Consider the following 72,089-nt stretch of genomic DNA (forward strand, 5'->3'; position numbering starts at 1 on the left):
AATCGGCGCCATGGCCACAGCGGCTGTGCAGCAAACTCAGAATCAGAACAAAATCAAGACTACATTAAGATTCGACCCAACTACTACGTAGTTGCCCCGAATCTCGGGGGCTACACCTGGTGGGTGCGCTAGTGTGCCCCCACTAAGAGCACACAAGAGCCTTACCTTCAGCAACACGGAGCTCCTCCTCCTTCACGGTGAGCTGGGCCTTGAGCTGCTGGTGCTTCTCTAGGAGTCGGTTGAAGACGCCAACCCGGTAGGCGTCCAGTTGCTGTGAAGAACAAGAATCAGCACAAGACAGAGCATTTAAGATTCGACCCAACTACTACATAGTTGGCCCAAATCTCAGGGGCTACTCCCAGTGGGTGCGCTAGTGCACCCCCACTAACTAGCAGCAAGAAGAAAGCAGAAGATGAAAGGAAAAAGCTTACAGTCATGGCGCACTACAGCTCGCATCCCCGCTCTGCCTCAGCCTGAGCAAAGCCCTGAACCCGCTTCGCGAGCTCGTGAAGGCGCTGGCTCACGGTGGCCATCGCTGCCTCCTCCTGCATCAAGGGCCCGAAGGTGACCTCGCTAGGCCTAGCCCGATCCGGCGGTGACCTGGCGGCCTGACGGCTCCCTGGCTGGATCACCAGGGCGTGCTCCCCGGCTGGCGTCCCCTCCAACATCACGGTCGGCGGCGCCGGCGACGCCACATCCTATGGCGCCTCGTCCATCGACGCCCGAGGCGCCCTGTCCACGTTCTCCCAAGGCTCCTCCTCCAAGGCGGCTCCGCCGCCTCCTTCCTCTACCTCTGCCCGCTCGACCATGTCGTTCCACGGCGGGGTGCCATCCTCGATCACCACGACCTCCCGGTTGCCCACCATCGTCTTAGCCTGGTCGTCCCGGCGGCGCTCCTCCACCGACGGCTGCACAAGATCCGTCGTTGCCAGCTTCGTGCCTGTTGGCGCCTCCAGCCCCGCTGGCCACCGTTGGTGCGCTCCCTCACCGCCGTGGCCCTGGCCCAAGCTTCGGCCGACGCCTCCTCCATCGCCGCCATGGCCCTATTGCGGTCCTGCCAGGCCAAGGTATTGGTCGTCCATCTTCACATCCCGGTCGATGGCGCTCGACCGGCTCCTTAAGAACACGGTGTCGCCCAAGGACGCGGCCTTCGTCGCCGTCCACTCCAGTGATACCGGCGACCTGAAGCATGACTAAATAAGGAAACAAGGAAGCCGGTTCAATGATCCACCAGAGTCAACAAGAGAGGCACACCCGACCAGCACCGGAGTGGGCAGTCTCGCCGGCACCACCGGCGGGCCATGGCGCTGCCTCTTAGTGGACGGTTTGGCACCAGCCACCTGGCCTGCCGCTCGCTTCGCGGCCGGCCCCGAGGCGCCACATCCCCCTTTTCGTGCAGCCAGCTAGACAACCCAGCCGCGTCGCCGCCCCTCCCCTCAGCGCCCGCTGCGTCACCAGCTTTGTCAGCATCACCACGCCACCATTCAGCCGGCCGTCACAAGAAATCAAGAGACGAAATCTTACCCCTGTGGTGTGCCGCACCGACGTCAGGCATCGTCTGCCTCAGGCTCCTTGAGCATCGCCGCTGCCTTCCTCCGAGTCGGCTCGCACCACGTGCATCATCGCCCTGTCATATGGATGCTGAATGGCGTTCAGTGGTACCTCCCCCGTCACGTCATGACGGATAAGAAGATGAGTAGCAGCAAAGAACAAGAACCAAGGACTCACCGCTGGTGCTGGGTTCCCCTGGTTGTAGGGAGGCATCCCCAAACTGCCACTCCTCCTTCAGCCCGACCTTCGAGATGTCGTTGACCTAGCCGGCAATCTGCTCCACCATCAGGCGACGGGGCCGACATCCTATTGGGGTCCTGAAGACCGTCATCTCGCCGACGATGTTGGTATGGCGCTGCAGTGGCCAGAACCCGACGCATGATGATGGCGGCAATGTGGTCCGTGCCGATGAGCCCCCTCCCGTGCCTTTATCGCCGCGACCCGGGCGCACAGGTTGAGCACCTCCAACGACGATTCTTGGGGAAGTAGGCCCAGTTGGTCCTCCCCTGCGGCATCACGTCGACGAAAGGCGGCAAGTTGATGTAATTCGCTCCCAGGTTGCTGACGTAGAAAAAGGAGTTCTACCACTTCTTGGCAGAATCCTCCAATGACATCTTGGGGCACCCCGCGCAACCGCAACATGACGACGACGGCCCGAGGCAGACATGGCTCTGGGCCCCGACCCCTGCTGCTTCAAGAAGAAGAGGCGCACCCAGTGGTCGATGGTGGCTCGATGCCCAAGTACCCTCGCACATGCAAACAAACCCATAGATCTTCAAGATGGCGTTTGGGCCCAAATGGTGCAGCTAAAGCCCGAAGAAATCTAGAGACACATGAAGAAGTCACTCGTGGGGATACCAAACTCACGTTGAAGTGCATGAAGAAGACCACGCGCTCGGTCTCCTCCGGCCGCGGCTCCTGCTCGCCCCCCGGCAAGCGCACGGCCACCCACCGTCTTCGGCGGCAGCCGCCGCGTGTTACATAGATACTGGATGTCCTCCTCGCTGATGGTGGATCCCATCCACGAGCCAGACGGCAGCGCCATTGGCGATGCGGTTGTGAGACAGTAGACGAGGAGAAAGATTGGCGGCGAAGTCTCGGACGAGGAGGAAGAATGGCGCGGCGCACGTCAATCGCAGCGACAAGAGAGAGGGAAGAAGATGGGGAGCGCGAGTGAGAATAATCCCCGCCGCTCCCCTCCTCCCAATTTATAAGCTGCGGCCTGAACATGGGGAATTGGGATTGGTTGTGCCCGCCCCTCCCACTTCCTCGCAATAAGTGTGCACGTACCACGTGCAGTAATTGCCTTGAGCATATCAACCGACCCACGGATGCCGCAATAAATCTGCGCGTGTGCGCTGAGGCCGCGAAGTGGCGGCCCCAGATCCTCGCCTTGTCCCGTCACACGTGTGGCCTGTTAGGCCCCTTCAGCTCCCGAGCGTCATGTGGCTCCCATAATGAACCCAAGAGATCGCGCACAAAATTCGGTGGACTCCTCGATTTTCTGCCCATGCCAGGATACTGCGATCTGGCTTCCGAAAGCTGGCACACAGTGGGTCGCAAGCTTCATCATCAGCCACCTTCTCGGGGGGGATGCGAAGGCACTCCAGCCTGAAGCCTGTGAGCCTTCACAGCTTCGGGGAATACTGTCGGGGGGGCGAACCCCGGGCAAGCAACGGAACCAGGATCCTTTTCAAAAACATCGGGGCGAGCATCGCCCCTCAATCCAGCGCGCACTTGGCCGGGTTCATCAACCCGGCCAAGACCCTCAACATGGCCAAGCCCTTCAACCCGGCAGAGCCGAGGCTTCCCCAGCAAGCCAGCTCCCCACATGGTGCCACCCTCAACCCGGCCACGGGTCAACTCCCGTCCCAGCCAAGGCATATGGGACAGGAGGATGGCCACAGTGCCCCACCTACTCCTCTGACCAGCAGAGGCGTGGCAATAGTGGCCCGTCCACTCCGCTGACCAAGGCCGGTGTGACGACAGTACCCCACCAACTCCTCTGACCAGCAGAGCCGTGGCAACAGTGGCCCGTCCACTCCGCTGACCGAGGTCGGCATGCTTACGGTTTGCCCATCATCACTTCTGACGCTAGCCGGCGGTGACCAGGCGGTACACCACTATAGTCGAGTCGACCCGACCACTCCATGACGTTCAATAAGACGAAGACCAGTGCCCGCCCGCGCCCGGAGAACCTGGTGAGCCCTGGCACTCGAGGGCCCCAGCACCGGCTTCCCGGACACTGACATTCCGGCCCCATGGCCTTGTATCTTTACCATTGTAACCCTGGGGGTTGCTATAAAACCCCCTAGGAGGCCTCCATGCACGGGGGTGAAGCAATCGATAGAACACACACACTCACACACCAGAAGAGGGAGCAGCCTAAGCCTTGGCCTGCCTTCCTTCTTCCTCCGAACAGCTCTAGGAGCAACTCTGTACCGTATCATATAAACCATCCTCGGTTGGACTAGGGGTATTATCTCTCCGGAGAGCCCCGAACCTGGGTATGTCTTGCGTCCCTCGCTCGCTCATGCCGACCTCGCCTCTAAAGCCCACCGATGCCCTCGAGCCTCCTCCTCTCTTTAGCCATCCCTTGGCATCTGCCATGCGCCCACCACGACACTGTGGAAATCTTCAAGGACTATCACACTAGCAAGATGAAGGGCATGACTACACCAGTCAAAGCCGCTGTTGTAAGTCCTAAATACTCATGCCTTTTAAGTACTACTTACTCTGCCTCGTGCATTGAACTGCACGGTTTGCAGCCAATGTCTATTACTCTTTTCAATTTTATACACAATTGTCTTAGCATGTCATTGCACCTTCGAAGGTTCAAAAGAGAGGCGTGATGTTCCTTTGATCTTGATCTGTAATCTAGTTCCGTGCTGGACTTGCCCACACAATGTTACAATTGCATGTTTGTCTGTTCTCAGTTGTTTTGTGATATGAATGATGTCATACTATGATTACCGTATTATAAACTTTTTCTCTTTATCCTTAGATGTCAATAAAATGTCAAGAAATAGACAATACATTATCCATGGTACATGCCCATATGTTTGGAACCCGGTTTTATTATGTACTTTGCAATAAAGCACAACTAATATTTTACACGGGTTCCCTAGAATAAGTTCTGTATATAGACCAAAGCTATTTTATTTGGTTTTGCTGCCTCCTTAATATCTTCTGTTCTGGTACTACTAATGTAAAAAAACTAAACTTTTCAGCAAGCTATGGAAAAAAGGTGGAACCGCCACCTTTTGAAGGTGACGAGTCAATTATAACCGCAATGTCACCTCTTGCTGCAGTGGGTCAATACATGTCCACTAACAGTGCCAAAATCACGTTCCTGTGTAATACTGGGTTGGTTGTTAAGGCAATCTCGTCCAAACTGCCTCATGATCAAGATATGAAATCTCAAAACAATGTTGTATCTGCGCTCCAGACACAAGTCCATTCCCTAATAGAGACCTTTGTGAAACAAGGACAGCCATTGTTTGATGTCGTCAAGATATGCATGGTTTTGAAACCAGACTATCAGACATTTGCTATGTTGTTCAGGAGCCTAGGAGAAATGAAGGCGAAGGTTATGGTGCTCCATCGGACGTACAACATGAAACGTAACAGCCAGGTCAAATGAACTGAGCTTCTGAATTTCTGGTGGTGCATTTATCTGCCAGACTGTTAGCTTTTATGCCAACCTTCCTTTTGTTTTATGGTTGTAATTTGTTTTGTTGCGATACAAAATTTGTTCTTAACGTGCAGCCACCGGCTGAAGAAAACAGCAAGCCATTTTTGTATAGTGTAGGGTGTTCCCTATATTTGCACTGGTGGCAAACTTTGATGCCCAGTGGATGTAATATGTGCAATCACCTTAATAGCCTAGCGTTTGTTTCTGGCTTATTTATTTCCTAGTCTTCTCTTTCCCTAGTTTGCTTGTGGCCGCAACAACCATGGGCCATATATGGACCGTGGTAACCTTGACCCTGCTATAGGCCGTAGAATCCATGGTCCTCCTATGGGTCGTCGGATAAATGGGCCTCCAATGGGCCGTAGAATCGGTGGGCCTCGGGCCGTCGGATAAATGGATCCACATGGGCCATAAACACGCATAATTGGTATCGGGCCAGCACGGTAACGGGCCGTTAACAGGCCGGAAGACAGGAAAGGCTTAACTCAGTCACACGCATAACGGTCATTAAGGGGCTAGAATATAGGACGGGCTGCAAATGGTGCAACGGGTTAACAGGCCACAAACGGGCCAATTCTAACCATGGGCCGAATTTGGCCCATTAGGGGAACAAGCCAGTAACGGGCCAAAAGTAATCAAGGGCTAGAAAGGAGCCTAAGAATGTATGGGCCGTCAGTAGGCCAAAAGCTAACACGGGCTGGAAAAGTCCCATGTGAATCATGAGCCGTTAATGGATACAAAGAAATTTACTATTCATTATGGGCCAGAGTCACCGTGGGCCACTAAAGGGCATAAAGATACGAAAGGCCTCATATGGGCTGAAAGACATCGTGGGCCATACATGGGCCGAAAGTGAAACAGGCTGGTGTTATATTCGACGTCCCACATGATGCTATTGGGCCGATTTCGGGAAGGCCCTAATGGGTCATGAGTTACCAGGCCGTAAAATGGGCTATATGCGAAAAGACTGTTAACAGGCTTTTCATGGGCCGGCCCGCTAACTTTTGACCAAGTCAAACAGGTCGGCCTTTGTAAGCTAAATGGGCTAGTGTTGGGCCATCGCATGAGTCGACATATCATAGGCACCAATCTGACCCAATGACGAGCTGACACCTGTTTCCTTCGGCCAATGAGAATTTTACACGTGGAAAATCCCCATTGGTCCGGGCTGATAACGGGTTATCAGATCCAAAACCGGACCCATAGCTTAATGGCGACCCGTTACGATGGATGCCACGTGTCGGTTACCCTTGACGAAAGCACTTCCATGACGCGTCATTTATTGTCATGAAAGTGAACACTTCTATGATGATAATTTTGGTATTGTCATGGAACACTTCCACAACAGCACATGTCTGACTATCTTGATTCTGTCATAAAATCATCATGGATGTACACACATGACAGAAAACATGAGCTACTGTGACAAACACGTATTATCATGGAGTTGTATTTTTTTGTAGTGTACTAGTCACTCTTGAAGCTGAATGGTTAGCAGAATAAAGTGAAATCTATGCACCCATAACACATCCATTACACTTAACCTCGAGTAAGCAAAATAGAATATGCACAAGACAGCAACACTCACTTGAAGTTGTAAGGAAAGAGTATTTCCCTTCTATTTTGTTGTCGAAGTAACACATTTAACAAGTTCGTCTCGGTTTCATCGGGGTTCTTTTCTACGATATATTCATTTACGGTATTTGGGTTAACGAACCCAGTGTCATATATTTGTCTTCTTCTTCATTCGATGATCTTCAACTTGCATAATATAGTGAGGATAATTATATATACATGCAATGAACGAGCTGAGCTAGAGACTTAATTACAGAAATAATACTTATAGGCAATAGCAAGTCATGAGAGTTTTGTCGAGGGCCTGTTGATTATATAACTACCATAATTCTACAAATTCAATGTACAATGGGTCGACTGCAACGAAGTAGTGATCATCCTTAATTCTCAGCAACATACTGTCTGTCCCATCCTTCTTGTAGGTTTTCAAGTACCATTCATGCAATCTTCGCATCATCGTTGGTAGATGCGGGACCTGCTCAGGTTTGACAAGAGGCTTCCCGTTCTCGTATCTAAAGGTTACTACCTCAACTATTTCAAACTGTACATCATCGGCTAAGTAATCACCAAGCATGAAACCCGGATTAGTGGCCATTACCCCCGGATCAATATTAGTGATATTGGGAAACACCTTGAGTGGGGGCACGATTGCTTTTCCTGTTTGCCAAGCTGGGGAATTGTTTTCCCATTTTTTGCACCACTACTACTTAAGCTTCCCGACCGCTTCACTCTCTCAAATGTCTTTTCAATACAGCGGTCATAGTTTGATAGCGGCGGAGGCGGTGGTGGTCGCGTAAGGGCATCCGAAAAACGCTTTGCTTTTACTGGATCTACTTTCTCCTTTAGAGGTGGAAGTTTCTGTTCAAAATGAGCCTTCACTTTGGCAGCCATGAGTTAACTTGGCAAGAGCCTTGAGGCTTGGACTAGCAGCTCAGAATGTTTTTCCCTATTGTACTGCTAGCCGCCAGAGTGACGGTGGCTCTCTTCCGCCGTTGCTGAGGCGATGGAGGAGGCAGAGTCCGCCGACGCGGCGGAGACAACGGAAGAGGATTCTGCTGAGGAGCCTCCTCAACCGGAGTCCACTGAGGCGGCGGAGACGGCTGAGGGTGGCAGAGATAGCTGACACGCCGGAGACGAATGTGGCAGCGGAGATACAAGTGGACTTTGAGAAGTCTGCTGACGGGCCTCCTCCGACTGAGTCTGCTGAGGCGTCGTCCAGTTTGGAAGCAGGATGTTTTCCTTTCTCCATAGATAGGTAGTCCTTAAGGAATTTTCCAGATGAATATCCCCTTTGATGGAAATATGCCCTAGAGGCAATAAGAAAATGGTTATTATTATATTTCCTTAATCATGATATAGGTTTATTATTCATGCTATAATTGTATTGACCGGAAAGTTAAATACATGTGTGGATACATAAACAAATATCGTGTCCCTAGTAAGCCTCTACTAGACTAGCTCGTTGATCAAAGATGGTTAAGGTTTCCTAAGCATGGACATGTGTTGTCATTTGATAATGGGATCACATTATTAGGAGAATGATGTGATGGACAAGACCCATTCGTTAGCTTAGCATAATGATCATTCAGTTTTATTGTTATTGTTTTCTTCATGTCAAATACATGTTTTTTCGACTATGAGATTATGCAACTCCCGGATACCGGAGGAATACCTCATGTGATATAAAACATCACAACGTAACTAGGTGATTATAAAGATGCTCTGTAGGTATCTCCAAAGGTGTTTGTTGAGTTGGTAGAGATCAAGATTAGGATTTTTCACTCCGAGTATCGGGGAGCTATCTCTGGGCCCTCTTGGTAATACACATCATAAGAAGCCTTGCAAGCAAAGTGACTAATGAGTTAGTTGCAAGATGATGTATTATGGAACGAGTAAAGAGACTTTCCGGTAATGAGATTGAACTAGGTATAGAGAAACCGACGATCGAATCTCGGGCAAGTAACATACCAATGGACAAACGGAACTACGTATGTTGTCATAATGGTTCGACCAATAAAGATCTTTGTAGAATATGTAGGAGCCAATATGGGCATCCAAGTTCCGCTATTGGTTATTTACCGGAGAGGTGTCTCAGTCATGTCTACATAGTTCTCGAACCCGTAGGGTCCGCACACTTAACATGCGTTGACGATATAGTGTTATATGAGTTATATGATTTGGTGACCGAATGTTGTTCGGAGTCTGGGATGAGATCACAGACATGACAAGGAGTCTTGTAATGGTAGAGAGGTAAAGATTGATATATAGGACGAGGGTATTTGGACACAGGAAGTGTTTCGGGTAGTACCGGGTACTTAATGAGTCACCGGAAGGTGTTCCGGGCACCCCCAGCAAAGATATGGGCCTTATGGGACAAGTGAGGGAACACACGAGCCCACGAGGGGCTGGTGCGCCTTCATAGTTGTCCAGCCCTAGGGGAGAAGGAAAGTAGAGACTAGATCTCCCCCTTCCTTCCCCCTCCTCCTAATTCCTTTCCCATTTGAGGAAATATGGCAGGGGAAGGGGGGTGCAGGGCAAGGCAGGGGTCCCAGGGCCGGCGGCCAGCCCTAGGGCGCGCTTGGCTGCCTCCCCTCCCCTTCCACCTATATATACATGGGGAGGGGGTGCCACACGGGGACACACAACATTTTCTTAGCCGTGTGCGGCGCCCCCGTCCATCGTTTACTCCCTCGCTCATATTTTCGTACTGCTTAGGCGAAGCCCTGCGGAGATCACTTCACCATCACCGTCACCATTTTGTCATGCTGCCGAAACTCATCTACTACTTCGTCAGTCTTGCTGGATCAAGAAGGTGAGGACGTCACCGAGCTGAACATGTGATGAAGTGGAGGTGTCGTATGTTCAGTACTTGATCGGTTGGATCGCGAAGAAGTTCGACTACATCAACCGCGTTGTCTAACGCTTATGCTTACGGTCTACGAGGGTACGTAGACACACTCTACCTCTCATTGCTACGCATCTCCTTGATAGATCTTGTGTGCGCATAGAAATTTTTTGTTTTCCATGCAACGTTTCCCTTCACCCTTCACCTGTAGGGTAGTCAAGCTCCAGCCCCTCAAATCCGTTCATTATTTCATCCACCCCGACAACAGCAAACCATCTAGAATTAGACGAAAATGGAAAGTTCCATCAGGTCGAGGTGGTAAGACATAGCCGACCATCGATTTCAAGGTTAGGTTATGGCATTTTGCCATTAACTCACAATGTTCATTCTCCGTGATACCATCCACGGGGTAGCGAGGAGCCGTGATATCAGGCTGAATGAGCTCCATGGAAGCCACGCTGGTTCTCCGCTGAGATGGTGGGGTAGCTTCATGGGCAGTATCCAATGAAGGATCTTCGTGTCGCTAAGATGGTGGACTGGTAGCTCGCTGGCTCTCAAGTGCCTCTAGTTTTGCTAGCCTTTGTTCCATCTTCTGCATCTGGTTTGCTTCCTCTTTCTTCTTTCTCCCTCGGCTTCTATAACAAGTGCTGTCAGGAAACCCATGCACCCACGGAACGGAGCCTGATGTGCCTCGTGTTTGTCCAAGGTGTTCAGGATTCCCGAGGGCCTTTGGCATCTCGTCCTTCTCTCTGTCGGGATGGAACCTCCCTTCCCACGCTTCCTTGATTACTTCTTCAAGCCTTGTGACGGGTGTTTCAAGTTGAGCTTTCATGAAAACACACTTCCCTGATTCTGGGTCCAAAGTTCCCGGCCCGAGGGATGCCATGCTCGACCCAACTGCCGCCATCTCCGGCCCGGGGGCTACCGCCTCTAGCCTGGGGCTGCCGCCCTAGAGCCCATCATGGTGGCTGTCTTCGTCATGGTGATGACTACATCATGGGCCATGCCAATCTTAGTGTTCCTAGAGAACGGGACCCTCCCCATGGACGAGATCGAGGCCCGACAAATTCAGCGTCGGGCGTCCGCCTACAGCATCATCACCAACAAGCTCGTCAAGCGCAACCCGACAGGCATCTTCCAACGCTGCATCGAGCAGGACAAGGGCATAGAGATCCTCCTCGACATACACCAGGGCGAGTGCGGCCACCATGCCGCCTCGATGTCCCTAGTGGCCAAGGCCTTCCGCCATGGTTTCTACTGGCCCACGGCCATCCAAGATGCCGAATCACTTGTCCTCAAGTGTGAAGGGTGCCAGCGCTTCAGCAAGCGCAGCCACCAGCCGGCTTCAGCTCTGCGCACCATCCCGATCACCTGGCCCTTCACAGTTTGGGGACTCGACATGGTGGCATGACGCACTTGCTAGTGACGGTGGAAAAATTCACCAAGTGGATTGAGGAACGACCGATCAAGAAGCTAGATGGATTGACAGCCGTCCGGTTCATCAAGGACACAGCATCATCAAGAACAACGGCACCAACTTCAACAAAGGCGCGCTCGCGCAGTATTGCCCAGTCTCCGGCATCTGCCTCGACTTGGCCTTCGTGGCCCACCCTCAGTCCAATGGCCAGGTCGAGCGGGCCAACGGCCTCATCCTATCCGGCATCAAGCCGCGGCTCGTCGAGCCACTCGTCTGTTCACTCGGCAGTTGGCTTGATGAGATGTCGGCCGTCCTCTGGAGTCTCCGCCCGATGCTAAACCGGTCGACTGGGTTCACCCTGTTCTTCCTCGTTTACGGAGTAGAAGCCGTCATCCCAACTGACATTGAGTTCGACTCACCGTGAGTCGCAATGTACACCGAAGCCAAAGCCAAGGAGGCCCATGAAGACGGTGTCGACCTACTCGAAGAAGCATGCCTTTTGGCACTGAGCCGATCCGCCATCTATCAGCAAGGCTTGAGGCACTACCACAACAACAAGATCAAGCCTCGTCCTCCATCTTGTCCAGCAACAAGTAGGCAACCACAAGTTGGCCTCCCCATGGGAGGGCCCCTTCATCGCCAGCAAAGCCCTGTGTGGCCGCAACGCCTACTACCTCATGGATGCCAGCAAGTCGAACAAGCGCAAGAGAGACATCACCGGCGAAGGGACAACCCATCCGTGGAATGCAGAGCTCCTCCGCCCATTTTACAGTTAGCCATGTGTACGTACGTATCACTACCTTTTGTAACCGCATGAAAAACCATGGGGTCCCCGAACAATGCCCGGGGCTACCCTTTCCAGCCAAGTTATTATGCTCCACACGTTTGTGCAATTTTTCTTTAAACCCCCCACCGCCGGGTTGACTCACTCAACCCGGGGGGCTCGGGGCTGGCCGGCTTGACCACCACCCGCCGCCTTCCTTAGTACATCTCGGCGTGTTCTGATACGTCTCAAACGTATGTATAATTTTTTATTGTTCCATGCTATTATATTACCCCTTTTGGATGTTTATGGGCTTTACTGTACACTTTTATATCATTTTTGGGACTAACCTACTAACCGGAGGCCCAGCCCGAATTGCTGTTTTTTTTTTGCCTATTTCGGTATTTCGAAGAAAAGGAATATCAAACGGAGTCCAAGCGGAATGAAACCTACGGAAGCGTTCTTTTGGGAACAAATGCAAACATGGAGACTTGGAGTAGACGTCAAGCAACAAACGAGTCATCCAGGAGGGTGCCCGGCGCACCCCCTGGGGGTGGGCACCCCCCCCTCGTGGGCCCCTCGAGCGTCAACTGACCTACTTCTTCCTCTTATATATACTCCCGTACCCTGAAAACATCAAAGAGCACCACGAAAACCTAATTCCACCGCCGCAACCTTCTGTATCCGCGACATCCCATCTTGGAGCCTTCACCGGCGCTCCACCGGAGGGGGAAACGACCATGGAGGGCCTCTACATCATCTCCAAGGCCTCTCCGATGAGTTCTGAGTAGTTTACCACAGACCTTCAGGCCCATAGTTATTAGGTAGATGGCTTCTTCTCTCTCTTTGAATCTCAATACAAAGTTCTCCTCGATCTTCTTGGAGATCTATTTGATGTAACTCTTTTTCCGGTGTGTTTGTCGAGATCTGATGAATTGTGGGTTTATGATCAAGTTTATCTATGAGAAATATTTGAATCTCCTCTGAATTATTTTATGTGTGATTAATTTATCTTTGCAAGTCTCTTCGAATTATCAGTTTGGTTTGGCCTACTAGATTGATCTTTCTTGCAATGGGAGAAGTTCTTAGCTTTGGGTTCAATCTTGCGGTGTCCTTTCCCAGTGACAGCAGAGGCAGCAAGGCACGTATTGTATTGTTGCCATCGAGGATAAAAAGATGGGGTTTATATCATATTGCATGACTTTATCCCTCTACATCATGTCATCTTTCTTAATGCGTTACTCTGTTCTTCATGAACTTAATACTCTAGATGCAGGCAGAAGTTAGTCGATGTGTGGAGTAATAGTAGTAGTTTCAGAATCGTTTTGGTCTACTTGTCGCGGACGTGATGCCTATATACATGATCATGCCTAGATAATCTCATAACTATGCGCTTTTTTATCAATTGCTCGAAAGTAATTTGTTCACCCACCATAATACTTATGATATCTTGAGAGAAGCCACTAGTGAAACTTATGGCCCCCAGGTCTATCTTTTATCATCTAAGTTTTCCATCTACTTTTATTGCATCTTTTACTTTCCAATCTATATTATAAAAATACCAAAAATATTTATCTTATCTTATTATCTCTATGAGATCTCACTTTTGCAAGTTACCGTGAAGGGATTGACAACCCCTTTATTGCGTTGGTTGTGAGGTTCTTGTTAGTTTGTGTAGGTGCGTGGGACTTTTGAGGAGCCTCCTACTGGATTGATACCTTGGTTCTCAAAAATTGAGGGAAATACTTACGCTACTTTGCTACATCACCCTTTCCTCTTCAAGGAAAACAAACGCAGTGCTCAAGAGGTAGCATCTTCCAGTTGCCTAGGCCCTACACTTCACCCTACTCCACAGAACTAGCTTCGCAAGAATCATGGGCCAAAGCACCAATACATTGCAAAATACTAACTTGGGTCCACCGGATTGGCCAACCCGGCCCCGCTACCATCAACTTACTGCACGACCGGCTGCTCGCCAAGCCGGCTTCGCCGGTTGCTGCCAGCCGGCCCAGTGGGTGTTCGCTCGCGCTCAACATTGGAAGAGCCTGAGTACCACGCGCTCCTCCCAAGAACCGAACTCCTTGTCACAGATTGGAACTCGGCTGTTTGACTCCCAGGGGGAAGCCCGAAGTGGAAGCAAGCAAGAAAATGGCTCGAAAAACAAAAAGCAAAAGCACGAACACTCACGAAATATATACATCATGGAGAGGAATGACACCGCCATCTTCCGTCCACTCCGGCTGGAACTCGTTGGTTATCGAGAACCCGGTGATGTAGCTAACCCGGGCGGCGATCCGGCTGGCCTCCGCCTGCAGCTGGGCCTCCGCACTGGCTCGCTGTCCCATCAACAGGTCCAGCCACAGGACCAGGTGCCAAGACATGATGAGCCTAAGCGCCATCTCAGCACCGGCAAGGGCGGTGGAGACACGCCACGCTTGGAGCCGCGCCGGTCTGGCCTCCAACCACCATGCCAGCTGTGAGAAGCTGTTCGGCGCAACAGCGCCAGGCCAGAGGCCCGCCGTCATCCCCATGCCAGCCTCAGAGACCCGCGCCATCTGCTCCCCCAAGGTTTGTAGGTGAGCCTCGTCGGCAGTCATGATCTCCGAGAAGGTCCAGGCAACACGCGGGTCGGTCCCAGCCCCCACGACCCCCTGCTGCGACTGCTGAAAGCGAACGGCCTCCTCTACCACCCTGTGCGTCTCTGGGAAGTGTCCTATCAAAAGAAGAGCAAGTCAGCGGTGAAAAAGGAAGCCGGCTTAGAAACCTGGCAGAATCAAAAGAAGCACTTACTAGTGAAGGTCTCATCCAGGTGCTGCGCTTTAAGCAACATACCGTGCCGCTCCCTGTTGTCGGCACGGTCGCAATCCTGGAGACCATGGCGACCTTCTCTAGCTCGGCGACCATGGCGACGGACGCCTTCATTTTGGTTCCTTGGTGGCGGCCGCCTCCTTCAGACGAAGGAGCTCCGCCTGGTGGGCCTCCGCCACCGTCACCGCCGATGTCTTCAGGCGGTCCACCTCGGCTTGAAGCTGCCCCTTGTCATCAGCCAGCCGGTTGCGCTGCTGGCCGGCCTCAGCAAGGGCTTGCTGGGCCTCCATCGCCTTTGTCTCCTCCATCCTGAGGCGCTCCACCTTGGCCGGCAGCCGGCTCTTGCCGCCAGCCAGCTGCTCCTGCAGCCGGCCGGCTTCGGCAAGCGCCCTCTAGGCCTCCGCCGCCTCCGCCTTTAGCTCCCCCACCTCTACACGAAGCCGGCCAGCATAGGCGATGGCTAGATCACGCTGGTGGCTGGCTCGGATCAGCCGGGTTTGCCAAATCGGCGCCATGGCCATAGCGGCTGTGCAGCAAACTCAGAATCAGAACAAACTCAAGACAACATTAAGATTCGACCCAACTACTACGTAGTTGCCCCGAATCTCGGGGGCTACACCTGGTGGGTGCGCTAGTGTGCCCCCACTAAGAGCACACAAGAGCCTTACCTTCAGCAACACGGAGCTCCTCCTCCTTCACGGTGAGCTGGGCCTTGAGCTGCTGGTGCTTCTCTAGGAGTCGGTTGAAGACGCCAACCCGGTAGGTGCCCAGTTGCTGTGAAGAACAAGAATCAGCACAAGACAGAGCATTTAAGATTCGACCGAACTACTACATAGTTGGCCCAAATCTCGGGGGCTACCCCCAGTGGGTGCGCTAGTGCACCCCCACTAACTAGCAGCAAGAAGAAAGCAGAAGATGAAAAGAAAAAGCTTACAGTCATGGCGCACTACAGCTCGCGTCCCCGCTCTGCCTCGGCCTGAGCAAAGCCCTGAACCCGCTTCGCGAGCTCGTGAAGGCGCTGGCTCACGGTGGCCATCGCTGCCTCCTCCTACATCAAGGGCCCGAAGGTGACCTCGCTAGGCCTAGCCCGATCCGGCGGCGACCTGGCGGCCTGACGGCTCCCTGGCTGGATCACCAGGGCGTGCTCCCCGGCCGGCGTCCCCTCCAACATCACGGTCGGCGGCGCCGGCGACGCCACATCCTATGGCGCCTTGTCCATCGACGCCCGAGGCGCCCTGTCCACGTTCTCCCAAGGCTCCTCCTCCAAGGCGGCTCCGCCGCCTCCTTCCTCTACCTCTGCCCGCTCGACCATGTCGTTCCACGGCGGGGTGCCATCCTCGATCACCACGACCTCCCGGTTGCCCACCATCGTCTTAGCCTGGTCGTCCCGGCGGCGCTCCTCCACCGACGGCTGCACAAGATCCGTCGTTGCCAGCTTCGTGCCTGTTGGCGCCTCCAGCCCCGCTGGCCACCGTTGGTGCGCTCCCTCACCGCCGTGGCCCTGGCCCAAGCTTCGGCCGACGCCTCCTCCATCGCCGCCACGGCCCTATTGCGGTCCTGCCAGGCCAAGGTATTGGTCGTCCATCTTCACATCCCGGTCGATGGCGCTCGACCGGCTCCTCCAGAACACGGTGTCGCCCAAGGACGCGGCCTTCGTCGCCGTCCACTCCAGTGATACCGGCGACCTGAAGCATGACTAAATAAGGAAACAAGGAAGCCGGTTCAATGATCCACCAGAGTCAACAAGAGAGGCACACCCGACCAGCATCGGAGTGGGCAGTCTCGCCGGCACCACCGGCGGGCCATGGCGCTGCCTCTTAGTGGACGGTTTGGCACCAGCCACCTGGCCTGCCGCTCGCTTCGCGGCCGGCCCCGAGGCGCCACATCCCCCTTTTCGTGCAGCCAGCTAGACAACCCAGCCGCGTCGCCGCCCCTCCCCTCAGCGCCGCTGCGTCACCAGCTTTGTCAGCATCACCACGCCACCATTCAGCCGGCGTCACAAGAAATCAAGAGACGAAATCTTACCCCTGTGGCGTGCCGCACCGACGTCAGCATCGTCCGCCTCAGGCTCCTTGAGCATCGCCGCTGCCTTCTCCGAGTCGGCTCGCACCACGTGCATCATCGCCCTGTCATATGGATGCTGAATGGCGTTCAGTGGTACCTCCCCCGTCACGTCATGACGGATAAGAAGATGAGTAGCAGCAAAGAACAAGAACCAAGGACTCACCACCGGTGCTGGGTTCCCCTGGTTGTAGGGAGGCATCCCAAACTGCCACTCCTCCTTCAGCCCGACCTTCGAGATGTCGTTGACCTAGCCGGCAATCTGCTCCACCATCAGGCGACGGGCCGACATCCTATTGGGGTCCTGAAGACCGGTCATCTCGCCGACGATGTTGGTATGGCGCTGCAGTGGCAGAACCCGACGCATGATGATGGCGGCAATGTGGTCCGTGCCGATGAGCCCCTCCCGTGCCTTTATCGCCGCGACTCGGGCGCACAGGTTGAGCACCTCCAGCGACGGATTCTTGGGGAAGTAGGCCCAGTTGGTCCTCCCCTGCGGCATCACGTCGACGAAAGGCGGCAAGTTGATGTAATTCGCTCCCAGGTTGCTGACGTAGAAAAAGGAGTTCTACCACTTCTTGGCAGAATCCTCCAACGACATCTTGGGGCACCCCCCGCGCAACCGCAACATGACGACGACGGCCCCGAGGCAGACATGGCTCTGGGCCCCGGCCCCTGCTGCTTCAAGAAGAAGAGGCGCACCCAGTGGTCGATGGTGGGCTCGATGCCCAAGTACCCCTCGCACATGCAAACAAACCCATAGATCTTCAAGATGGCGTTTGGGCCCAAATGGTGCAGCTAAAGCCCGAAGAAATCTAGAGACACATGAAAGAAGTCACTCGTGGGGATACCAAACTCACGTTGAAGTGCATGAAGAAGACCACGCGCTCGGTCTCCTCCGGCCGCGGCTCCTGCTCGCCCCCGGCAATCGCACGGCCACCCACCGTCTCCGGCGGCAGCCGCCGCGTGTTACACAAATACTGGATGTCCTCTGCGCTGATGGTGGATCCCATCCACGAGCCAGACGGCAGCGCCATTGGCGATGCGGGTGTGAGACAGTAGACGAGGAGAAAGATTGGCGCCGAAGTCTCGGACGAGGAGGAAGAATGGCGCGGCGCACGTCAATCGCAGCGACAAGAGAGAGGGAAGAAGATGGGGAGCGCGAGTGAGAATAATCCCCGCCGCTCCCCTCCTCCCAATTTATAAGCTGCGGCCTGAACATGGGGAAATGGGATTGGTTGTGCCCGCCCCTCCCACTTCCTCGCAATAAGTGTGCACGTACCACGTGCAGTAATTGCCTTGAGCATATCAACCGACCCACGGACGCCGCAATAAATCTGCGCGTGTGCGCTGAGGCCGCGAAGTGGCGGCCCCAGATCCTCGCCTTGTCCCGTCACACGTGTGGCCTGTTAGGCCCCTTCAGCTCCCGAGCGTCATGTGGCTCCCATACTGAACCCAAGAGATCGCGCACAAAATTCGGTGGACTCCTCGATTTTCTGCCCATGCCACGATACTGCGATCTGGCTTCCGAAAGCTGGCACACAGTGGGTCGCAAGCTTCATCATCAGCCACCTTCTCGGGGGGGATGCAAAGGCACTCCAGCCTGAAGCCTGCGAGCCTTCACAGCTTCGGGGAATACTGTCGGGGGGGCGAACCCCGGGCAGGCAACGGAACCAGGATCCTTTTCAAAAACATCGGGGCCGGCATCGCCCCTCAATCCAGCGCGCACTTGGCCGGGTTCATCAACCCGGCCAAGACCCTCAACATGGCCAAGCCCTTCAACCCGGCAGAGCCGAGGCTTCCCCAGCAAGCCAGCTCCCCACATGGTGCCACCCTCAACCCGGCCACGGGTCAACTCCCGTCCCATCCAAGGCATATGGGACAGGAGGATGGCCACAGTGCCCCACCTACTCCTCTGACCAGCAGAGGCGTGGCAATAGTGGCCCGTCCACTCCGCTGACCAAGGCCGGTGTGACGACAGTACCCCACCAACTCCTCTGACCAGCAGAGTCGTGGCAACAGTGGCCCGTCCACTCCGCTGACCGAGGCCGGCATGCTTACGGTTTGCCCATCATCACTTCTGACGCTAGCCGGCGGTGACCAGGCGGTACACCACTATAGTCGAGTCGACCCGACCACTCCATGACGTTCAATAAGACGAAGACCAGTGCCCGCCCGCGCCCGGAGAACCTGGTGAGCCCTGGCACTCGAGGGCCCTAGCACCGGCTTCCCGGACACTGACATTCCGGCCCCATGGCCTTGTATCTTTACCATTGTAACCCTGGGGGTTGCTATAAAACCCCCTAGGAGGCCTCCATGCACGGGGGTGAAGCAATCGATAGAACACACACACTCACACACCAGAAGAGGGAGCAGCCTAAGCCTTGGCCTGCCTTCCTTCTTCCTCCGAACAGCTCTAGGAGCAACTCTGTACCGTATCATATAAACCATCCTCGGTTGGACTAGGGGTATTATCTCTCCGGAGAGCCCCGAACCTGGGTATGTCTTGCGTCCCTCGCTCGCTCATGCCGACCTCGCCTCTAAAGCCCACCGATGCCCTCGAGCCTCCTCCTCTCTTTAGCCATCCCTTGGCATCTGCCATGCGCCCACCACGACACTATGGAAATCTTCAAGGACTATCACACTAGCAAGATGAAGGGCATGACTACACCAGTCAAAGCCGCTGTTGTAAGTCCTAAATACTCATGCCTTTTAAGTACTACTTACTCTGCCTCGTGCATTGAACTGCACGGTTTGCAGCCAATGTCTATTACTCTTTTCAATTTTATACACAATTGTCTTAGCATATCATTGCACCTTAGAAGGTTCAAAAGAGAGGCGTGATGTTCCTTTGATCTTGATCTGTAATCTAGTTCCGTGCTGGACTTGCCCACACAATGTTACAATTGCATGTTTGTCTGTTCTCAGTTGTTTTGTGATATGAATGATGTCATACTATGATTACCGTATTATAAACTTTTTCTCTTTATCCTTAGATGTCAATAAAATGTGAAGAAATAGACAATACATTATCCATGGTACATGCCCATATGTTTGGAACCCGGTTTTATTATGTACTTTGCAATAAAGCACAACTAATATTTTACACGGGTTCCCTAGAATAAGTTCTGTATATAGACCAAAGCTATTTTATTTGGTTTTGCTGCCTCCTTAATATCTTCTGTTCTGGTACTACTAATGTAAAAAAACTAAACTTTTTAGCAAGCTATGGAAAAAAGGTGGAACCGCCACCTTTTGAAGGTGACGAGTCAATTATAACCGCAATGTCACCTCTTGCTGCAGTGGGTCAATACATGTCCACTAACAGTGCCAAAATCACGTTCCTGTGTAATACTGGGTTGGTTGTTAAGGCAATCTCGTCCAAACTGCCTCATGATCAAGATATGAAATCTCAAAACAATGTTGTATCTGCGCTCCAGACACAAGTCCATTCCCTAATAGAGACCTTTGTGAAACAAGGACAGCCATTGTTTGATGTCGTCAAGATATGCATGGTTTTGAAACCAGACTATCAGACATTTGCTATGTTGTTCAGGAGCCTAGGAGAAATGAAGGCGAAGGTTATGGTGCTCCATCGGACGTACAACATGAAAACGTAACAGCCAGGTCAAATGAACTGAGCTTCTGAATTTCTGGTGGTGCATTTATCTGCCAGACTGTTAGCTTTTATGCCAACCTTCCTTTTGTTTTATGGTTGTAATTTGTTTTGTTGCGATACAAAATTTGTTCTTAACGTGCAGCCACCGGCTGAAGAAAACAGCAAGCCATTTTTGTATAGTGTAGGGTGTTCCCTATATTTGCACTGGTGGCAAACTTTGATGCCCAGTGGATGTAATATGTGCAATCACCTTAATAGCCTAGCGTTTGTTTCTGGCTTATTTATTTCCTAGTCTTCTCTTTCCCTAGTTTGCTTGTGGCCGCAACAACCATGGGCCATATATGGACCGTGGTAACCTTGACCCTGCTATAGGCCGTAGAATCCATGGTCCTCATATGGGTCATCGGATAAATGGGCCTCCAATGGGCCGTAGAATCGGTGGGCCTCGGGCCGTCGGATAAATGGATCCACATGGGCCGTAAACACGCATAATTGGTATCGGGCCAGCACGGTAACGGGCCGTTAACAGGCCGGAAGACAGGAAAGGCTTAACTCAGTCACACGCATAACGGTCATTAAGGGGCTAGAATATAGGACGGGCTGCAAATGGCGCAACGGGTTAACAGGCCACAAACGGGCCAATTCTAACCATGGGCCGAATTTGGCCCATTAGGGGAACAAGCCAGTAACGGGCCAAAAGTAATCAAGGGCTAGAAAGGAGCCTAAGAATGTATGGGCCGTCAGTAGGCCAAAAGCTAACACGGGCTGGAAAAGTCCCATGTGAATCATGAGCCGTTAATGGATACAAAGAAATTTACTATTCATTATGGGCCAGAGTCACCGTGGGCCACTAAAGGGCATAAAGATACGAAAGGCCTCATATGGGCTGAAAGACATCGTGGGCCATACATGGGCCGAAAGTGAAACAGGCTGGTGTTATATTCGACGTCCCACATGATGCTATTGGGCCGATTTCGGGAAGGCCCTAATGGGTCATGAGTTACCAGGCCGTAAAATGGGCTATATGCGAAAAGACTGTTAACAGGCTTTTCATGGGCCGGCCCGCTAACTTTTGACCAAGTCAAACAGGTCGGCCTTTGTAAGCTAAATGGGCTAGTGTTGGGCCATCGCATGAGTCGACATATCATAAGCACCAATCTGACCCAATGACGAGCTGACACCTGTTTCCTTCGGCCAATGAGAATTTTACACGTGGAAAATCCCCATTGGTCCGGGCTGTTAACGGGTTATCAGATCCAAAACCGGACCCGATAGCTTAATGGCGACCCATTATGATGGATGCCACGTGTCGGTTACCCTTGACGAAAGCACTTCCATGACGCGTCATTTATTGTCATGAAAGTGAACACTTCTATGATGATAATTTTGGTATTGTCATGGAACACTTCCACAACAGCACATGTCTGACTATCTTGATTCTGTCATAAAATCATCATGGATGTACACACATGACAGAAAATGTGACCTACTGTGACAAACACGTATTATCATGGAGTTGTATTTTTTTGTAGTGTACTAGTCACTCTTGAAGCTGAATGGTTAGCAGAATAAAGTGAAATCTATGCACCCATAACACATCCATTACACTTAACCTCGAGTAAGCAAAATAGAATATGCACAAGACAGCAACACTCACTTGAAGTTGTAAGGAAAGAGTATTTCCCTTCTATTTTGTTGTCGAAGTAACGCATTTAACAAGTTCGTCTCGGTTTCATCGGGGTTCTTTTCTACCATATATTCATTTACGGTATTTGGGTTAACAAACCCAGTGTCATATATTTGTCTTCTTCTTCATTCGATGATCTTCAACTTGCATAATATAGTGAGGATAATTATATATACATGCAATGAACGAGCTGAGCTAGAGACTTAATTACAGAAATAATACTTATAGGCAATAGCAAGTCATGAGAGTTTTGTCGAGGGCCTGTTGATTATATAACTACCATAATTCTACAAATTCAATGTACAATGGGTCGACTGCAATGAAGTAGTGCTCATCCTTAATTCTCAGCAACATACTGTCTGTCCCATCCTTCTTGTAGGTTTTCAAGTACCATTCATGCAATCTTCGCATCATCGTTGGTAGATGCGGGACCTGCTCAGGTTTGACAAGAGGCTTCCCGTTCTCGTATCTAAAGGTTACTACCTCAACTATTTCAAACTGTACATCATCGGCTAAGTAATCACCAAGCATGAAACCCGGATTAGTGGCCATTACCCCCGGATCAATATTAGTGATATTGGGAAACACCTTGAGTGGGGGCACGATTGCTTTTCCTGTTTGCCAAGCTGGGGAATTGTTTTCCCATTTTTTGCACCACTACTACTTAAGCTTCCCGACCGCTTCACTCTCTCAAATGTCTTTTCAATACAGCGGTCATAGTTTGATAGCGGCGAAGGCGGTGGTGGTCGCGTAAGGGCATCCGAAAAACGCTTTGCTTTTACTGGATCTACTTTCTCCTTTAGAGGTGGAAGTTTCCGTTCAAAATGAGCCTTCACTTCGGCAGCCATGACGTAACTTGGCAAGAGCCTTGAGGCTTGGACTAGCAGCTCTGAATGTTTTTCCCTATTGTACTGCTAGCCGCCAGAGCGACGGTGGCTCTCTTCCGCCGTTGCTGAGGCGATGGAGGAGGCAGAGTCCGCCGACGCGGCGGAGACAATGGAAGAGGATTCTGCTGAGGAGCCTCCTCAACCGGAGTCCACTGAGGCGGCGGAGACGGCTGAGGGTGGCGGAGATAGCTGACACGCCGGAGATGAATGTGGCAGCGGAGATACAAGTGGACTTTGAGAAGTCTGCTGACGGGCCTCCTCCGACTGAGTCTGCTGAGGCGTCGTCCAGTTTGGAAGCAGGATGTTTTCCTTTCTCCATAGATAGGTAGTCCTTAAGGAATTTTCCAGATGAATATCCCCTTTGATGGAAATATGCCCTAGAGGCAATAAGAAAATGGTTATTATTATATTTCCTTAATCATGATATAGGTTTATTATTCATGCTATAATTGTATTGACCGGAAAGTTAAATACATGTGTGGATACATAAACAAATATCGTGTCCCTAGTAAGCCTCTACTAGACTAGCTCGTTGATCAAAGATGGTTAAGGTTTCCTAAGCATGGACATGTGTTGTCATTTGATAATGGGATCACATTATTAGGAGAATGATGTGATGGACAAGACCCATTCGTTAGCTTAGCATAATGATCATTCAGTTTTATTGTTATTGTTTTCTTCATGTCAAATACATGTTCTTTCGACTATGAGATATGCAACTCCCGGATACCGGAGGAATACCTCATGTGATATAAAACATCACAACGTAACTAGGTGATTATAAAGATGCTCTGTAGGTATCTCCAAAGGTGTTTGTTGAGTTGGTAGAGATCAAGATTAGGATTTTTCACTCCGAGTATCGGGGAGCTATCTCTGGGCCCTCTTGGTAATACACATCATAAGAAGCCTTGCAAGCAAAGTGACTAATGAGTTAGTTGCAAGATGATGTATTATGGAACGAGTAAAGAGACTTTCCGGTAATGAGATTGAACTAGGTATAGAGAAACCGACGATCGAATCTCGGGCAAGTAACATACCAATGGACAAACGGAACTACGTATGTTGTCATAATGGTTCGACCAATAAAGATCTTTGTAGAATATGTAGGAGCCAATATGGGCATCCAAGTTCCGCTATTGGTTATTTACCGGAGAGGTGTCTCAGTCATGTCTACATAGTTCTCGAACCCGTAGGGTCCGCACACTTAACATGCGTTGACGATATAGTGTTATATGAGTTATATGATTTGGTGACCGAATGTTGTTCGGAGTCTGGGATGAGATCACAGACATGACAAGGAGTCTTGTAATGGTAGAGAGGTAAAGATTGATATGTAGGACGAGGGTATTTGGACACAAGAAGTGTTTCGGGTAGTACCGGGTACTTAATGAGTCACCGGAAGGTGTTCCGGGCACCCCCAGCAAAGATATGGGCCTTATGGGACAAGTGAGGGAACACACGAGCCCACGAGGGGCTGGTGCGCCTTCATAGTTGTCCAGCCCTAGGGGAGAAGGAAAGTAGAGACTAGATCTCCCCCTTCCTTCCCCCTCCTCCTAATTCCTTTCCCATTTGGGGAAATATGGCAGGGGGAGGGGGGTGCAGGGCAAGGCAGGGGTCCCAGGGCCGGCGGCCAGCCCTAGGGCGCGCTTGGCTGCCTCCCCTCCCCTTCCACCTATATATACATGGGGAGGGGGTGCCACACGGGGACACACAACATTTTCTTAGCCGTGTGCGGCACCCCCGTCCATCGTTTACTCCCTCGCTCATATTTTCGTACTGCTTAGGCGAAGCCCTGCGGAGATCACTTCACCATCACCGTCACCATGTTGTCATGCTGCCGAAACTCATCTACTACTTCGTCAGTCTTGCTGGATCAAGAAGGTGAGGACGTCACCGAGCTGAACATGTGATGAAGTGGAGGTGTCGTATGTTCAGTACTTGATCGGTTGGATCGCGAAGAAGTTCGACTACATCAACCGCGTTGTCTAACGCTTATGCTTACGGTCTACGAGGGTACATAGACACACTCTACCTCTCATTGCTATGCATCTCCTTGATAGATCTTGTGTGCGCATAGAAATTTTTTGTTTTCCATGCAACGTTTCCCTTCACCCTTCACCTGTAGGGTAGTCAAGCTCCAGCCCCTCAAATCCGTTCATTATTTCATCCACCCCGACAACAGCAAACCATCTAGAATCAGACGAAAATGGAAAGTTCCATCAGGTCGAGGTGGTAAGACATAGCCGACCATCGATTTCAAGGTTAGGTTATGGCATTTTGCCATTAACTCACAATGTTCATTCTCCGTGATACCATCCACGGGGTAGCGAGGAGCCGTGATATCAGGCTGAATGAGCTCCATGGAAGCCACGCTGCTTCTCTGCTGAGATGGTGGGGTAGCTTCATGGGCAGTATCCAATGAAGGATCTTCGTGTCGCTAAGATGGTGGACTGGTAGCTCGCTGGCTCTCAAGTGCCTCTAGTTTTGCTAGCCTTTGTTCCATCTTCTGCATCTGGTTTGCTTCCTCTTTCTTCTTTCTCCCTCGGCTTCTATAACAAGTGCTGTCAGGAAACCCATGCACCCATGGAACGGAGCCTGATGTGCCTCGTGTTTGTCCAGGGTGTTCAGGATTCCCGAGGGCCTTTGGCATCTCGTCCTTCTCTCTGTCGGGATGGAACCTCCCTTCCCACGCTTCCTTGATTACTTCTTCAAGCCTTGTGACGGGTGTTTCAAGTTGAGCTTTCATGAAAACACACTTCCCTGATTCTGGGTCCAAAGTTCCCCCAAGCATGAAGAACCAAGTCCTTGCCCGATCTGGCTAATTCAATATCGCTGGTTCGACCCTTTTAGCAAGAAGGTTGTCCTCAGCTTTGTCCCACGTAGGTCGGGCTTTGCTGTAGCCACCTGGCCCCATAACATGGTGAAACTTCTTCTTTGTAGCATTTTTCTTATTTATTTGTGACCTTTGCTTAGCCTTCTCCGATTTCTTGTAGGTCAAAAATGCGGGCCAGTGATCTTTTATCTTCTCATATTGACCGGTGAATTCTGGAGTCTTGTCTTTGGCGACAAACTTTGTGTTCAAATGTTTCTTCTAGTTCTTGAATAGTTCTGTCATGTTCTTAAGAGCAAACGCCTTACCCTTTTGCTGTATAACTGGGTTATTCTAATCCTCCTCTAGCGGTAGACTGAAATTTTTCATCAGCGAGTTCTAGAGATCATTTTTCTATCTATCATGGACATAAGAAATTTCATCGTCCTTCCTCTTATTCCATTCTTGGATGTTGATCGGGACGCTGTCCATAAAAATAACTCCGCATTGATGTATAAATTTGTCTTTGCTCCACTTGGGAGCAATCGGTTGTCTATCTCGAGAGACTTCTTCGATTGTGAACCTTTCATCCTGGCCCAACCTTTTATTTGGGCCTCATATCCTTACCAAAGTTTGGCTCGATTTGAAGGGCTAAAAGATGAAAGAAGCGCTAATATATGTACATACAAAACAATTAATGCATCTAGTCAGCAAAGGCTTAATTAATATATGTATACCTCGCTGGACTTTGCAACAGTTAAGGCTCCAACATCGGCGGAGCCGTCATATCCTCCCTCCTCCATTCGATCACCGGAGCCGTCATGATCTCCTCCCTCCTCCACTCGATCACCGAAGTCGTCCTCTCTTTGCTCACCATCGGTGCCATTGAGAAACAAGAAGGTGATATCAACTCGATCGCGGATTATATCCACCAACAACTCTTCTTTTTCTAAGTCTCTATCCATAGTTTCTGCAAATATTACAACATGGCAATATACAACCATGAGAGATGGATTAGTGGTAAACATAGATCTAATCACAACAAGGAATCCTATGCATATGAGCAATGGATTAGTCGCAAACATCATGCAAAGTTGACAAGTTTTATAACAGTCAGTTTTAGACGATCGTCGAGGACTCGATCCTCCCCCCTCATGTCTGATGAGTCCTCCTATCTTTCGAGAGATACTTTGTGGACCGCCTCTCTCATGCATGTATGACGCCCCCCCCCCCACATGTCGAGGTTATCAAGGATATGATTTAACGACCCCCTCTCATGTTTTCATATGCCTCCAAATCAGAGTTATATATCGGGGTTATGTTTTAGTGACAAGATGAATACAAGATTTATACACAAGATAAATACAAAATGAATACAAGATTTATACACATGGGTGAATACACAACTCAACAAATGAACCAACCATCATCCTATGAGGAACTACGAAACTCAACATACAACAAATGAACCAACTCTTTGTAATTATTTTGAATATATGAGTTGTTACCCCCTCTCTCCGTATATGAGTTTTAGCAAGATCATCATGAACAAAAAATTTAGCAAGATCATCATGAACAAATTTATTTTAACCAAGTCTATAGAAAAAAATAATATCATCTCCATATATGAGTTTTTAGCAAGATCATCATGAACAAAAAATTTAACAGAGAACATTCATCGAACAAACTTAATATGAGTTTTAACAGAGAACATTCATCGCACAAACTTAATATGAGTTTTAGCAAGATCATCATGAACAAATATATTTTAACCAAGTCCATAGAAAAACAATAATATCATCTCCATATATGAGTTTTTAGCAAGATCATCATGAACAAAAAATTTAACAGAGGACATTCATCGAACAAACTTAATATGAGTTTTAGCAGAGAACATTCATCGAACAAACTTAATATGAGTTTTAAGAGAGAACATTCATCGAACAAACTTAATATGAGTTTTAGCAAGATCACCATGAACAAAAATTTCACAATAATTTCTATGAACAAAAATAATTTCCACAAAACATCTCATCTCATCTCCACAAAACATCTCATACATATCATCTCATCTCATTTCATCTCATCTAAAAAAATAGAGCACATCTAAAAAAATAGAGCACAATTCATACATCACATCTCATATCCACAAAAAATCTCATACATCTCATCTCATCTCATCTAAAAAACCAGAGCACATCTAAAAAAGAGCACATTTCATACATCTTGATGCAGCTTGAACTATGTCGGTATTTCCCCAAAGAGGAAGGGATGATGCAGCAAGCTACAGTAGGTATTTCCCTCGGTGATGAGGCCAAGGTTAGCGAACAAGTAGGAGAACCAAGCAACACTATGTCAACGGTACCTGCACACAAAGAACAAATACTTGCAACCCGACGTGTTAAAGGGGTTGTCAATCCCTTTCGGGTAACGGTGCTAGAAATTGGCACGTGAACGGGAGAACGTTGTAATAGATTGATAGATGCAAATAAAATTCATCGACATATTTTTGGGTTTTTGATAATATATATCTGAAAATAAAAGTGGAAAATAAATAAAAAGGAATATAGCAAAATATATCTGAAAATATATGATGAGAAAATAGACCCGGGGTCGTAGATTTCACTAGTGGCTTCTCTCGAGAAAATAGCATACGGTGGGTAAACAAATTACTGTTGAGTAATTGATAGAACTTCAAATAATTATGATGATATCCAGGCAATGATTATTATATAGGCATCACATCCAAGATTAGTAGACCGACTCCTGCCTCCATCTACTACTATTACTCCACACATCCACCGCTATCCAACATGCATCTAGTGTCTTAAGTTCATGGAAAAACGGAGTAATGCAATAAGAATGATGACATGATGTAGAAAACATCTATTCATGTAGGAATAGACCCCATCCTATTATCCTTAATAGCAACGATACATACATGTCATTTCCCCTTCTGTCACTGGGATTGAGCACCGTAAGATCGAACCCATCGAAAAGCACCTCTTCCCATGGCAAGAAAAATCGATCTAGTCGGCCTAACTAAACCAAAGATTCGAGGAAGAAATACAAGGCTATAAGTGATCATGCATATAAGAGATCAAAATACTCAAATAACTCAAAGTTCACCGGATCCCAACAAACACACCGCAAAAAGAGTTACATCAAATAGATCTCCAAGAGACCATTGTATTGAGAATCAAGAGAGAGAGGAAGCCATCAATCTACTAACTACGGACCCGAAGGTCTACAATGAACTACTCACACATCATTGGAGAGGCACCAATGAGGATGATGAACCCCTCTGTGATGGTGTCTAGATTGGATCTGTGGGTTCTGGAACTTGGGGCGGCTGGAATAGTGTTTCGTCGACTCTCCTAGGGTTTTTGGATTTTTGGGGTATATATAGAGCAAAGAGGCGGTGCGTGAGGTGGCCGAGGTGGGCACAACCCACCAGGGTGCGCCTAGGCCCCCAGGTGCGCCCAGGTGGGTTGTGCTCCCCTCGGAGCCCCCCTCTGGTACTTCCTTGGCCCATCGTGTGTCTTCTGGTCCAAAAAAATCACCAAAAAGTTTTGCTGCGTTTGGACTCCGTTTGTATTGATTTTATGCGATGTAAAAAACAAGCAAAAAACAGCAAGTGGCACTGGGCACTATGTCAATACGTTAGTCACAAAAAATGATATAAAGTTGCTATAAAATGATTGTAAAACATCCAAGATTGATAATATAACAACATGGAAAAATACAAAATTATAGATACGTTGGAGACGTATCAACATCCCCAAGCTTAATTCCTACTCGTCCTTGAGTAGGTAAATGATAAAAACAGAATTTTTAATGTGGAATGTTGCCTAACATGTTCATCACATATTATTTTCTTTTTGTAGCATGGACATTTGGACTTTTATATGATTCAAAGCAATAGTCTAGTTTTGACATGAAGACTTCAATACTCAAGCATACCAACAAGCAACTACGTCCTTTCAAAATATCAACGCTAAAGCAAGTTATCCCTAGCCCATTATGCTCAGTCATTGATCCATTCATGAAACACACTCGCATATTAGCTACACCCAATGCTCAAGTACGATCATAGTGGCCCTTAGTTGGTGCTTTATGAGAGAAGATGGAGACTCAAATAAAAATAAAATTGCATAAAGTAAATAGAAAGGCCCTTCACAGAGGGAAGTAGGGATTTGTAGAAGTGCCAGAGCTCAAAGCAAAAAGAATAGAGTTAAAACATTTTGGGTGGCATGCTTTTCCTGTCAATGAAAATGACCGAGTAATTCCCAATACTTTCGATGTTACATATATCATAGGCGGTTCCCAAACAGAAAATAAAGTTTATTCCTTTTTCCACCATACTTTCACATTCCACAGCTAGCCGAATCCACGGGTGCCATCCATACTAACACTTCCCAAGGAATTAATTATTTGACAACATAAAGTAAATTCATTTTTCATTTCGGGACTGAGCATCCCTAATACCTTTGCCGTACTCTCGTGCAATGACAAGTGAATAAACACTCATCTTGAGAATAACACATATAGCATGGAAAATATTGGCCACCCCTGCCGCTTCATGAGCTGTACGAGCACACAAAAAGGAAATTTATTTTGAAAATTAGAGGAGGCACATACAAATTTGCTTAGAACGGTACGGAAATACCGCATATAGGTAGATATAGTGGACTCATGTGGCAAAAATGGGTTTAAGGATTTTGGATGCACAAGTAGTATTTCTAGTTAGTACAAGTGAAGGCTAGCAAAAGATTGAGAAGCATCCAACCAAGAAACGAAAAATCACATAAGCAAACATTAAGCATAACTAACACCGAATAGTGCACCACAAGTAGGATGTAATTTCATTACATGACTATTGACTTTCGTGCTTGCATAGGGAATCACAAACCTTAACATCAATATTCTTAAAGCATAAGTACTCATTAACATGAGCACATATCACTATCATCATATCGCAAAACTATTACAAAGAATCAAGTTTATTTTGTCCAATGATCTTCATGGAAGTTTTTATTATATACCTCTTGAATATCTATCACTTTGGGAATAATTTCATGTGTTGCTTTTGATAGCTCCAACAAATTTAAGTGAAGAACATGAGCATAAAAAATTTCTTCTCCTAAAATAATATAAGTGAAGCATGAGAGAATTTATTCAAAAATTACTAACTCTCAAATAAATCTAAGTGAAGCATGAGAGCATTTCTTCAAAAAATATTAAAGCACACCATGCTCAAAAAGATACAAGTGAAGTACTAGAGCAATTCCATAGCTCAAAAAGATTTAAGTGAAGCACATAGAGCAATTCTAGAAAATCATAGCATAATTTTGGCTCTCTCAAATAGGTGTGTTCAGAAAGGATACTTGACACAAAATTAAAAGCAAAACAAGTAAAGACTCTATGTGACGAATAAAAATATAGCTCCAAGTAAAATACCGATGGTCGTTAGAAGAAAGAGGGGATGCCACTCGGGGGCATCCCCAAGCTTAGTTGCTTGCTTCTCTTTTAGATAATAGCTTGGGATGCCATGGGGCATCCCCATTCTTAGGCTCTTCTTACTCCTTATTCCTTCATCCATCGTGAACTCACTCAAAACTTGAAAACTTCAATCACACAAAACTCAACAAAACCTTCATGAGATCCATTAGTATGACAAAGCAAATCACCACTCTTAAGTACTGTTGAAAACCCATTCATATTTTATTTTTTCATTATATCTACTGTATCCAACTTTACTATAGCTTATACCCTCCAAATGAACCATAGATTCATCAAAATAAGCACACAATGCGAAGAAAACGGAATCTGTCAAAAACAGAGTGATCTGTAGTAATCAGGGAACTTCGTATACTTCTGTAAATTCAAAAATTCAGAAAAATTAGGACAACGTGGGCGATTTGTATAGCAATCATGTGTAAAAACATCAGAGGAAAATCACATTTCTGTGATTTATAAAAATTATTTTACTGGGCGCAAAAGTTTCTGTTTTCCAACAAGATCAAATCAACTATCACCCAACATGATCCCAAAGGCTTTGCTTGGCACAAACACTAATTAAAACATAAAACACATCTAATCAGAGGCATCTTTATATATTTATTGCAAAACAGCAAGGAAACCAAAAGGCAAAAAGATAAAGATTGGGTTGCCTCCCAACAAGCGCTATTGTTTTACGCTCCTAGCTAGGCATAAAGCAACGATCTAAGTGTTGTCATCTTTATTTCTAGATCCATAAGATTCCCTCATTATTGATTCATATGGAGGATTAATTCTTCTTCTTGGAAAGTGTCCCATACCCTTCATTAGTGGAAATTTAAATTTAATATTGCCTTCTTTCATATCAATCACGGCACCAATAGTACGTAAAAACGGTCTACCAAGTATAATTGGACAAGACGAATTGCAATCAATGTCAAGAACGATAAAATACATGGCACATAATTCCTATTTGCAAGAATAAGAATATCATTAATTCTTCCCATAGGATTTTTAATAGTAGAATCCGCCAAGTGCAAATTAAGAGAACATTCTTCAATATCTGTGAGACCAAGCACATCACATAAAGATTTCGGAATTGTAGAAACACTAGCACCCAAGTCACATAAAGCAAAACACTCATAATTTTTAGTCTTGACTTTGATAATAGGTTCCCATTCATCATGTAATTTTCTATGAATTGAAATATCTAATTCCAACTTTTCTTCAAAAGCTTTCATCATGGCATCAACAATATGTTTAGTAAAAGCTTTATTTTGCTCATAAGCATGGGGTGAATTAATCATGGATTGCAACAAAGAAATACAATCAATCAAAGAACAACTATCATAATTAAAGTCTTTGTAATCCAAAAGAGTGGGCACATCACTGGTTAAAGTTTTTGACCTCTCCAAACCTACTTTCATCAAAAAATTTCATCAAGATTTTCACCCTCCGAATTATTGGGACGCTTTCTAGCTAAAGTTGACTCTTCTCCAGTCCCTTTATCATCAATTTTAATCTTACTGAACAAGGAATCAATAGAAGAAACACCAATCACTTTAAGATCTTCATTATTTTTATCTTCTAATGAGATAGGTTTAGCAGCCATTTGATTTACGAGGGTAGCTTGTGCATTGGATATTTTGCCTACCAAAATTTCAGCAAAAGCATACATAGATTGGAGATTACAAACTTCTCTACTAATATAATCAAATTGTTTAGTTATAGCTTCCAGCACTACGGAGTGTTCCTTAAGTTCTTCGATAAAATATTTATTGTGCTCAAATTGTGTAGTCATATATTCCTTAGTACTTTTCTCAATTTCAAGCAAAATATTGGGGTAAGGAACATCATAATTTTTTCTTTGAGGAGTCATGACTAAGCAAACAAGATTGCACACAAAAAATAGATCTGACCAGAAAATGGCGAACGAAAAAGAGGGTGGATAAAACAACAAATTTTTTGAAGTGGGGGAGATGAAAACGAGAGGCAAATGGCAAATAATGTAAATTGCAAGGAGATGAGATTTGTGATTAGGAACCTGATACATGTTGATGATGTCTCCCTGGCAACAGCACCAGAAATTCCTTGTGATGCGGCTTGAACTATGTGGTATTTCCCCAAAGAGGGAGAGATGATGCAGCATAGCTACAATAGGTATTTCCCTCAGTGATGAGACCAAGGTCATCGAACCAGTAAGAGAACCAAGCAACACTATGTAAACGGTACCTGCACACAAAGAACAAATACTTGTAACCCGACGTGTTAAAGGGGTTGTCAATCCCTTTCGGGTAATGATGCCAGAAATTGGCACGTGAATGAGAGAAAGTCGTAATAGATTGATAGATGCAAATAAAAGCAAATAAAATTCAGTGAGGTATTTTTGGATTTTTGATAATATAGAACTGAAAATAAAAGTGGCAGATAAATAAAAAGGCAAATAGCAAAATAGATCTGAAAATATATGATGAGAAAATAGACCCGAGGGTCGTAGATTTCACTAGTGGCTTCTCTCAAGAAAATAGCATACAGTGGGTAAACAAATTACTATTGGGCAATTGATAGAACTTCAAATAATTATGACGATATCCAGGAAATGATCATTATATAGGCATCACGTCCAAGATTAGTAGACCGACTCCTGCCTGCATCTACTACTATTACTCCACACATAGACCACTATCCAACATGCATCTAGTGTATTAAGTTCATGGAAAACGGAGTAATGCAATAAGAACGATGACATGATGTAGACAAGATCTATTCATGTAGGAATAGACCCCATCTTGTTATCCTTAATAGCAACGATACATACGTGTCATTTCCTCTTCTATCGCTGGGATTGAGCACTGTAAGATCGAACCCATCACAAAGCACCTCTTCCCATGGCAAGAAAACTCGATCTAGTAAGCCTAACTAAACCAAAGATTGAAAGAAGAAATACGAGGCTATAAGTAATCATGCATATAAGAGATCAAAAGACTCAAATAACTTTCATGGATAAAAACATAGATCTGATCATAAACTCAAAGTTCATCGGATTACAACAAACACACCGCAAAAAGAGTTACATCAAATAGATCTCTAAGAGACCATTGTATTGAGAATCAAGAGAGAGAGAGGAAGCCATCTAGCTACTAACTACAGACCCGAAGGTCTACAATGAACTACTCACGCATCATCGGAGAGGCACCAATGAGGATGATGAACCCTTCTATGATGGTGTCTAGATTGGATCTGTGGTTTCTGGAACTTGCGGTGGCTGGAATTGTGTTTCGTTGACTCTCCTAGGGTTTTTGGATTTTTGGGGTATTTATAGAGCAAAGAGGAGGTGCGGTGAGGAGGGCGCGCGAGGAGGTCCAGTGCATCGGCGAGGGCGTCGGGGCAAGGCTCGGGGAGGCGACGGCGTGGTCTGGCAGCCGGGCAGTGTCGAGGTGGTCGTCGGCGTCGTCGGGGGAAACTGGAGAAGTGGTTGGATCAATTTCTAAGTGCTCATTATATAGCCCCCCCCCCCTCTTTAGTCCTGGTTGGATCCCAACCCTTTAGTCCCAGTTGGTGGCTCGGACCGGGACTAAAGGGGGGGCCTTTAGTCCCGGTTGGAGCCACCAACCGGGACTAAAGGGCTGGTGATGGCACAACCAAAATTTTAGTGCCACCTCGCCAACTGAAGAGTGTTCGGACTTGTTTATAAGCCCCGGTGCGTTATCCCATTCGATCTCCTCTCTAAAGCAGGCATGTTGGGCCTAACGCTCTTCTGTGCCCTGTTGGGCATACTTGCCTTGCGGGCCTGCATCCTGCCGATGTACAGATGGGTTTCTAGTCGTATGCAGGTCGTGGTGGCCTAGTAGGCGGCATTTTATTTTATTTTTTATGTTATTTTAGTTTGCTATTAAAGTTTCTAAAAAAAGATACTTTATGAAAATTCTTTTTGCTATTAAAGTTTTTTAAGAAAAAAACTTTGATAGTTTAGTTGCATAAATTTTACTAGCACAAATGCTCGTGCGTTGCAATGGGAGAAAAACTTAACGTGATCCCGGTGAACTACCCTTTATATTGGACATGCATTCCGACCTGCTAATTGCGCTCATGAAATTTGGGAATTGCATAAAAAGCAAAACAAATATTACTTACTTTATAAAATCTACCTTACATATTCTGTCCAATATGTGTGGATTCCTTGATCTTTTGTTTTTTTAATCATTCTGACTTTATAAATAATTAGTTAAGGTTTGAGAAGAACTTTCTGCATTAGTCATATCAAATACTCGTCATAGTAGAAATAATCGAAGCATTATGAATTATGAATAAGCACATATATAATTAAAAGAATATGGGAGATATCATGCACAAAGCAAAATTAATGAGTAGAGGAAGCACCGAGGTGGAGCTAGACGTGGCTACCATGTTTGTGCTGCTGGAACACACCACATGTAGTACTCTAACATCATCTGTTCACCGCCCCTCCATAATTTTGTCCCTTCAGGAAGCCGGTGCTCTTGGTAGAAAGAAGAAGTCTCGTGAAGACAGTCACCATGTGGCTGCTCATGTGATAGGCCAACACATCTACACATCGCCATTGAATCGGGACGTGCATGTCCTCCTGCTTCAGGAAGAATGCCTGCCATGGCCGGGAGGCAACCATCACGCTGTCTTCAATGTTGTACAAACAAATAGAGTCCGAGGACCAGAGCATGTTGGAACAGTGCTGAAGGCTGTGTCGTGGAAGTCCAGGGGTCCACACCACACCCTGTCGGTAGCGATTTGTGTTTGACGAAGAACACAATATAGCGCAAAAGCTAACAAAACAAGGGTTGACTTCACATTCTATCAAGAGAACCTCGTTATCATTAACAGGATCAGAAGGAAGATTCAAACATCAATATCACATCTTTACAAAAAAAAGCTCGTCGTGCCTGAACTTGTACCTCCACTTGCCGAAGCTGATGACCCAGAGCCCTTGTCGCTGAGCTAGTTGTAATTATTTTCTAAAATACATCAGAGAACCTGTCAACTACATCAGAGAACCTGGTAATTATTCTCTAAAATATAATAATTGTATCGAAACAATCTCTTAGGCGGTAGAGAGAGCCAGTTTTTTCATGTTTTGTCAGGGCATGCTAGCATCAGCTCATGCACTTCCTACCCGTAGGTCAAAAATTGGTCATGTTGCACTATTGATATTTCATTCATCTATAAGTGAAATAAGCTTTCTCTAAATCAACATAATGTAACTCGGTTCAAACAGTCAGTCATAGTTAGGATTGATATACGCAACACAAAACACATGTGACACATACAGCATCAAAATGGGGTAACAGTTCTCTACCGCAATGCACATCTAAAAAGATTGGCACTTTGAAAAACTTCATTGCCTCCCTAGGATGGTAATAGCACGAACCTCGAAATGTCTGTCGCATATCGCTTTCAAGATCAGTAAGCGACTCGATGGTTCAAGCTCCTTGTACATTTCAATTTCAGCTCTGCACAAGATCGAACAATTAGAAAAACTATGAAGATAAGATTGAATCAGAATATCTGATCAAGCAATTCTTATGTACAGGACTAACCCATGTGATGCAACTATTGGTACATCACCTTCTGCAACCTGTAGTTTGCATCAATGTTAGTTTATCAATTGAATGGAATATCAGTACTGGCATTAAATTGTTTGCAACATGGGGTATCAGTCATATATATATAATATATACCCAATGTCACCAATCCCTTAGTTTTCTACATAGGACGGTTACCCAGGTTGCGCACCCCATCGTCATGCGGGTTATTGGGGGAATTGACTGCACATGTAATTAACAATCATGAGAATCCAAGGAAGATGTCTGCATCATTTGTGTGACTGCTTAGCATAAAAGATAAATGAAAGGCACAAGAGCATAACAGGCACTCAATATGCTAACCAATCCTAGAGATGCTGGTTGAACAACATGTATTGCCTAAACAGAGTATGTGATCAAATACATATATACTCTAGTAAATCAATGGATGAAGTACGTTCCAGCGATGAAATAGCAGGCATCAGGCATGTTGCTACTGTACCATTTGCTCAAATAGTTAATGCAAGAAAACTAAAGATTAGCAGTAAATTCCTAGAAGCCTAAGCGAAGAAGCAAACCCAGTACGCAGATCTGCCGGCCGCTGGGGGTATGATGGTAGAAAGGGACACGCACGCGAAGGAAGTTGAGGACGGAACCGAGCTCCCACATACAGCAGAACCACCACCGTGCCAGCTCCGCGGGCGCTTCGGGCCCCGACACAAGCGGCGTCACCACGCGGCATTGCGGCGTCTCGTCCGCGGTGGCACCCGCTGCAGCTCGGCGACGCGGCCGTTCTACCGGCCAGCACAGAAAACAATTTTGCTGTCAAATTTCATCAAACATTTTACATGCCTTGAAATAGAAATATTATGGTCGGGGGAGTGGGATCCAGGGGAACGGCGGGCACAGGGACATACCGTGCGGCAAGTAGGAGTCGCGCGCTGTCGAGGAGGCTGGGCACCGTCTTCGCTGCAGGCAAGGACGTTTGGTGTTCCTCCGCCTCCATGGGATCTTCCCCTCCCCTCCTCTCTCCCGAGCCGATTTACGGGAGGAGTTAGACAGGCGGCGGCGCGCGGCGATGGGGGCCAGGGGCCAGCGGCGCGCGGCGATGTGGGGCAGCAGGAGGTGGTGGCGCGATGGAGGCGGAGATGGGATCGGAAGGCAGAGTCGTGGCTGGGTTTTCTTTTCTCTCCTCTGTACTAGTTCGGTTGACTTTCATGAGGACTGCGGGTTCCATTGTCTAAAATACAGGGGCTTCTCTGTAAAAACGCCGCAACGGTGAACCCGGAGAATCAATCTGTGCTTTATTATTAGGGAGAGATATAATTTTAAGTTAATATTATTTTGATCATAACTAGAGGTTTATAAAAGCTTTTTTGTTGATTCTTTTTGCTATTGAAGAATATTATAGTTTTGTTTTACTTGATTATAACAAAAAAATTTAATTGATTCTTTTAAGTTGATTCTTTTTTCTATTAGAGTTTTTTTAAAGCATTTTAGTTGATTATTTTAATGATTTTTTGAGCTAAATGGCACTGAAATTAAAATGCACTACAAATGAACTCTAAAAATGTTGAAACTTGGCATGGTATCATCATTTCACCCACATAGCATGTGCTAAAAAGTTGAGAGGGTTACGGCAAAACTGGATGCACTTCGTGTACAAACTAGACAGGAATAGTTGAAAATCATGCTCATACAAATATTCCCTCCGATCTTCACTTTTTCTTCCCGTGTGTCCCTTCCTTATTGCATCGTAACCATGGATAATCTTCATCATTTAACAGGATGCTTGGGTCAATCTTCACTTTAAAGGGAGGAATTTCATGAAACTTTTCATAATATTCAGACATGTCTGTCTTGTCCTCTAGTCCCACGATGTTTCTTTTCCTTGAAAGAACTATGTGGTGCTTTGGCTCACTGTATGATGTATTCTCTTCCTTATCTTTTTTTCTCGGTTTGGTAGCTATGTCCTTCACATAGAAAACATGCGCCACATCATTGGCTAGGACGAATGGTTCGTCTGTGTACCCAAGATTGTTGAGATCCACTATTGTCATTCCGTACTGCGGGTCTACCTGTACCCCGCCTCCTGACATATTGACCCATTTACACCGAAACAAAGGGACGTTAAAATCACGTCCATAGTCAAGTTCCCATATCTCCTCTATGTAACCATAATATGTGTTATTTTCCCTATTAGTGTTTGCCGCATCAAAGCGGCACCACTATTTTGGTTGGTGCTATTTTTATCTTGGGCGATCGTTTAAACTGTATTCCCATTTATCCCGTACCTTTGTTAAGTCAATACGGTCGAAGATGGTGTCCTAGCCAACAAGTACAGCTCATCTCCAACACTGTTGTTACGCAAGAGATGTGTTTGTAACCAACCACCGGAAGTCCCGATGTGTTCACGTGTAATCGAGTCGTCAGACTCATCCAGGTGATCGGACCGCAGAATATGCTTGTGTACATTGATATACGGGGCCACCAAGGTAGAATTCTGTAGAACTGTGTAGTGTGCTTGCGCCCAAGAATGTCGTCCCTACATATTATTGAATCCGCTCCTAGTGTGCCTTTTCCACTCAGTCTCCCCTCATACCGTGATTGAGGGACATCAATCGGCTTAAGGTCGGGAATAAAGTCAACACAAAACCCAATGACCTCCTCTGTTTGATGGCCCGTGGAGATGCTTCCTTCTGGCCTAGCACGGTTACAAACATATTTCTTTAAGACTCCCATGAACCTCTCAAAGGGAAACATATTACGTAGAAATACAGGACCCAAAATGGCAATCTCTTCGACTAGATAAACTGGGACGTGCGTCATAATATTGAAGAAGGATGGTGGGAACACCAACTCAAAACTGACAAGACATTGGACCAAATCATTCTATAACCTTGGTAGGATTTTGGGATCAATTACTTTCTGAGAGATTGCATTAAGGAATGCCATAGCTTCACAATGGCTAATCGAACGTTTTCCGGTAGAAGCCCCCTCAATGCAACCGGAAGCAATTGCGTCATAATCATGTGGCAGACATGAGACTTTAGGTTGTACAACTTTTTCTCTACCATATTTATTATTCCCTTTATATTCGACAAGAAGCCAGGCGGGACCTTCATACTGAGCAGGCATTCAAAGAAGATTTCCTTCTCTTTTTTTGGAAGATCATAGCCGGCAGGACCTTGATATGGCTTTGGATGCATGCCGTCTTTTTCGTGCACACGTTGCTGGTCCTCCTATGCCTTTGGTGTATCTTTTGTCTTTCCATACACGCCCAAGAAGCCTAGCAGGTTCACACAAAGATTCTTCGTCACATGCATCATGTCGATTATAGAGCGGACCTCTAGGTCTTTCCAATAGGGTAGGTCCCAAAATATAGATTTCTTCTTCCACATGGGTGCACCGCATACCGGTCATGTGTTCATATTCACGTACTCCTCACCGCGTTAGAGGATGCAGTCATTAGGGAATGCATGTATCTTCTGCACCTCTAATCCTAGAGGGCAGAGAACCTTCTTTGTTTCATACGTACTATCAGGCAATTCGTTATCATTTGGAAGCTTCTTCTTCATTATTTATAGTAGCTTCCCAAATCCCTTGTCAGATACACCATTCTCTGCCTTCCATTGCAACAACTCTAGTGTGGTGCCGAGCTTTGTGTTTCCATCTTCGCAATTTGGGTACAACCCTTTTTTGTGATCCTCTAACATACAATCGAATTTCAACTTCTCCCTTTCACTTTCGCATTCTCTCTGTGCATCAACAATGACCCAACGAAGATCATCATCAGGCACATCGTCTGGTGCCTCTTGATCTTCAGCTTCTCCCTCTTTTTCAGGGAACATAGGATAGTTGTCATCATCCTCTTCTTCCTCAATGTCTTCCATCATAACCCCTCTTTCTCCGTGCTTGGTCCAAAATTATAGTGTGGCATGAAACTCTTCTCAAGCAGGTGCCAATGAAGGGTTTTCGAGGAAGTGTAATCCTTCGTATGCCCGCGTACAATACATGCATACATAAAACCATTCTGTTTGTTTGCCTCAGCCACATCGAGAAAATTATGCAGGCCTTCAATGTAGTCGGAGGTGCGTCGGTCATCATACATCCATTGTCGGTTCATCTGTGTGCATTATATAATTAAGTATATCAAAAACCATTACAGAAAATCATGAATAGAGAAGTGATCAAATTAACACAAGTTCATCATCACATTTAAACCAAAGTACAGTAGTGATCAAATGTTATTAGTGGAAAAAATAAATACATAAAGTTCATACATAGTTCTCACAGAACAACATATATACAGCTCTCTAGAGCATCTAATTAAAACATTTAAATGCAACAAAAAATGCGATCATAATCGCAACTAAGGTAACAATTGATCCAACAACATAATGATACCAAGCCTCATTATCAATGGCATATTTTCTAATCTTTCTAATCTTCAAGCGCATTGAACCCATCTCGATCTTCTGATCATCGACGACATCGGCAACATGCAACTCCAATTTCATCTTCTCGTCTTCAGTTCATTTCAATTTTTCTTTCAAATAATTGTTTTCCTTTTCAACTAAATTTAACCTCTCGACAAGAGGGTCGGTTGGAATTTCCAGTTCACATACCTCCTAGATAAAAACATCCATGTCACATTGGTCGGCATAATTGTCATAAACACTAAATGAAACAAATAGTTATAGAAGATAATATACCACATCCGAATCATAGACCGGACGAGAGCCGACGGGGGCGAATACCAAAATCATGGCACTATATAATAACAAACAATAATAAAAGTAAGGAAATTATACAAGTAGCTATCTAACTCATACAACAAGTAAGAATTTTTTTTCTTTAAAAAAGAAGATAAGAACAAGAGGCTCACCACGATGGTGTCGGCGGTGAGATTGGCGCGGGTGATCGGCGGCGATGAGGACAGGAACGGGATGGCACTCTACACATGTGCAAACTCTAAGAAGTTAATTTGAGCTCATATTGTGTATCTAAATCAAATGAACTCCCACATACACTCCTCCACTAAAACCCACAAACCACTCTACTTCTACAACATTTGAAATGAGCTAAACTAGCAGTGAGAGATGAAAGGATGAAGTTGCTAACCTTTTAGAACACTTGTGTAGTTGGTGCACCACCAAACCTGGACAAATCTTGGGAAAATGTAGCTTTGAAGTCCAGCTTGCAGAGGAGAAAGCTTAAGTGTGGCTCGAGCATTTCATCGAACACCTCATGTGCATATATAGGCAACAAACAGAGTAGCCCTGCCCACACCTCCCATCCTTCCACGACCAAAAAACAGAGGAGATGGGGGGCGTGGATATATATAGGCAAAATTTTAGTCCCGGTTTGTGTCCAAAACCGGGACTAAGAGGAACTGTAGAAGACCCCGCATCCCGCCTGCCTGCAAAACGCGTTTGCAGTTCGCGGAAAAACGTCTTTGCGGGTCGGCGCGAACAGCCGCAGAGGCAGACCCCCCAAACGGACCCGTATAAAAGGATATTTGCGGAATATACTTTTTTACGGGTCGGCTTTACGGGGTCTGCTCTCGCGCCGCTGTATCCCGCATCCCGTCGGTATGCAAAATATCAATACCACATCATAATTATCAATACCAACACAATACAACAACCATCCACATTACAAATAATTATTCAAATCACCTAATACAAATACAAATAATGTAATACAAAACTTGCCTCGAATACAATTACAAATGAACAGGAAAATGAGTTTGTTTTACTGTCCAGCCCTTTGCCAATGGTGCTCAATGAGATCCTTCTGAAACTGAAAGTGGGTGTTTGCATTTTCAATTTCCTTGTATGTTTGAAGAAAAGCTCTAATGCGGATAGGGTCTCTAACTGGTTTGACACGGCTAACCACATTGTCGTAGAAGAATTACAAGTTCATGTCTCTCTCATCTCCGAGAATCATGTTGTGAAGGATAACATGACATGTCATGATGTTCTTCAAGGTCCGCTTGTCCCAAAAACGAGCAGGTCCACGAACAATGGAAAACCTAGATTGCAAAACCCCGAATGCTCTTTTAATGTCTTTTCGGGCTGCCTCTTGCATCTTTGCAAATTCACATTTTTTTTAGTTTTGGGGTTCTTTGATGCTCTTGACAAATGTGCACCGAGGGTATATACCATCTGCAAGATAGTACCCTTTTGTGTATTCACGCCAATTGATAGTGTAGTTGCAAGCAGAAGCATCACCACTAGCAAGCTTAGCAAACAAATGAGACTATTGCAACACATTGATATCATTGAGAGTGTCCGGCATACCAAAGAAACTATGTCAAATCCATAAATCTTCGGATGCTACGGCCTCTAGCACAATTGTTGCATCACAGGACTTGCCACAATACATTCCGTGCCATGCCTTCGGGCAATTTTTCCTTGTCCAATGCATACAATCAATGCTACCTAGCATGCCAGGCCAACCTATCCTCTCATTAGATGCCATCAATTTCTTTGTATCATCCTCATTCGGTGCTCGGAGATATTCGGGACCAAAGACACAGATGATCGCTGGCAAACCTACGCACTGACTCAATTGTTGTATCTTCACCAATGCAAAGATACTCATCGGCATAGTCAGCCGGAACGTCATATGCAATCACCCGCATAGCTGCCGAGATTTTTTGATATGCACTAAATCCCTTCAAGCCCACAACATTTCTTCGTTGAGTAAAATACCAATAATTTGCCTCGCAAGCTTGAACAATTTTTATAGAGGGATCGGCGCATTCGGTACCTTCTCCGGAAGAGGTGCGGTGGATACGTTGGATTCCCCGCGAAATAGTCTTGCATCAACATCTCATTCCCGAGATGGCGATTCCGAGGAATGCAAAGACGCCCGACGGTCGATCCTCGCCGCCTCTTTCGGTTCTCGTCTTCGTGCTCCTTGACAGCAAGAGCCATCACCAATGTCTGCTGCCGAAAGTTTGAAAGCATCATCTCAACATCCGAGTCGTCTGAATCGAACGAATCGGAGAGCAAAAACTTCTCGCACGGGCTCAATTCCATCTACATGAACGAGAAGCGCACGCCGCGTCAACCAACTTTGCGGACCACTCGACATGAAACACAAAAAAACACTAACCGGCGGCGACGAGGGGCGGCTCGAAGGCGGTCGATCCCCGGCGGCAACGAGGGGCGGCTCTTCTCGCCGGATCCGGGGGGCGGTGCAGCCTAGCGGTGATGGAGGGTGAGGGACGCCCCAGTGGCGTGATTCTGCCAGTAGATTTGGCCTGAATCGGCGTCGGCGGACGGGCGGCACCTATGGCGGGCGGCGGTGGAAGGAGGTGGGGAAAGGGGCGTAGGCTAAAATGTCCCTCCCACCAACTTCTTCACTGTGATATGGGGCACCGTAGGGGTGAGGCGGAAACCCGCGAATACGCGGGATGGGGCCGAGTTTTTGTCGCGCCCCTTAAAAAAATTTCCGGGCCGGGCGCGTTTGCGGGGTCTGTTCTGGCGGGTTTTTCCCCGCCGACCCGCATTTTGGCGGTTATTTTGCGGGTCGGGGCCTTTTGCTGGTCGGGGCCTACCCTTTAGTCCTGATTCCAGACACAAACCGGGACTAAAGGACCAGTTCCAGACACAAACCGGGACTAAAGGGCAGCAACCCCTTTAGTCCCGGTTTGACCGGGACTAAAGGGCCCAGTTGAACCGGGACTGATGCCTGCCGAGGCCCGGCTGGTGTCCTAGCTGCTTGAACCGGGACTGATGCTCTCATTATTCCCGGTTCGTAACACGACCGAGACTAATGCTCTTATCTGGCCAGGACCAAAGCCATGTTTTCTACTAGTGGCATGCTGTTTTTTTTTTTAGCTCATGAACGTTAGGATATCATGCGACCACATGTTACTCTGAAGAACAGTTCGGTCAGAATTTTGAACATAAGGTTTTTTCCATTTTGTATGCACTACGCATTATATTGAAAAGCAAAGGCTCGCCTAAAAGTGTTGCTGCTTCTTGAGCACACACACTTAGTTTATAGAGTACTACCAAAAGGAGCGATGGCGACAACTGCCGTTATGTAATTCTTGAAGAACTATTCGGTCTAGAATAAATAAAGGCCTTCTGCATTTGTAATACACCACACATTTGACGCGGATCATGTTGACAAACAAAGAGTTGGCTACCCTAGAAATACAAGTGAATTTAGGCGGAAACGTTGTACTTCGTGTAGCGATCTTTGTTCTAGTTGTAGTGTCGGGTGGGAGTCGGGGTCCAGTGCAGCAGGGCAAGGCTAAAGTGGCTGCACACCATGCGTCAGTCGAGCAGCTCAATGATCGGCGGGAATGTCAAGCACTAGAGAGCATTGTACATTTGTACTGGTTGACGGAGGCGCCACGGAAGATGGCCTCGAACGTCGAGGGTCGCCTTGTCCACCGTCGTGCTGGCGCCAGCGCCATCTCTGGTCATCAGCTCCCAGTAGATGAAGTGGTGCCCGGGGATGCTCTTGGTGCACGCTTGGCTGGTGCACTCTGCGGAGTGAATATCATAAAACTACCATTTTTCACGTTAGAGTTCTAAAAAACTACCAGATGTTTTTTTGTGAATGATAAGTATCAAAATCGGCGTCGGCTGTTTCAACAAACCCAAATAGCCGAGTGGTTAACATTTAATCAGTTTATGACAGCTAGGGCTCGCTCCTAGACAAACCATTTGTTTGACTGTTTAGTTTGACCGTTTGCTTACATGTGATAGTTTTATGCTGCGGGCCGTGCCACCCTAAGACCGGATGTCGAGGGGGCTGAGGGAGGGTTGGCCGTGTCAAAGAAGAAACTGCCCTGCCACCACCAGCCCTCCAGCGGCGGCGACAAGGGAGTGGGCAGAGGGTGGTGTTTCGGGCGGCAACGATGGCGGTAGGTTTTCCCGTGTGTTGTCCGTCGCTTCGGTGGGGCGAGAAAGTAACATGGTTCTTGTTCTGTACTCCTTGCCTGATATATATCGTCATCACTGGTAAATTAAATGTGATTACTGAAACTTTTGGCGGCTAAACGAAGTAAGAAGAATACTTGCCGTGCTTTGAACAGCTGGGTTTTATCAATTGTTGGGCGTGGAGTGTTTGGAGGGAGTATATGTTAATTGGGTTTGAGACCTTCAGTCTAGAGGGCAGATGCATGGGAGACTGGTGGCCGGGCATACGGCACGATCATGCATGCATGAACACGAGGTCTGAGGGCGATACCTGATCTGCGAGCGGGACGGGAGCGTGATCCGATCGAGCTGTTCCGGTGCAACGGGACTGCGAGAGAGGGGACATGCACGGCCTGCGCCTACGCGCCTGGGCACAACGCTCCAAGCTCTGACCTGCCCTGCGAGCTGATCCGGCTGCCCGCTGCTGCGCCGGCCGGGCAAAAGCGCGCAAAGCAAAGCGAAAGAAAGCCGAGCCGTGACATGCGTAAGCTCCTGCCCATCTGCGCGGACAGGTAGGGAGGGAGAGAGAGGAAGAGGTGGCGTGGATGGTACGCGCTGCGCGGGCTGGTGGTTGATCTGGCGCCGGGTAGTATGCGCGCGCGGGAGGGAAGGGATGGATGGATGCGCGCGTGTTGTGAGGGCGAGCCGGTCGATGGTTCTAGGGGAATCTCGTGATCGTGTGCATGCACCGCACCGATCAGTGGGAGACTGGGAGTGGGACCCAAAACGGCTCTGGCAGAAGCAGTAGACCAGACCGGACCGGACGAATGGGCGGACCCTGCTTGGCTTTCTTTTGCATGCAAAAAAAGTGGAGACCCAGGGAGAGAGAAAGAGGACAAGGGAGCCCTTTCGCTCCCTCCCTCACAATTTTTACAGTCTCTGTCGTCCATTGGGATTGGGGTCTGGGGATCACGCGCGGGCGACAGAGGATAGGACTCGCCGGCTCGCGTGGGGACCCACCAAACTCCAGTTCAGCCTTGCTCAGAAGACCTGATGATTCGCACCTCTATGACCACCCGGTCCCCTCTCGGCCATTGGGGGGTGTGCACTCCATGCATGCCCTTGCCCTGCATCCCGGAGTATACTTTCTTTTTATTCCTTCGTTCCTAGACGCGGCGTTTCGGTGCTTAGACTCATCTGCACCTGTTTAGAAAAAAAATCATAAAAAATAGTATAAAATTTCAAAAAAATTCAAATTTATTTTGGATGGTAGACAATTTGATGTGTGAGGCCCGCTTCAAATTTCAAATTATTTGAACACATGAGAAGCTCTCAGCAAAAAAGACAAATCGGACCAAAACATTACATGAACAATAAACTTTTTTACAGACCCTCAATTTGTCTTTTTCTCCGAGAGCTGCTCAGATATCCAAATGATATGAAAATAGGAGCGGACCTCGTGCATCAAATTTTCTACCGCACAATTTGAATTTTTTGAATTTTTCTAGTATTTGTTTTGATTTTTTCGTCAGCATGGATACAGATGAGCTCGGGTGCAGGGATGGATTTTCGATCCTTCCTTCCCTTTGTTGCAGAAGAACACAGAGGGTGATGCAGGTGTGGGGCTACCACTCTGGGTCACCGGTTCTTTCCTCATATTGGGTTCGCAGGGAGGAGGCCCCCGGCACGCTACCCAAGTATAACAGTGGTCCGCCCTAAAGAAAGTATAACAGTGGGCCAAAAAAGGACAAAATTGACATCCTTAAAATATTTTGTTTATCATAACAGAAAGACGACACATAGAAATTTCCATGATAAAAAATGAGCATGGCAAATTAAGAATAAAATTACCATGACGTAGATAATAAAGATTGTCCATGCTCTATGTAAAGAAAATGCCATGCTCTACATTTTCTTTGTCATATCATAGCATTACAAAATCACATATATAATTTGCCATGATCTAATTAGTAGAATTATTTGTTGAAAAAAATATTTTGTGTTTGCCATGTGACAAAAAAGAAATTGCAATGACATTGAGACTAATGTGATTAGTCAACTATATGTATTTGTATGTGAATGATACTAAAAAAATTGCCAAGCCATTTAGACTAGTGTGATTTGCCTGAAGAATGCTTTTTAAAATATTACATGTCAAATGATGATAAATTGTATAGTTGTACAGAGAGAACTACTGTTGTATGGTTGAAAGAGAGTTTATTCCTTTGAAAGTTAAGCGTGAGCAAAATAGTGTAGCAGATCGGTTGGCAATGTATAGTCGTACAAAGAGTACTACTGTTATATGGCTTGGTAGATGACCACCGTGTATTGAGGAATTGTTGTTTCTCGGCTGTAACCCTATGCATTTGGAATAAGACTCTGTTACCATCGCAAAAAATGACGATAAATTGTTATGATGAGAAAAATATGTGCTAGTTTTATTGACTAGAGAATGAGAACTTTAAGTATTTGTATGTGAATACTCCTAGAAAAATTGCCATACGATATCATTTGTTATGTTATGACAAAGAAATTCAACTGTGCTATACCTACCTCCTAAGCGATGATAGGATGACAGGATTCATCCTTCTACAAAAAGGTAAACTATCACATGACTACATAGTCTAACTAAACAAAATTGCCATGTTATAAATAATAAACTTGGCATGTTATAAATAACAAAATTGCCATGGTGTCGGTGTACTAAAGTAGGGGTACCTTAGTATCCCGAACTTGTGCACGGGCAGTCGCAGCGCCCCGCGGCAAGGCTTGCCGGGTGACCGCCAAGATCCTTCGTGGTTCCTATTGGAGCCATTCAAGAACAAAGTGTTCAAGCTGAGAAGGCAAGGCCCCGGCAAGAGGAGCTTGCCGGGAAGGACAAGGCCCCGGCAAGAGGAGCTTGCCGGGAAGGCCAACCAAGGCATTCTCAAGAAACTTGCCGCGACGCGCTACGCGTCTCGGCAAGACCCGGCGAGCGACAAGCTTCCGGACGCGACAAGACAACGACCGCGGCAAGACACTTGCCGCGGCAGGATACCACTTTGTACCTACGCTCCAGCGCATACGTCAACGTGTCGCCCTGGGACCGTTCCAGGCGCACGCGGCGAGAGGCTGTGCAGCCAAGCGGTGCGAGGTGGCAAGCGAAGATGACAAGATGACCATCGTGGCAAGCGGTGGCGCCCCTAACGGTCACTTTTCTGCACTGTTTGGGCGACACAGACGGGCATTTAATGCCTTTGTCCCCTGCCGTCAGGGTTAGGTATGATACACTATGCAAGTAGGTATACCTACCGCACCTCTTTTCCATTTTTACCCTTGCATGCGTTGCCACCCGTTGGTGACCCCTTGAGCATATAAAAGGAGGCCCATGCGCAATGTAGAGGGGGGTTCGAAACCAGAAACACTCACGCTCGGTCTCACAGCTAGTGTATTGTAGCTCTCAACGCTCCCGGGCAAGAACATAATATAATCCGACAAGCAGCAGTAGGAGTATTATCTCTCCGGAGAGCTCCGAAGCTGGGTAAAATCGCTCGTGTGCCTCGCCTCGATCCGCTCTTCGTGCGGCATCCGCCCCCCGCCGGACCGAAAGGGGCCCTGCCCCATAGGTGTTCGTTTCCCATGACATCTTTGGCGCGCCAGGTAGGGGGCGTCGAGGTTGTGTGAACCCAATCCGGCGTTCTCGCGAGCCAGATCTTCATCTTCTTCATCATCTTCATCGACATGCCACCGAAGAAGAAGGCTTTGGAGGTGGCAGCTCCGTCCACGTCTATCCCACCGCCACCGGAGCAAGCGGGTGGTGGGGTAGATGTCGGCGGAGGAACGGGCGTCGACGAGGGAGCTCACGCTGCCGCCAGGTCCAAGGACAAGGCTGCGCAAACCTCGGCGTCCGTACATGCATCACGCCCATCTTAGGAGGTGCGGGGCCAACAGCGTCATGGTACTTGCGGTACCATACGCTCGTTGGACCAAAATCGAGCTGGTGGATCTCAGGGTGCTCAAGACCAGCATGCACGCCAACCTGCTGGCACGAGCAAGACACGGTCGCCTGGACGGGATCCTGCTCCTTCTAACATAGTTAGAAGTCCGAGCATATCCCGCTCCTCGCACCGTTCACCACCGCCAACGAAGACTCCAGAAGAAGCGTTGGCCCGAGCCCAACTGCTCCTGGATTACCCTCCAACGGCGGACAAGATCGACGATTGGATGGCCACCATTCAGAGTCTCATCGGCTTCGCCAACGGCGACACTCCACGGCAGCCGAATGCGTCGCAGCCGCGGCAAGATTGCCGGACGCGAGCCGATGGCGAGAAGACCGGTGGGGGCGCAACCACCGTGCACTCTCCACCCCGAAGGCCAAGATTGCCGACTTGCCGAGTCAACCTCGACACTGACTCCACAGCGTCATCAGATCCACGAGCTCGTCGCGATCAGCGCCAAGTTCTTCAAGAACGACAGAAGAAGACGCTCGTACTCGTATCGAGCGTCGAAGAGAAGCGCGGCGTCAATCAGACCAGCGCGCTAGGCCCACTGTCGACATGCATGCGCCAGGGGAACCAGGCGACTTGCCATACGCGGTAGGTTGCCCTGCGTTCACTCGTGAGCTGCGGCAAGTCCAGTGGCCCAGTACAAAGAACTTCAAGCCAGATGTACCAGAGAAGTACGATGGCAGGTTGCATCCGTCGGAGTTCCTCAGCATCTACACCATCGCGGTGCAAGCTGCCGGGGGGCGCGACGACAAGATCCTTGCCAACTACTTCCCACTGGTGCTCAAGCCCAATGTCAGATCCTGGCTCATGCACTTGCCGGACAACTCCATATCCTCATGGGCGGATCTGTGCCATCAGTTTTTCGGCGCCTTTACAGGTGGCCACAAGCCTCACGGCCAGGAGAGCGATCTGCATCTACTCGCCCAGAAGGAAGGAGAGCCCCTGCGCAAGTATATTCAAAGGTTCAGCCAAGTGCAGCGCAACATCCCAGATGTCCACCCTACCGCGGTCATCAGCGTGTTCCATCAGAACGTGCGTAACCGCAGGATGCGGGAGGAGATGGCGATGTGCAAGATCAGAGACGTCAGTGAGCTATACGCCCTGGCCGACAAGTGTGCACGTGCTGAGGAAGGGAGGAAACTCCCGGGAGAGAATACAGGAGCAGGAGGATCTCACAGTGATGATGCCGCCCCGGCAAGGAAAAACCGGCGGCGGAACAACAGGAAGAAAAAGGGAAAAGATGTGCTAGTCGTTGAGCAGTCCGGCAATGGAGGTAGCGCCAAGGAAGCCGAACCTGTGGCGGCCGCCGACAAGCATTATTGCAAGATCCACCGCATCAAGGGCCATGATCTCCAGAGCTGCAAGAAAGTTGAGCGGCTTGTCGAGCAGCAGAAAAGCTGAGTACGAACGACGCGACAAGGAGAAGGCCCAGGAAGGTACTGGAGGATCCGGCAAGAAGCGTCCCGGCCGGGGAGGACGCCGCGGCAAGGCCAAGCAGCGGCAAGGAGACAGACCTTCCCGCGGCCGCGACAAGGACGAAGATGAAGACGAAGATGAAGAGATGGATGAAGATGAGGCCGACGAGTAGGAGTTTCAGAAAGCCACAGAGGTTCTGTGCGTTGACGGCGGTGCTTCTCTGCATACCTCGCACCGCCAGCTCAAACAGTGGGTGCGGGAAGTTAATGCAGCAGAACCACCAGTTGAGTCACGCAAGCCTCTGTAGTGGTCCAGCACGCCTATCGTCTTTGATATTGAGGACCACCCTGATCGCGTAACTGCGGTCGGGTGCTTGCCGATGTTGGTCTCACCAACCATCCACAACCTCAAGGTCACTAAGATGCTAGTTGACAGCAGGGCCGGGTTGAACCTGATCTCCTCCGCGGTACTCCAGAAGCTTCAGATCCTTGACAGCGAGCTCGAAGAGACCGGCACATTACAAGGAATCAACCCAGGAAGGAGCAAGCGGAAGGGAAAGATCACGTTGCCGGTCACATTTGGCAGCGAATTGAATTTCAGGACTGAGAGGGTCACTTTTGACGTCGCTGATTTCCCATTACCCTACAATGGGATACTCGGCCGTCCAGCACTCACCAAGTTCATGGCAGCCTCTCACTATGCCTACAACGTGCTCAAGATGCCAGGTCCGATAAGTGTCATCTCTGTCCCTGGCGACAAGAAAGATGCTCTTATCTATACCGACAAGATCTACCGGGAAGCAGCAGCTGCAGCGGATCGCAAGCCACTTGCCGCTAAAGCTCCCGGGGGGAAGAAGAAGACCAAGTCCGGCAAGAGCTCTGATGCTCACTCCGGCAAGCGCACCTCTTTGGAGTGTTGCGCTACCGTCGAGGACGCACCATCGAGCACCACCGGCAAGTGTAAGAAGACGAAGGCAGCTCCGCCAGAGACCAAGAAGGTGTCCGCCAAGGAGGACGGCACTGGTGGTACCTTCACCATCAGTGCCATGCTCGACCCTAAATAGGAAAGCGTGCTTGTTGCTTTCCTGCGGGCGAACATCGACGTGTTTGCATGGCAACCATCTGACATCCCCGGTGTTCCCAGGAAAGTAATTGAGCACCATCTTGCCGTTTGTCCTCACGCGCGGCCCGTCAAGCAGAAAGTCAGGAAACAAGCAGTGGAGCGCCAAGAATTCATCGCGGAAGAGATCAAGAAGTTGGAAGCAGCAGGCCTTGTCAGAGGAGTGCTCCATCCTACGTGGTTGGCCAATCTTGTAGTCGTGCGCAAGGCAAACGGGAAATGGAGGCTTTGTATCGACTTTACCGATGTTAATAAAGCTTGTCCCAAAGACCCATTTCCCTTGCCGCGCATTGACCAGATTGTTGACTCCACGGCCGGATGTGACTTGCTTTCATTTCTTGATGCGTATTCAGGATATCATCAGATCTTCATGGCAGAAGAGGATGAGGAGAAGACCGCATTCATCACTCCTTGTGGCACGTACTGTTTCGTACGGATGCCTTTCGGTTTGAAGAATGCTGGTTCAACATTCGCCAGAGTAGTCAATCACGCTTTTGAACCACAAATACACAGAAATGTGGAAGCCTACATGGATGACATAGTGGTCAAGAGCAAGGACAGAACAACTCTGATTCAGGATTTGGATGAAACCTTTGCAAATCTGCGCAAGATCAACCTCAAGCTCAACCCCGAGAAGTGTGTGTTTGGAGTTCCTTCCGGCAAACTTCTCGGGTTCTTTGTGTGTCAGCGGGGAATTGAAGCCAATCCCGACAAGATCAAGGCTATTGAGCAGATTAAAGCACCAAAGCGCGTCAAGGTTGTACGAAGGCTTGCCGGTTGCGTGGCCGCTCTCAGCAGGTTTATCTCTAAGTCTGCTGAGAGCGCCCTGCCATTTTTCAAAATATTGAAAAAGGCAGGTCCAATGAAATGGACTCCGGAAGCGGAGGCCGCGCTGCAGGACTTGAAGAGATACCTGTCCTCCACTCCAATACTTGTCGCACCTAAGCCACAAGAGAAGTTGCTGCTGTATCTAGCGGCAACCAATCAAGTGGTTAGTGCTGCGTTAGTAGCGGAGAGGGAGGCGGATGATGAGCCAGCAACCATGGCAAGTGCGTCCAGCGACAAGCAGGGGGCTTACCCGACAAGCTCTGGTCCCGACAAGGATGGATCTGCGCAGACACAGGATGAGAAACAGAAGAAAATGGTGCAGCGCCCAGTTTACTTTGTCAGTTCCCTTCTGCAGGGAGCTAGGTCAAGGTACTCTGGTGTGCAGAAATTGCTTTTCGGCCTTCTCATGGCCTCGAGAAAGCTGCGCCATTACTTCCAAGCACATGAGATCACAGTTGTCACTCGCTTTCTGCTGAAGAGGATACTGCAGAATCCAGAAGCAACGGGCAGGATTGTCGAGTGGGCACTGGAACTGTCATGCTTTGGCCTTAAGTTTGAGAGCACTTCAACTATCCAAAGCAGAGCATTGGCAGAGTTCATAGCAGAGTGGACGCCAACACCAGATGAAGAAATTCCAGAAATGAGCATCCCCGTCAAGGAAGCGAGCAAAGAGTGGTTGATGTACTTTGATGGTGCCTTCTCGCTGCAAGGCGCCGGTGCGGGCGTGTTACTTGTCGCCCCCACCGGAGAGCACCTCAAGTACATAGTCCAGATGCACTTTCCCAAGGAGCAAGCAACAAACAACACTGCAGAGTATGAAGGTTTGCTTGCCGGTCTCAGAATAGCAGCAGACCTTGGGATCAAGAAGCTCATTGTCAGGGGTGACTCGCAGCTTGTCGTCCGCCAGGTGAACAAAGATTATCAGAGTCCGTTGATGGAAGCTTACATTGATGAAGTGAGAAAGTTAGAAGAGCACTTTGACGGCCTACAGATGGAACATATTCCGAGAGCTCAGAACGACATTGCAGATGGCCTGTCAAAGTGCGCCGCGCTTAAGTTACCTGTGGAACCAGGGATCTTTGTGCTCAAGCTGACTCAACCATCTGTAACACCATCAACTGGACAGAGCAAGAAGAGGAAGTTGATTTCTGGAGACTACTTTCCGGCAGAGCTCCCCGAAGCCGCCGCAAAGAAGGTCCTCAAGATCAACACCAAGGGTGCTGAGGAGCAGTCTGCTCCGACAAGCCCTAGGGCTTGTTCCGCTGAAACAGACGCTCCCGACAAGTTTTGCTCCGGCAAGCTTGCCGGGGAACATCAAGCCTGGCTGAGCCGCAGGTTCTTGCCGTAGAAGCAGATGTTCCCACAGCAGCATATGTGCCTTTAGTCCTTGTTGTCGAGCCACAAGCTCCAGCATGGGCACAACAAACTGTCCGCTTTCTTCAGACAGGAGAACTTCCCGAAGAGCAAGAAGAAGCGGAGAGAGTATCCCGGCAATCAAGTATGTACCAGTTTGTCGATGACACACTGTACAGAAGAAGATTTAACGGTGTGAAATTGAAGTGTATTCACCGGGAAGATGGACAAAAGCTGTTGGCGGAGATACATGGAGGCATATGTGGCCACCACATTGGCGCAAGAGCACTTGCTGGCAAAGCGCTCCGGCAAGGTTTCTTTTGGCCGACAACCCTCCAGGATGCAACTGCACAAGTAACCAAGTGTGAAGCGTGCCAGTTCCATTCCAAGCAGATACACCAGCCAGCTAAAGCTCTCCAGATGATCACTTTATCCTGGCCATTTTCGGTCTGGGGGATCGACATCCTCGGCCCCTTTCCCTGAGCTGTCGGGGGCTTTGAGTACTTGTACGTTGCAATCGACAAGTTCACAAAGTGGCCGGAAGTGGAAGCGGTGAGGAAGGTGACAGCACAGTCAACAGTCAAGTTCTTCAAGTCGATTGTTTGCCGTTTTGGGGTCCCTAACAGGATCATCACCGACAACGGCACGCAATTCACGAGCCGCACCTTCATGCAATACGTCCAAGATCTAGGCGCCAAGGTCTGCTTCACTTCTGTTGCTCATCCGAGAAGCAACGGTCAAGCGGAGAGGGCAAATGCTGAAGTGCTGCGCGGGCTCAAGACCAGGACTTTCGACAGGCTGCACAAGTGCGGAAAGAACTGGATTGAGGAGCTGCCGGTGGTTCTTTGGTCGATCAGGACGATTCCAAATCGAGCCACTGGCCAGACACCTTTCGCTCTAGTCTATGGAGCAGAGGCAGTTCTCCCCATGGAACTCGTACACGGATCGCCTCGAGTGCTCGCTTATGATGAGCTTGAGCAAGAGCAGCTGCGACAAGACGACGCGCTGCTCCTTGAGGAGGATCGTCTTCAGGCTGCTGTACGAGCTGCTCGATACCAGCAAGCTTTGCGCCGCTACCACAGCCGCAAAGTTAATGCCAGAAGTCTCGAGGAAGGCGACCTTGTTCTTCGGCGCGTTCAGTCCGCCAAGAATTCCAACAAGTTGACGCCGAAGTGGGAAGGCCCATATCGGGTGAAACGAGTCACTAGGCCTGGCGCTGTCCGCCTTGAGACCGAAGATGGCTCTCCGGTGAGCAACTCCTGGAACATTGAACATCTTTGTAAGTTCTACCCGTAAGGCGCGGTAGCCGGAACCTGTTCCGGCAACCACCTTTTGTACAAGCCTTGCCGCTGTTGCATGTAACCCTTTGTACAAAGCCGGGTGCAGACCCCGTGCATAAATAAAGCCCATGTGCTCCGCACATCTTGTCAATTTCATGCTTTCTATTTTTTGCATGTATTATCTGACACTTTGTGCAGCACCAACCCCCGGTAAGCAATAACGAGCCTTAAGGCTCCATATCTTTATTTTCTCTTCTTTCTTTTTCTCAACAAAAAGGAAGGTTCCCTCGCCCACAAGTTCACCGGGGGGAAGGAGAAGAAAATGGTGTGGACCAGGCGTTGTTCAAGAAAGTTTCGCCTTGCGGGGACGCAAACGACAGAAAAGCTAAGTTGCCAAAGTTTGAGCAATCAGTTTTAAAAATTTTAAGTTATCTTCCTCGAACGACCGAGCTTTGTATGGAAAACCTGTGCGCGGAGGAACCAACTCGTAGCTAGTTGCACCCTTACTTTGTTTCGAGTCCGCTCAACAACTTAAGTGTGCTGCGGCTAGCTGCGACAAGGTTTCTTGTCGGTGGCGGCACCGCCAGCAGGCTGCTGACGTTCCGCACTCAGCGCTCGCGGCAAGGGTGCCTGCGCCGGCAAGTTCCCTAAAAGCGTAGGGTAAAAACGTACAAAGGAAGGAATCGAGTAAAGGAAATAACATAGAAATTGATACCCAAAATAAAAGTTATATTACAAAGATAACTTGTCGCAGCTCTAATAGATTGTTCTCGTAACATGACTAGCAGCCCCAAAGAAAAGGAGAAAACAGGCGGCCTAATCTACGCGATCGCCATCAACCCTCCTGACTTCATTCACCTTGTCCACAATGGGTGCGACAAGGGCCTTGAGCTCTTCAAGATCAGCATCCGCCGGCAGCTTCTTGATGACGTTGGTGAGGTTGAGGCCTGGATTGCGGAAGGCCACCTTCACCAACACCTTCTCCAGAACTCTGGCGCAGATCGTGCGCGACTCGTTGGCCAGCTGCTTTGGGATCCTTTCCCGGAGTTGCTGGAGGGCCGTCGCCACGCCCTTGAAGAACAGAGTGAGCTTGGAGCTGGGCTGGAGGTTCTTGTTGGAGGAGTACCCGAGACCCTCCACCCCCAGCTGCACCAGCTCCTCGTCGATGACTCCGGCGATGTTCACGAGGCCCTCTGTCCAGAGCTCCACCGTCTCCCTAAAGGTGTTCTGGGTTTTGGTGGCCCTCGTCAGCAGCGCTTCGTTGGCCTTGATCTCCTCTCTCAGGGTCACCTCCTGCTCCTTGGCGCTGTCCAGCGTCTGGGTCAACGTAGCCAGCTTCAACTCCAGATCAGCATTGGAGTCCTTGGCGGCGCTCATCTCCTTGCCCTTCTCGACGAGGCGGCCCTGCAGCTCGCCGTGGGCAAGGGCGTCCTTCTCCCGCTCACGCTGAAGTGCGGCAAGCTCTTCGTCCCTCGCCTTGAGATCGGCCTCTAGTTGCATCACCTTCGTCTCCAGCTCCTTCTTGGCGGCCTCAGCAGCTGCGGCAGCATCCTTCGCTTCCTTGAGGGCCCCGCCAAGTGTTTCCTCCCGCGCGGCGAGCTCCTACTCATAGCTGTCCAGATTGACCTTCCGCTGCGTCAACTCACCTTCCCGCACGGACAGCTCCTCGGCGGCAAGTCGCTGTTGCTCTTCGGCTTCAGCCTTCTCGAGGAGGAAGGCCTTCCGCGCCTCAACGAGCTACGCCCTCTCCTCTGCAATGGACCGGAGGGCTTCCTGGTTGCGACTCTGGAGCTCCTCCGCATGCTTCTCAATATCTACTCCCGCCTGCACGACAAGCGCTTCCTGAGACTCCAGCTTGGCTTGTCGGGCGCGGTAGAGCGACAGCAGCCTCCGCAGCAGCTGTTCCTCCTCAGGCTCGCTGCTGCATCTGCTTGGCGCGTCGACCAGTGTCAACCCAGCGGAGGCAAGCACTTCTCCGTCAAAAACTTCTCCTTCGACCGGCGCCCTAGAGCTTGAAGCCCAGGGGAGCTTGATGAAGACACCGTCGCCGGCCTTCAAGTAGGGGCCGGGCTGGGGCTCTTCGGAGCCTGGCGCTGCGTCAGCGGCGAAGGGATCGGCGGTCGGTGTAGCGCCTTGCGCTCCTGCGGCCTCAGGGTCGTCAGTGTGATCGCCGGACCCCTCGCCAGCTCCTGCACCAGCAGCCTTGGCGGCCTCTTCGCCGACGGGATCATCAGCGCCGGCCTCTTCTTTGGTGGCGGCGGCGTCAATAGTATTGCCGCGCGCGTTCTCCTCGCCGGTGGCCTTGGTCTCCATCGGCTCCGTGGAAGGTGGATCTGGCGGACGGAAGAGGGAGAAGAGTCAAGAAAATATCCAAAAAGACAATCAGAAGAAGAACCCAAGGGGATTTTTAAGCAAGGGGGATTACCTGTACTGGGATCTACAGTCATGGGCTCCGCCAACGGGGGATCGCTGGTGCTGCCCCTTGCCGGAGACTCCTCCCTTGCCGGGGACTTCTCCCTTGCCGGAGAACGCTCCTTTGCCGGAGAATCCTCCCTTGGCGGCGTAGTCGAAGCAGATAGTATCTCAGGGGCGGCTTCAGGAGGCTCTTGGTGAGGCTGTTCTGCTCCTGCACAAGCAAACCAACAGTTAGATGTCAACAAAGGAAAGAACACCCATGCGCGCCCAACAGCGAGAAGTAAACCATATACTTACACTGGGGGCTGCGCTGGGGGCTACTTCGGGGAGTAGTTGCCGGGTCTGGCAAGGTGGTCTCGGGCGCGCCCCCTGCTGTCGCGGCGGGCTCGTCCTCGATGACAATCACCAGAGCCTTGGCTCTCTTCGCCGCTCTTTGGGCCAGGGTCCTGAAAAGGAGACAGTTCAGGGTAAAGCAGATCAGATACAAGACAAAGACAGCAAGAAATCGAAGAACTATAGATACAACAAAGAGCCTTACTCCTCTTCTTCCTTGTCGGAGCTGAGTGCGGAGATGTCGAAGTCAGGCCCACCTTCGGCGCGATGAGGCGGAGGAGTAGGTGCCCTTGGCCGCTTGGCGGGGCAGCGGCGGTAGTCCGGGACGACCCCGCTCCAGTTGCCGCCGCGGTGCGAGGCGCTCCCGCGGCAACATTGCTCGTCGCGGCGGAACGCGTCGCGCGGCGCGTCAGCTGCTGGCTCGTCTGCCGCCCTACTACATCCCCGGCCTTGCGGAGACGCCTTCTTGGTGGAGCTGGGGGCTGCGCTGATGGCTCCGCTTGCGGCAAGCTGCCTGGAGATGGTGGACCGCTCGCACCCTCGGCAGGTTCGCTCGACTCGGCTTCAGATTCGGCAAGCTCTTCCTCACCGTCAAGCCACTCTCGCTCGGCAAGGCTTGTCGCCTCTGCTGCCTCTGCTTCCTCCACGGTGAACCCAAATTCACCCACAGCGGCGGCTGCCGCCGCCTCTTCCGCTCTAGTGGAAATGCGCTGCATCTCCTCGTCGGTGGTGTCGCGGGTGAGGCTCTTCTGCTCATTGGGGCGGACCGCCACCTCCACCAAGCCATCAAAAAACTGCTGCACCACATCGTCTGCAGGCTCCTGCCAAGTGGGAACAATTCCATGCGAGTCGCACTGCGGCATCATTGCACGGATGCGGTCAAGCGAAGAGTTGTTGCACAGCGGAACGACACCCGCCGGCAATCTGAACCACTCGGGGTGATTGGGGTCGTGCTTGAACAGCTCCTTGAGCATCGCATCCAGCTTCAAGACAGTGAAATTGAAGTTGAGGCCTGGGCGCAGCCTCATGATGTCCGCCGGACCCCCGAACAGCCAGGCGGGTCTCCCCCTCTCCTGTAGAGGGGCGATGCGGCGGTGAAGAAAGTCCGCGCCAACAGCACCTACGGTGAGCCCGGCAAGCCTAAGTCGCAGGATCCGGGTGGTGGCGATCTTCAGCTTACCGTCGTCCGCGGCCAGGGCGCTCCAATCATTGCCGCACACTGCTGGGGTTTGGCGCAGGGCAGTAAACGGCTGCGGGTTCTCCTCGACGATCCAGCACCATTCCGCTCTCCACTCCTACCATTTGCTGCGGAGCTCCCCCTCCAGATAAGCCTCCTTCTTGCCGGTTCTCGAGATCCAAGCGATCCCGCCAGATAAGGGCTCTCCTCTCTCGACCCGGGGCATGAAGTAGTGGCGGAAAAGGGCTACGTTTGGGTGGACTCCAACAAAGTTTTCGTAGCGATGTGCGAAAACCGCCATGGTCAGGACAGCGTTGGGGGTGAAATCAAGGAGGTGGAACCCGTAGGTGTTCATGATGTCACAGAAGAACTCGGAGAAAGGCGGGCAGAGCCCGCAGTAGAAGAATAGTACGAAGAAGGGGTATCCGTTTGGAGCCCGTTTTGAAGCGGCGGCGGAGAGTACCTTCGTGCGCGGATGCGCTCGCGTCTCCGTCGACCAGAAGAGGTAGTACCACTCCCTCAGCTCTGCCGCGGCGAGCTCGGAGGGGAAAATTGCCCGCTCCTTCCGCAGCGCCTCAAGCCGCAGCGCCTCGGCCGACTTCACGCCCTTCCCGGTTTTCGGAGCCATGGCGGAGGTGGTGTGGGAGATCGAAGGCATGGGCGGCGACGGCGGCGATGGGGGGCGGAGCGCTGCTCTCTTTCGGCTTTGGAAGCGGAGGGGAGCGGCGGAGATTTCGGAGATAGGAACAGCAAATGGCGAAGGTGGGGAAACTGCCCCTGTTTCCCCTGCTTATAAAGAGGGACAAGGCGAACGTTACGCTTTTTCCGAATAAAGAACCACCCACGATCTCTCCCACGACGCCGCATTCGACGCGTGCCGTTAGGGGAGAGCGCGGTGGATATGGAGTGGGATACGGCGTAACCCAGCCCGCGCGTGCCCGTGCACTGCTTTGGGCCTGGCCCAACAGCGCTCGGCACCGTGTGTGGCCCAGGCCCGGGGGATCCTGTCGGTGTACTAAAGTAGGGGTACCTTAGTATCCCGAACTTGTGCACGGGCAGTCGCAGCGCCCCGCGGCAAGGCTTGCCGGGTGACCGCCAAGATCCTCCGTGGTTCCTATTGGAGCCATTCAAGAACAAAGTGTTCAAGCTGAGAAGGCAAGGCCCCGTCAAGAGGAGCTTGCCGGGAAGGACAAGGCCCCGGCAAGAGGAGCTTGCCGGGAAGGCCAACCAAGGCATTCTCAAGAAACTTGCCACGACGCGCTACGCGTCCCGGCAAGACCCGGTGAGCGACAAGCTTCCGGACACGACAAGACAACGACCGCGGCAAGACGCTTGCCGCGGCAGGATACCACTTTGTACCTACGCTCCAGCGCATCCGTCAATGTGTCGCCCTGGGACCGTTCCAGGCGCACATGGCGAGAGGCTGTGCAGCCAAGCGGTGTGAGGTGGCAAGCGGAGATGACAAGATGACCATCGTGGCAAGCGGTGGCGCCCCTAACGGTCACTTTTCTGCACTATTTGGGCGACACAGACGGGCATTTAATGCCTTTGTCCCCTGCCGTCAGGGTTAGGTATGATACACTGTGCAAGTAGGTATACCTACCGCACCTCTTTTCCATTTTTACCCTTGCATGCGTTGCCACCTGTTGGTGACCCCTTGAGCATATAAAAGGAGGCCCATGCGCAACGTAGAGGGGGATTCGAAACCAGAAACACTCACGCTCGGTCTCACAGCTAGTGTACTGTAGCTCTCAACGCTCCCGAGCAAGAACATAATATAACCCGACAAGCAGCAGTAGGAGTATTATCTCTCCGGAGAGCTCTGAAGCTGGGTAAAATCGCTCGCGTGCCTCGCCTCGATCCGCTCTTCGTGCGGCCTCCGCCCCCCGCCGGACCGAAAGGGGCCCTGTCCCATAGGTGTTCGTTTCCCACGACACATGGTAGCTACAATAAAATTACCATGGTCAACATAAGAAAAATGCCATGGTCTAATCAGTAGAAATTTGCCATGATCTAATTAATAAAACTACCATTATTTTACCATGCTACCTAAGTTGAAACTACCATAGTCTAACTACAAAATGCCATGGTATAATTAATAAAATTGTGATGATCTACAATAAAAGTACCATGGTAAAAAATAATAAAAATGCCATGATCTAAGGAATCACTACTATTTTTTGCCATGGTCTAATCAATAGAAATGCCATGCTAACTACGACAAAAACTACCATGGTCTAATTTAGAAAATTTACAAACAAACATGAAAACATTTTGTTCTTTGAAAAGGATGGCTAATTAGGGATATTGTTCTTTCAAAAGATGGAAAATTAGGATTTTCCCATGAATATATAAAAACTACCATGTGACAAGATGAAAAAAATGCCATGTGAACACTGTGGAAAATTGTAAAAATACCTTTTTTGTAAAACAAAAAATGTTATGAATTTCCCATGTCAAAAGTAGAAAATTTGCATTTTCTGTTAAATGCAAACAAAAATGCTATGACAAAAAGGTTATATAAAAAGTGAACAAAAAACTGATTTGCCATGGCAAAAAATAGGTGTAAATATATTGGCCATGGTATTTTGAAATTTTTCCATGTTAAGTTCAACAAAAATGTCATGGAAAACAATACAACACATTTGGCATGCGTATGTCATAATATATTAATACCAACACATCTGGTATGGGTATGTCATAATACAATTGTCATATTATATTAAGACCACAAAATACCATTGTAATTAGTAATAGAATTGCCATGATAGTCTTATGAAAAACAATTTTGGGAATATTGATTTGACATGTTCACTGAAAAATGCATAGCATGGCAAAAGTATTATCGTTGTATTATGACGCATGAATACAATGACCCTTTTATCAAATACAAAGCATGACAAAGGTGTTATGATGCAGAAATACAAAGCATCTCAAAGTATTATCCTAATACAAAGGCCCTTGTATTATGACGCACGAAAAGTCACATTGTATTATGGCAAAAGCATGACAAATACAAAGGAGGACAAAATGGTAAACCACCCCCTCCTTAGCTTGGATTATGCTCATACATTTTGTCAGAGGTTGGTGGATATCATGACACACCCCTTACCATAACATAATCTCCACGAGCATTTCCATTGATATGCATGTTGGGAATATGTCCACTCGCTTTAACAATTTATCCATGAGATCTTTCTAGCAATACCATCTAGGTGCTTATGAATCTATAGCCAAATCGACATGTAAACAATTCTCACCTCCTCAGCTTTGGTAAATCCATCATATGCGCACATCAAGACCGCCCAGTTTCTTCATAACCAGGGCCCTTCCTCTAGCATGCGCTCCAATCCCCCATGCTAGATGCCTGGACAATGAATAAATTAGGTCCTGCCGGGAGAATCTGACTTCCTTTGTCAGGCTACATTCAACTCTCATATCTCTATAGAAAGCGGTGGACTGAATGGCATGTATGAACTCTAGCTAGGGCAATCCAACAAACATTATCATTGAATGCTGGATCATCCTCATCTATCTCAACATCATCAAAGACTTCATCGTTTTGTTTGAGCTGGTAAAAAAGTTCACCTAGATTAGAGTTTCCAACGGCCATACCATCATTGTTGGTGAAGAGTGGGCGTCCGAAGAGGAAGCCATCACACCCGGGTTGTCGGAGGAGACGACCACCACACGATCATCCAAACCCTAGCCAGAAGTTTTATGTGGATTGGGGACTCACAGCGATTGATACGTCTCCGTCGTATCTATAATTTTTTATTGTTTGATGACAATATTCTACAACTTTCATATACTTTTGGCAACTTTTTATATTGTTTTTGGGACTAGCATATTGATCCAGTGCCTAGTGCTAGTTCCTGGTTATTGCATGTTTTTTGTTTCACAGAATATCCACACCAAACGGAATCCAAACACGATAAAAACTTACAGAGATTTTTTTTGGAATATATGTGATTTTTGGGAAAAAAGAATCAATGCGAGACGACGCCCGAGGGGCCCTCAAGACCTAGAGGCATGCCCCCTACCCTGGCCTCGCCTAGGGGGCTTTGTGGCCACCCCGTAAGGAGGTCGGTGCCCTTCTTTGTTGCAAGAAAGCTAATATCCAGATAAAAATCGTGTTAAAATTTCAGCCCAATCGGAGTTACGGATCTCCGGGAATTTAAGAAATGGTGAAAGGCTAGAATTTGGGAGTGCATAAACAGAAGGGAACACACACACACACACATACACAAAGAGAGAGAGAGAGAGAGAGAGAGAGAGAGAGGGAGAGAGAGAGAGAGAGATCCAATCTCGGAGGGACTCCCCCCCACCGCCATGAAGGCCAAGGACCAGAGGGGAAACCCTCCTCCCATTTAGGGGGGAGGTCAAGGAAGAAGAAGAAGGAGGGGTGTCTCTCCCCCTCTCTCCCGGTGGCGCCGAAACGCCGCTGGGGCAATCATCGTGTGATGGCGATGTACTCCAACAACTCTGTCATCTTCACCAACACCTCCATCACCTCCCCCCATCTATCTACAGCGGGTCCACTCTCCCACAACTCGTTGTACCCTCTACTTGAACATGGTGCTTTATGCTTCATATTATTAGCCAATGATGTGTTGCCATCCTATGATGCTTGTGTAGATTTTTGTTGTCCTATCGGTGATTGGTGAATTGCTATGATTGGTTTAATTTGCTTGTGGTTATGTTGCTGTCCTTTGGTGCCCATCATATGAGCGCGTGATACGTCTCCATCGTATCTACTTTTCCAAACTCTTTTGCCCTTGTTTTGGACTCTAATTTGCATGATTTGAGTGGAACTAACACGGACTGACGTTGTTTTCAGCAGAATTGCCTTTAGCTAAGTTAGCTATAACGCTTTCCACCAAAACGTGCTACTGCTAGAGGAAGTAGTTATTTATTTTCATTTTTCTTTTCCTTTTATCCAAGGAATGTAGCTATAGCGCGGGCTTATAAAACGCACCGCTGCTAATATAACCATAGTGTTTTGTGGCAACAACCGCTACTGCTATGTCATTCTCTTTTATTTTTATTTTCTTTTGGTTTTTTTGCATTTTCTTTTTTTTCATTTCTCCTTTTTCTATTTCTTTCATTTTCACTTACTTTCCTCCTTATTTTTTTATTTATTTTGTTTTTCTTAGCAGTAGCGCTCTACACCAGAAATGTGCTGCTACAAGGCATTTAGCAATAGCGTGCTTTCCGAAGAATCGCTACTACTATTCCTAGCCTACCGGCAACAGTGTGGGAATTGTAGTAGTAGCGCTTTTTCCTGCACGCACACTACTGCTATAACCATATATGTAGCGTGCTTTATTGACACTGATGTCTGCTAGAACTATGTCGGTATTTCCCCAAAGAGGAAGGGATGATGCAGTATTGCGACGGTAGGTATTTCCCTCAATGATGAGACCAAGGTTATCGAACCAGTAGGACAACCTCCTCACACCACGTAAACAACACCTGCACACAAATAACAAATACTCGCAATCCGATGTGTTAAAGGGGGTGTCAATCCCTTTCGGGTACGGCGCCTCAAGATAGGCAAATAACGTGAGGTAAAAGTGGTAGATACGATAAATAGATCGCGGAACAAATAAATTGCAACAAGGTATTTTTTGTATTTTTGGTTTAATGGATCTAAAAATAAATGCAAAGGAAAATAGATCGCAAAGGAAAATATGATGGAAAGAGACCCGGGGGCTGTAGGTTTCACTAGTGGCTTCTCTCGAGAAAAAATAGCAAATGGTGGGAAACCAATTACTGTTGGGAAATTGATAGAACTTCAAATAATCATGATGATATCTAGGCAATAATCATTATATAGGCATCACGTCCAAGATTAGTAGACCGACTCCTGCCTGCATCTACTACTATTACTCCACACATCGACCGCTATCCAGCATGCATCTAGTGTATTAAGTTCATGAAAAAATGGAGTAATGCAATAAGAACGATGACATGATCTATACAGGATTCGTTTACCTATTGCGAAGATATAGATCCTATCTTGTTATCCTTAGTAGCAATGATACATACATGTCGGTTCCCCTTCTGTCACTGGGATCAAGCACCGTAAGATCGAACCCACTACAAAGCACCTCTTCCCATTGCAAGATAAATAGATCAAGTTGGCCAAACAAAACCCAAATATCAGAGAAAAATACGAGGCTATAAGCAATCATGCATATAAGAGATCAAAGAAGAGTCAAATAACTTTCATGGATAAAAACATAGATCTGATCATAAACTCAAAATTCATCTGATCCCAACAAACACACCGCAAAAAGACTTACATCATATGGATCTCCAAGAGAGAGAGGAAGCCATCTAGCTACTAACTACGGACCCATAGGTCTACAAATAACTACTCACGCATCATCGGAGAGGCACCAATGGAAGTGGTGAACCCCTCCATGATGGTGTCTAGATTGGATCTGGTGGTTTTGGACTCTGCAGCGACTGGAATTGATTTTCGTTGACTCCCCTAGGGTTTCTGGAATATTGGGGTGTTTATAGAGCAAAGAGGTGGTTTGGGGGGCACCCAAGGTGGGCACAACCCACCAGGGCACGCCTGGGCCTCCTAGCGTGCCCTGGTGGGTGCTACTCCCCTCGAGCCACCCCCAGGTGCTTCCTTGGCCAACTGGATGTCTTCTGGCCAAGAAAAATCCTCCAGGAGTTTCGCCGTGTTTGGACTCCGTTTGATATTGATTTCCTGCAATGTAAAAAACATGCAGAAAACAACAACTAGCACTGGGCACTATGACAATAGGTTAGTACCAAAAAATGATATACAATGACTATAAAATGATTGTAAAACATCCAAGAATGATAATATAATAGCATGGAACAATCAAAAATTATAGATATGTTGGAGACGTATCAAACACACGCTACTACTAAGTATCAGTAGCGCCCTTCTCTAACCAGCGCTACTGCTATACCTCTATGTATAAGGTTTTCCCTAGTAGTGATAGCGCCAAGCGTCAGTTATTGTTTTCTGCTTTTTTTACATCGCAGGAAATCAATATCAAATGAAGTCCAAACGCAGCGAAAGTTTTTGTGGATTTTTTTGGACCAGAAGACATGTAGTGGGCCAAGAAAGTGCCTGAGGGGTGCTCCGAGGGGATCACAACCCACCAGGGCACGCCTGGGGGCCCAGACGGGCCTGGGTGGGTTGTACCCACCTCGATGGCCTCCCGCACCGCCTCTTTGCTCTATAAATACCCCAATATTCTAGAAACCCTAGGGGAGTGGACGAATGTCAATTCCAGCCACCGCAAGTTCCGGAACCACCAGATCCAATCGAAACACCATCAAGGAGGGGTTCATCATCCCCATTGGTGCCTCTCCGATGATGCGTGAGTAGTTCATTGTAGACCTACGGGTCTGTAGTTAGTAGCTAGATGTCTCTCTCTCTCTCTCTTGATTCTCAATACAATGGTCTCTTGGAGATCTATTTGATGTAATTCTTTTTGCGGTGTGTTTGTTGGGATCCGATGAACTTTGAGTTTATGATCAGATCTATTTTTTTATCCATGAAAGTTATTTGAGTTATTTTGGTCTCTTATATGCATGATTACTTATAGCCCTGTATTTCTTCTTCGAATCTTTGGTTTAGTTAGGCCAACTAGATCGATTTTTCTTGCCATGGGAAGAGGTGCTTTGTGATAGGTTTGATCTTACGGTGCTTGATCCTAGTGACAGAAGAGGAACCGACACATATGTATCATTGCTATTAAGGATAACAAGATGGGGTCTATTTCTACATAAATAGATCTTGTCTACATCATGTCATCGTTCTTATTGCATTACTCCGTTTGTCCATGAACTTAATACACTAGATGCATGCTAGATAGCGGTCGATGTGTGGAGTAATACTAGTAGATGCAGGCAGGAGTCAGTCTACTAATCTTGGACGTGATGCCTATATAATGATCATTGCATGGATATCGTCATGATTATTTGAAGTTCAATCAATTGCCCAACAGTAATTTGTTTACCCATTGTATGCCATTTTTCTTGAGAGAAGCCACTTGTGAAATCGACGGCCCCCGGGTGTCTTCTTTATGATATTTGCCTTCGACATCTATTTTTATTTGCTTTTATTTTTAGGTCTATTAATACAAAAATACCTTGCTGAAATTTTTAGTTATTTATTTTATCTCGCGTTCCCGCGAGATCTATTTATCCAATCTACTAGAAATTTAGCTATCCTTTTACCCGTGAGGGATTGGTGATAACCCACAAGTGTAGGGGATAATTGTAGCCTCTTTCTATAAGTAAGAGTGTCGAACCCAACAAGGAGCTAAAGGTAGAACCAATATTCTCTCAAGTCCTATCTGCCATTGATACGACTCTACGCACGCTTAGTGTTCGCTTTACCTAGAACAAGTATGAAACTAAAAGTACTTTGTAGGTATTGTTGGATAGGTTTGCAAGATAATAAAGAGCATGTAAATACAAACTAGGGGCTGTTTAGATAAAGAAGCAATAAAGTAAACATAGCGAGTGTGGAAAAGTGGTGGTAGGAGTCGTGAAATTGTCCCTAAGCAATTGACTACGTTACTAGACCGGTAATCACTATTGCAATTTTATTTGAGGGAGAGACATAAGCTAATATACTTTATCTTTTTGGATCATATGCACTTATGATTGGAACTCTAGCAAGCATTCGCAACTACTAAAGATCATTATGTTAAAACCCAACCATAGCATTAAAGCATCAAGTCCTCTTTATCCCATACGCAAACAACCTACTTACTCGGTTCTGTGCTTCTGTCACTCACGCCACCCACCATAAGCAAATCATGAACATATTGCAAACCCTACAACGGGGATCCCTCACCCTTGCGCGACACGGAGAGCACCATAGGACAGCACCAATAATAAAACATGCAACTCAAACCAATCATAGCAATTCATCAATCACCGATAGGACAACGAAAATCTAATCAGACATCATAGGATGGCAACACATCATTGGATAATAATGTGAAGCATAAAGCACCATGTTTAAGTAGAGGGTACAGCGGGTTGCGGCAGAGTGGACCGCTGAATATAGATGGGGGAAGCTGATGGAGATGTTGGTGAAGATGGCGGACCTTGACCTTCTCCCTAGATGGGAGAAGGGTTTCCCCTCTAGTCCTTGGCTCCCATGGCATGGGAGGGGTGAGATCCCCTCTGAGATTGGATATGTCTCTCTGTCTCTCTCTATTTCTGCGTTCTGGGATTCTTCCCTGGCACTGTTCTTTTATATCTGGAGATATGTAACTCCAATTGGATTGAAACCTTCGCTCAGATATTTTTCCAAAAATTAGCTTGCTTGCGGCCAAAGTAGAGCATCAACCGCCTTACGAGGGCCCACGAGGGTGGGGGTCGCGCCCACCTAAAGTGGTGGCGTGGGCCACCCTCGTGGCCACCTCGGGCACCGTCTCATGTTGATTCTTCCTCCCAAAAATCACAAATATTCCAAAATAATTCTCCGTCCGTTTTTATCCCGTTTGGACTCCTTTGATATTGGGTTTCTGCGAAACATAAAACATGCAACAAACAGGAACTGGCACTAGGCACTAGATCAATATGTTAGTCCCAAAAATAGTATAAAAAGTTGCCAAAAGTATATGAAAGTTGAATAATATTGGCATGGAACAATCAAAAATTATAGATACGATGGAGACGTATCATCATCCCCAAGCTTAATTCCTGCTCGTCCTCAAGTAGGTAAATGATAAAAAGATAATTTTTGATGTGGAATGCTACCTAGCATAATCTTGATCATATATCTAATCATGGAATGAATATTAAGACAAGTGATTCAAAGCAATAGTCTATCATTTGACATAAAAACAATAATACTTCGAGCCTACCAATAAAGCAATCATGTCTTTTCAAAACAACATGGCCAACGAAAGTTATCCCCTACAAAATCATATAGTTTAGCTGTTGCTCTATCTTCATCACACAAAGTATTTAATCATGCACAACCCCGATGACAAGCCAAGCAATTGTTTCATACTTTAGTAATCTCAAACTTTTTCAACTTTCACGCAATATATGAGTGTGAGCCATGGACATAGCAAGATATGTGGAATAGAATGGTGGTTGTGGAGAAGACAAAAAGGAGAAGATAGTCTCACATCAACTAGGCATATCAACGGGCTATGGAGATGCCCATTAATAGATATCAATGTGAGTGAGTAGGGATTGCCATGCAACGGATGCACTAGAGCTATAAGTGTATGAAAGCTCAAACTGAAACTAAGTGGGTGTGCATCCAACTTGCTTGCTCATGAAGATCTCGGGCGTTTGAGGAATCCCATCATCGGAATATACAAGCCAAGTTCTATAATGAAAATTCCCACTAGTATATGAAAGTGAAAGCATAGGATACTCCCGCTATGAAGAACTTGGTGCTACTTTGAAGCACAAGTGTGGTAAAAGGATAGTAACATTGCCCCTTCTCTCTTTTTCTCTCATTTTTTTATTTTCTTTTTTTCTTCTTTCCTTTTTTGGTGGGCTTATTTGGCCTCTTTTTTAATTTGGGCTTCTTTGGCCTCTTTTATTTTTCATAAAGTCCGGAGTCTCATCCCGACTTGTGGGGGAATCATAGTCTCCATCATCCTTTCCTCACTGGGGCAATGCTCTAATAAAGATGATCATCGCAGTTTTATTTACTTACAACTCAATATTACACCTCGATATCTAGAACAAGATATGAGTCTATATGAATGCCTCCGGCGGTGTACCGGGATGTGCAATGATCTAGCGTAGCAATGACATCAAAAAACGGACAAGCCATGAAAACATCATGCTAGCTATCTTACGATCATGCAAAGCAATATGACAAAGAATGCTCAAGTCATCTATATGATGATGATGGAAGTTGCATGGCAATATATCTCGGAATGGCTATGGAAATGCCATGATAGGTAGGTATGGTGGCTGTTTTGAGGAAGGTATATGGTGGGTGTATGGTACCGGCGAAAGTTGCGCGGCACAACAGAGTCTAGCAATGGTGGAAGGGTGAGAGTGCGTATAATCCATGGACTCAACATTAGTCATAAAGAAAATATATACTTATTGCAAAAATCTACAAGCCATGGAAAACAAATTACTACGCGCATGCTCCTAGGGGGATAGATTGGTAGGAAAAGACCATCGCTCATTGCTACGTCTTGAGCTTGCGTTGGTTTTCCTCGAAGAGGAGAGGGTGATGCAGCAATAGTAGCGTAAGTATTTCCCTCAGTTTTTGAGAACCAAGGTATCAATCCAGTAGGAGGCTCCTCAAAAGTCCCACGCACCTACACAAACAAACTGAGAACTTGCAACCAACGCAATAAAGGGGTTGTCAATCCCTTCACGACCACTTGCGAAAGTGAGATCTGATAAAGATAATATGATAAGATAAATATATTTTTGGTATTTTATAATATAGATGCGAAAAAGTAAAGATGCAAATAAAATTAGATTGAAAGCAAATATTACAAGAGATAGACCCGGGGGCCATAGGGTTTCACTAGAGGCTTCTCTCAAGATAGCATAAGTATTACGGTGGGTGAACAAATTGCTGTCAAGCAATTGATAGAAAAGCGCATAGTTATGAGATTATCTAGGCATGATCATGTATATAGGCATCACGCCCATAACAAGTAGAACGACTCCTGCCTGCATCTACTACTATTACTCCACACATTGACCGACTCCTGCCTGCATCTAGAGTATTAAGTTCATAAGAACAGAGTAACACATTAAGCAAGATGACATGATGTAGAGGGATAAACTCATGCAATATGATATAAACCCCGTCTTGTTATCCTCGATGGCAACAATACAATATGTGCCTTGCAACCCTTTCTGTCACTGGGTAAGGACACCGCAAGATTGAACCCAAAGCTAAGCACTTCTCCCATAGCAAGAAAGATAAATCTAGTAGGCCAAACCAAACTGATAATTCGAAGAGACTTGCAAAGATAACTCAATCATGCATAAAAGAATTCAGAGAAGATTCAAATATTATTCATAGGTAAACTTGATCATAAACCCACAATTTATCGGATCTTGACAAACACACCGCAAAAAGAGTTTACATCAAATAGATCTCCATAAGAGAGGGGGAGAACATTGTATTGAGATCCAAAAGGAGAGAAGAAGCCATCTAGCTAATAACTATGGACCCGTAGGTCTGAGGTAAACTACTCACAACTCATCGGAGGGGCAAGGATGTTGATGTAGAAGCCCTCCATGGTCGATTCCCCCTCCGGCAGAGTGCCGGCGAAGGCTCCAAGATGAGATCTCGCAGATACAGAAGGTTACGGCGGTGGAAATTGTGTTTCGTGGTGCTCCTGGATGTTTTCGAGGTACGTAGGTATATATAGGAGGAAGAAGTACGTCGGTGGCCACCCGAGGGGCCCATGAGACAGGGGGCGCGCCCTACAGGGGGGCAGCCTCCTATCTCGTGGCTTCCTCAGCTGCTTCTTGACTTGCACTCCAAGTCCTCTGGATCACGTTCG

General features: G+C 47.9%; 1 long non-coding RNA gene across 4 annotated transcripts; it reads right to left on the reverse strand.

The window, feature by feature from the left end:
• Window positions 1–35,512: 35,512 nt before the first annotated feature.
• Window positions 35,513–37,971, reverse strand: LOC123070445 (uncharacterized). Of its 4 annotated transcripts, none has more exons than XR_006433722.1 (4): window positions 37,688–37,971; window positions 36,927–37,564; window positions 36,786–36,823; window positions 35,513–36,698 (listed from the first exon to the last, which is right to left on the reverse strand). It is a non-coding gene; the product is annotated as an uncharacterized lncRNA (long non-coding RNA). The 4 variants fall into 4 exon arrangements; XR_006433723.1 differs by having other exon boundaries at window positions 35,513–36,203; window positions 36,617–36,698; window positions 36,786–37,564; XR_006433724.1 differs by having other exon boundaries at window positions 35,513–36,042; window positions 36,144–36,698; window positions 36,786–37,564.
• Between the last annotated feature and the right edge of the window lie 34,118 nt (window positions 37,972–72,089).

Source organism: Triticum aestivum, chromosome 3B, assembly GCF_018294505.1.
Source record: "Triticum aestivum cultivar Chinese Spring chromosome 3B, IWGSC CS RefSeq v2.1, whole genome shotgun sequence".
In the NCBI taxonomy this organism is placed as follows: Eukaryota; Viridiplantae; Streptophyta; class Magnoliopsida; order Poales; family Poaceae; genus Triticum; species Triticum aestivum.